General features: G+C 33.5%; 3 protein-coding genes across 5 annotated transcripts; all 3 read left to right on the top strand.

The window, feature by feature from the left end:
• Nucleotides 1–5,593: 5,593 nt before the first annotated feature.
• Nucleotides 5,594–7,586, top strand: LOC113689325 (xylulose 5-phosphate/phosphate translocator, chloroplastic-like). Of its 2 annotated transcripts, XM_072048637.1 has the most exons (2): nt 5,594–5,745; nt 6,080–7,586. In XM_072048637.1, the coding sequence occupies exons 1-2, from the start codon at nt 5,696–5,698 to the stop codon at nt 7,167–7,169; spliced, it is 1,140 nt and encodes a 379-aa protein (XP_071904738.1). In that variant the 5' UTR covers nt 5,594–5,695; the 3' UTR covers nt 7,170–7,586. The 2 variants fall into 2 exon arrangements, with proteins under 2 accessions (XP_071904738.1, XP_071904737.1); XM_072048636.1 differs by lacking the exon at nt 5,594–5,745 and having other exon boundaries at nt 5,752–7,586.
• A 5,942-nt stretch (nt 7,587–13,528) lies between these two features.
• On the top strand, nt 13,529–37,476 carry LOC113690367 (endoglucanase 11). Of its 2 annotated transcripts, XM_027208224.2 has the most exons (8): nt 13,529–14,007; nt 14,125–14,337; nt 14,438–14,638; nt 14,803–15,057; nt 32,859–32,979; nt 33,170–33,387; nt 35,545–36,086; nt 36,404–37,476. In XM_027208224.2, exons 1-8 carry the CDS (start codon nt 13,567–13,569, stop codon nt 37,293–37,295), a joined length of 2,883 nt encoding a protein of 960 aa, XP_027064025.1. In that variant the 5' UTR covers nt 13,529–13,566; the 3' UTR covers nt 37,296–37,476. The 2 variants fall into 2 exon arrangements, with proteins under 2 accessions (XP_027064025.1, XP_027064026.1); XM_027208225.2 differs by lacking the exons at nt 32,859–32,979; nt 33,170–33,387; nt 35,545–36,086; nt 36,404–37,476 and adding an exon at nt 22,268–23,064.
• Nucleotides 37,477–41,559: 4,083 nt separating this feature from the next.
• On the top strand, nt 41,560–50,995 carry LOC113689330 (pyrophosphate--fructose 6-phosphate 1-phosphotransferase subunit beta). Its single transcript, XM_027207119.2, has 16 exons — nt 41,560–41,837; nt 42,577–42,741; nt 42,883–43,004; nt 43,330–43,383; nt 43,486–43,592; nt 43,674–43,779; nt 44,062–44,125; nt 47,040–47,128; nt 48,527–48,658; nt 48,879–49,049; nt 49,137–49,252; nt 49,399–49,510; nt 49,683–49,767; nt 50,152–50,196; nt 50,323–50,391; nt 50,661–50,995. The coding sequence occupies exons 1-16, from the start codon at nt 41,696–41,698 to the stop codon at nt 50,735–50,737; spliced, it is 1,656 nt and encodes a 551-aa protein (XP_027062920.2). The 5' UTR covers nt 41,560–41,695; the 3' UTR covers nt 50,738–50,995.
• Nucleotides 50,996–57,671: the final 6,676 nt, after the last annotated feature.

Genomic DNA, 57,671 nt, shown 5'->3' on the forward strand with positions numbered 1-57,671 from the left:
CGTGACATCTTCTAAGAATCATTTTTGGACATGATTTGTACCAATTAAACTTTAAAGAGATATTTCGACCCTCTCGATATCCATTAGGTCTAGATTTGCATCCATGTAGAAACATCCAAATGTGATAAGTTTTTTAGGTTAGAATAAGAAAATTTTCAACTAAATATCGTAATTAACTTTGCTTAAGTTGAAAGAGTGCCTTGGGTTTGATTCTATCAAATCTTTGCCTTCCCTTTCTTCAACCATGACTCCCGAACTCTTTTCTCTTGTTTTTCAAAAGCTTGAAGTCTTCCAAAAAGGGTTTTATTCATTTTTTATTTAAAAAAAATATATTTTGGGTGATTTGATACACCTAAACTTGATACCAAGTGGTGACTCCTATTTTTTCTTAAAATTTATTTTTAAACTATTATTTTGGACCCAAATCGTCACACTTTTAAGTCCCATTTTAGTCCCTTTTTCCTGATTTATTTTTCTAAAAATCAAAAACTCATTTTTGTATTTCTAAAATCAATAAATACATTTTTTCTACTCTAAATTTTATTTTTCAAAAAATGGGGCACAACAATTTTCATAGTAGTAGTAGTAGTAGTGATTTTATTCAAGTCAAATATGACCATCTCAAAGCTCTTGTAATGTTTATTTATTTTATAGTTTAATAAACTAAAGGGTTGACATCCCTCCCCTATGAAAGGGTTTTGCCATTAAAACAATGTCCTTTTCTATTTAATTGTGGAAAAAAATGGATTTATGAAGACATGTATGAAAAGCAATAAATTTTTTAGTGATTGCCAATCATATTGTGTGCGATATTGAGGATGACACCTCATTCAAAGTTAAAAATATGATGTCCTTTTTAATGAAAATCCAAAATCAATGGATTATTTTTAGCAATCACTTAATATTCTACAAATTCATCCACCATAATTTTACAAAAAAAAAAATCCACACTTGAAAGAAAAAAACAGCATGCTTAGTTTGAAAAAAGAAAAGAAAAGAAATGCATGAGCTTGGATAAAAAAAAATAAAAGGTGATGGGCCTCGCATTTGACGAATGCAAGGTTTCCTTTTTTTGGATCAAAAATTTGGTGGGACATCGCATTCATCGAATGCAAATTTACTCATTTCACATATTACAAATGCAAAGACTCTTTGGCAGAATCCTACACTCAACACATCCTTTTTGTAGAAACTTTCTAAAATTCATCATCCACTTGAAAATTTCTCTTGCTTGATGACAGAGTAAAGGATGTTAGCATTGTAAGCTATCAAGTAATGTGGCCTAAATTTGAACAGTATGTGGCAAACTTGAAAGAAACACCTGTGCATGCATGTTATGGGAGATAAGTGGCCTACTATGCATTCATACAATAGCTACCATGATCACATGTAGAAGAGATCCTCTCACTAGTACAACTCCATGTTTTTCAAAGGAGATATTCATCAGAATTTATGACAATGTTCTTTAGCCAATCAGTAGCTGTATTGGAAATGGAACCTTCTATTCCATATACACATGCTGAAAGGCCTAGGAAAGCAAGAAGTAAGGACATTACAAAGGAAAAGAACAGTGCAAAAAAGTTGAGGAAAATGGTTGTTATGCATTGTAGAAAGTGTGGAAATGAAGGCCAAAATGCAGCAACTTGTAAACAAGACAATCAGTAGGGAGAGGCAACTAATACTTCTATCTAAAATGTTAGAAACAGGGAAAGGGTAATGTCTTGATGCTTAAATTTTTTTCCCTCACATTATTTAGCCAAGTTTTAGAATTGGTTGGTAACATCCACCAAGGTGTATGAAGAGATAGCAAGAGCAGCAACAGGTTACTCAACCACAATAAGAAGTTCAACAACAGGAAACACCTATAACTTTGGTAGATGAATAGATTATGTCTTAGCAGCAATAATAGGCACCTGGTGTTGAACAGCAGTAGCAACCACAGGAGCATGAGAATGAGCAAGTTGACTAGCAGCCAATACCTAGATCAGGTTCATCTCACCACTAATGTCCACCAACAAGGAAAAAGGGCCAAACTTACAAATTCTAATAGAGTTGGATTAACATGAATTACACTTATCTCGGCAAGCAACCACCATACACAATTAGAATGTGAAGAGGTAAATGGGCCGAGAATAAGTATCTCTAGAAGAGGCACTATTGGTTTAAGTGCAACTGTAAATTCTTGTGAAGAGGCTGATCAAGCTGCAAGTGGTAAAGCTTTCTCAAATGAAACTAGGCGTGGCAGTGTCTTTCGAAATTGTGCTGGAGTACCAAAGGGAAGAGGACAGCCAGCAAGCAAGAAATAATATAGCCTAACCAATGATATGAGTTAGGACTTTTAGTCTTTTGTTATTGGTATTCACTAATGATGTGGTAGTCAGGTGTGATTTTTGTTATGACTATATGTCTTTTGTTATTGGGACCACTGTAATTTGTTTTGTCAAATTGTTCTATTCTAAATACAATGTTTTGTCTATCTAGTTTACAACACTTGTTTGACCATTTACTCACTTTTTTGTCAATAACACCCATCAACATAAACCTCTAGCCCTAATAAAAGCAACAAATACAAACTTGCTTTCTTAAAACACGTAAGGTGACATCACATTGCATTAGAAAACATTTTTTTCTACCTTTACAATGGCTAAATCAAATAATTCTCATACAAAAAAGTGTTACACATCAAAGCACTGTTCGAGCTCCTAAACTATTCAACTAGCCATATATTGGCCTATAAACTAATTTTCCATGCATTATTATGGCCCTTAAACTAATTTTTCCTGCACTAATGATGGCCCTAAACTAATTTTCCTTGCACTATTATGGCCCCTCAATTTCATCGCCCTATTCATATCTCAGTCTTTTAGTCACAGCAATTCGATTTCATTATCAGTCCTAAAGCCCCATAATGCAATTGCAAGTGCAATTACCCTGTATGCCACTACAAGTGCCACACGAAGTTGTTTCTTTTTGTTGCATATCTTTGAATATTATCTTCCAAACCCCAAATTTTGGCCTCCATTCTTTGCACTTTGCACTCCAATTTAGTTGATTTATCTTTAGCCTTTTCTAGCTCTTTTTCTATTCGGCTAATTCGTCTAATCAATTTAGGTATGATTTGAAAGGAGCACGCACATGGTCATCCGCCCATGCTTAATACTTGTAGCCCTCACCCTAAATCATAGTAAGTATTTAGTGCATTATTCCTCCCCATTATATTTACCTTTGAAAGTGCACATTTAGCATATCTTCGACCCAAATTGCAATTGGTCCATGATGATTTTACCACGCATTGCACCCCACATGCGCAGGTAGGAGGCTCGAGATCTCTTCGAAACATGTTAGGCCTCTTCTCTTCCTCTTTTCTTCCCCTTTTGTTTCATCATCTGCTTCTCTGGCCCTAATTTCATCAAATGACCATACAACGAAGCCTTTGGGGGTATTATATTGGGAGTTTTTGTCTATTCAATCGTTTTGTTACCTCATGATTCCATCGCCTCTAATGGTGTAATCTAACAAAAGTTTTTAAATTCAGCATTTTATTATTTGGGGGCTTATTTGTGACAATTTATAGTTGAGGGGGCAAAATCGAGCAAAATTAATAGTTTAGGAGCCTGTCGGAAAGTTTCCTTGTTAAAAATTAAGGCAAGAACAGTGTCTACACTTAAAGAAGTTCCTAATAAGTAGAAATTAACTAACATGATAACCTATCACAAAGAAGACAATAGTAGTATATCCCAATTGAAAATCATTTTTAGGGTTTTCGAAGATTAATCAAACAGCTGAATTTTGACAAATTTTGTGTATCCCAAGTAGAAGCTCATTTTCTTAACAATAATACAACAATATGAGCGATTAAGATTTATACATTAATTACACAAATGGTCTTAAATTCGCATACAATAGTTCGAAGGTAGCTGCTCTTTCATTTCTTTACACTTATTAACATTTTTTTTCTCAATGGATCCACCAATGAGTCAAATCATGAAATTCTTCAAGATTTTTACTAGTGAATTGGACTTATATCTATAGTACGGGGTGTTAATGCTTCTCGTTTTCGGTAGAGAGAGAAAGTGAGATGAAATGATTTTTTCGTATTAGTTCCACCTCTTTAGATTGTTTTGATAAATCTTCATTATCCATAATTAAGTATTGGATAAAACACATGAACCCCATTGTGGTATTGTCGAAACTACAAAATCCCACTATTCTTTAAAAGCCTCCACATAACATCCTTATAATTTTACCTAAAGTGAAATTTGGCGTTAACAAATTTTGTAAACTATAAGTAGCATAAAATTTTACAAGATTAAAAAAAAAAGTCAATTGTGTGATCAATGTAAGGTCAAACTCCTTTTATTATTGGTGCCCAAATTCCTTTGACTAAACTATCATGGGTGCTTTTACAAATGTAAAATCTTTTGAAACACTTTTAAAAGTTTTAAAAATTATCCATGCACCCTCTTCTTCTTTCCTCCCCATCCTCCCTCCATCCCCATCACCCACTACCACTGCCCGCCACTTGCCACCACTCCTTCTCTTCTCTCCTTTCTCCTATTTCCCTTTTTCTCCTCTTCTTCCCTTTTTCCCTCCCTTTCCCTATCCCTTTTCTCGCCCCTTCCCCTCTCTCTTCCTCCTCTCTAGCAACCAGATCATTGCCATCATTCCTTTCTTCTCTCCTCCCTCCCCAATTTCCCTTCCCTCACCTTCTTCATCTTTCCTCTCTCCTTTTTAGGGAAAGAAGAGGAAGAGTAGAAGGGAGGAAGGAAGTGGGAGAAAGGGAGACAAGAGAACAAAGTGGTGGCGGGTGGTAGGGGACAAAGAAGGAAAAAGAGGGAGGCGGTAGTTGTTGTGGCAAAATGGTGGTTGTGTGATAGTGGAGAAAGAAGAAGAAAAGAAAAATGGAAAAGGAAAGGAAAAAGAAAAAAAAAAAGTGGGGTGGTATGTTGGGATGGAAGAGTAAGGAAAGAAAAAATAATTTTTCTTAATAAAAAAGAAAAAAGGAAAGAAAAACATAAAGTATAAAATAAATTGTAATCTTGTTAATAAAAAAGGATATAATCTGCTGTCAATGATATAACAAGTCAAAAATCACCTTTCCACTTTAGTTAAAAGAATAAAGTGGACTATGTGGGAGTTTATAAAGAATAGAGGAGTTTTGTATCTTTTAACGATATCACAAAGGCACCATGTATCTTACCCTTAAGTATTTTGTAGGAAAAAAATAAATACACCATAATGTGCAAGAGTTTTGACTTAATAAAAAAAAAAAAGAGAAAGCTCTCAAGTAGTGCAGTTGCACTTGAGCTATTTGTTATATAAAAATTGAAAGATTAATTATATATATATAGATAGTATATATATTATCACCGTTACATATTTGACAACTAATATGAAATTAAAATTAAAATTAAAATTTTATATTATTGTTAAGCATCCAACCATGATAATATATTCACTATCAGTATATATTAAATTAATTCAAAATTAAAATATGTTTTAAACAAGATTAGAGACTAATTACAGTAATAAATTGGAAACCAAAACTGCAATTTGCCCTATTCTATTTCATATCTTTCAGAATTCAGAATTGCTCTTTTTGTCCTTTTGTTATATAGGTTTCCTCTCGAGGCATGCGCTGAACTTTAAAAATCTTAAGAGACTCTGGATACTGTTACGCGAATCTCATGAAAAGATGACTAAAGTACAAAAATGCCAACACATGAATTATCAAACTTCAAAGAGGTTGGTGTACAATACGTAAAGTATTATAGGGAAACATAGTACCACTCTATTTGTCTTGCTAATAGGAAAAGGTTTGGAACTTTATTGATTTGGGGTTTCTAAAACTGCTGCATAAACAGCTCTTTTTGCTTTTACTGCCAAATTCGTTCAATCTTTATAGCAAAATGCTCAGCCTGAATCTTCTTCCATCCTCAAATGTCACTTTCTTGAAAGCCAGCAGTAGATTTCCCATTAATGATTCACTTTTGAATCAAAATCTGGTGAACAAAAGACGCCAAAGTCGTACTAATCTGTTGTGTCCTTCTCTTCTATTGAACAAAATCTCTGATTTCAGTCAAATCCATGGCAACCCATGTCGGATTCCCTGTTCAAGGTTTGATTTTTCCAAGTTATCCGGACACCCTTTTGGGATTTCTTCAAAGCCCACATCTCAGATTGTGAAATCGGCCTCTGGAATCCCGCAAGAAGAGAGCCCAGATGGGGAAATTGAAGTGGCTAAAGACAACAGCAAGAATTTGCAACTAGCCATCATCTTTGGTCTCTGGTATATTCAGAACATTGTGTTTAATATCTACAACAAAAAGGTGCTCAATGTTTTTTCATTTCCATGGCTTCTTGCCTCTTTTCAGCTCCTTTGTGGCTCTATTTGGATGTTGATTCTTTGGGCTATAAGGCCTAATACGTGCCCAAAAATATCAAAGTCTTTCATTGTTGCACTTCTTGGACCTGCACTGTTTCACACAATAGGTCACATTTCGGCATGTGTTTCATTCTCCAAGGTGGCTGTTTCATTCACACATGTTATCAAATCTGCTGAACCTGTCTTTTCCGTGGTGTTTTCATCGTTTCTTGGCGATACATATCCTCTTACAGTTTGGCTGTCGATACTGCCTATTGTTTTTGGTTGCTCTCTGGCTGCTATCACTGAAGTTTCCTTCAATTTTGGTGGCTTATGGGGTGCTATGATAAGCAATGTCGGGTTTGTTCTACGAAACATTTACTCAAAGAGGAGTTTACAGAATTTTAAGGAAGTGAATGGGTTGAATTTATACGGTTGGATTAGTATAATATCGTTTTTTTATCTATTCCCTGTTGCCTGTTTTGTTGAAGGTTCTCAGTGGGTGGCAGGGTATCATAAAGCCCTTGAAGCGGTTGGAAATTCATCAAAGTTCTACCTATGGGTTATCTTGTCTGGAGTGTTTTACCATCTTTATAATCAATCATCTTACCAAGCACTTGATGATATTAGTCCACTTACATTCTCAGTGGGGAATACAATGAAGAGAGTGGTGGTGATTATTGCTACAGTCTTGGTTTTCAGAAATCCAGTCAGGCCTCTGAATGCGCTGGGCTCTGCTATTGCAATATTTGGGACTTTCTTGTACTCTCAAGCAACTGCTAAGAAGCCTAAGAAAGAAGCATAATGAGAAGGGAGAAAAAAGGAGAACTACTCAAAGATGGTGTTTTTAAAAGTTTTTTTTTTCATTTCTGAATTGTTTAATTAGAACATTTTAGCTTCTGGTTTTCTTAGTTTAAAGCAAAATTTTGTTAGTGTTAGAAGCCGTTGGATAATTATTTCTATCCATTGGGGGATGGGGACTTGGGCGAGGAGGTGACCGTTGTTGTGATCATGATGCATCCCTAGGTGTTGGTATGTTGTGTGTTTTCTAGGAACATCTCAGCAGGTAACTTCTACCGACAGTGGAAACTGTCTGTTATCATTGCTCTTTGGATTCCTCTCTTCCTTGTTGAATTAGTTTTGCCTTTGGGTTTATGCTATCTGGGGTAAATTTTTTATGACAAGCAAGGGAAGACTTTATATCTCTAGCTGTTTGCTATCATTTTGCTGTCCCCGGTTCATCTTTCAGTGCTTTTACTGCTGAGCTTAAGAAACACATTAGTAATACGTGAATGCTAATTGTTTCTTGTACTTGAACGGTCGGAAAGGATATCCTATATTTGTCATTGATGATGCATTATAGCTTCAATTTCCTCTCCTTAGAGAAAAGGATTTCTGTGGCAACAATTCTTTCATGGATTAGGTATTAAATCAGACGATTCCCGCATTCCGAAGTCTTAATCATCTGATACTTGGCCTTTTCAAATGCTGATATTACAAGTTCTGCTAAGCAGTTTGCTGAACGGAGCATTTGTCCATCATCCCTTGCAGCAAAAGAACAGTAATGTTACTTGATAATCACCTTAGTTTCTTTTTGTCTGTCAATAGTATCCAGATTGCCTGCAATGTGTTAATTTAATATTTTTGTTTAAATTGGAGCTACAATGTTTGCGAGGCTGCAGAAATATGCACTTGCCTTAGGTGGTTATGAGCTTGCATACTGTTTCTTGATCTATCATCTCCTATGTTTTCTCTATATAGGCCCTTTTGTGGATGAAAGTATTTCAGGACTGAATTCCTTTTGTTTGGCCTTGCCCCCTTTGTCATCTCTGTTTTCTTCTTTTTTAACAGTTGTAAATGGGAGTAAGTGACTGGATTTTTGGGACATGATTGACTGTGTATAACATACATAAGAATTTAAACCATTTAGCTTTTTTTCTTTTTTTTTTTTGGGTCAATGTTGTTTAAGTAATAAGGATCGTAATGTTCTCCATTTGATAACTGAAGCTCTTTGACTGAACTTCTAGAGATATGCATTGGCACTTGATTGATTGATCAGGTCAGAAACTTGGGATTAGCTATTGACAACAGAGATATATGGCTATTGAAGTCAGGATTCAGGATATACACCTAATGGTTTGTTTAATTGTGAGCAATCAAAATACTGAGGCATTACCCCGTGAAAAATTGGTAGACTATAGTCAACTTCAATACTTTTCACTTTCTGTTTGGGGTTCCTCAGATTAATTAGATATTGCGAGAGCTAGTACCCCTTCTGTTTGATTATCTATCACCAATTAGTTAGACATTGAGAAGTACTAAATAAAAGGACACATGATAAAAGGACCAAAAATAGAATGGTTCTCCTTTGCATCAACTAACAGGTATAGCTTCAGAATCTAGTTATCACTCTTATTATTCTTGCCTTCAGCAGCATCCTATTTGTTAAATTTCATGGTGAATGTATAGCATAATTCAGCCTTCAAGCTTTTGGTTTGCTGCTAAGAACAGCTTTGTTTTGTTGCACATTAGTTTTGTAGTAATGTTAACATGCCACATTCTGTTAAGTTCACGTTGGTATTTGTGTTGCTTAATTGCTTCATCTGGGGTAGAATATAATGAAGCAAATCTTGACTTGATCAGTCTTGATTGGAAACATTGTTTAAAATCAGCTGGATTTTGGTTTCAGCTCAAGTTGTTAGCTTAAGTTTCATGAATCCTATGTTTGCTAAGCTAGAGCTTGATAGGCAAGGTCTTTACTGCAGTTGTGTGTTAAAATTCCACGCAAGCCCCTAACTCTAGTTCATTGAGTTATGATTCAAATATCCCTATACGCATGATGTAACTTTCTAGACAAGAAGAATTGGGTATACAAAATAATTTTTACTTGAATTGATCTTGGAATTCTAGAATTCTAGTTATGGTTTAAATTCCTGAAGATCTGTTAAATGATTGCTCTTAGATAATACATCAGTGACAGCTTAGAAGACCAAAACTGTAACTGATTGATATTGCCTAAAAAATGGGGTGTCTTTGGGTTTCGATATTTGTGGGTTTTGGTAATTACCAAGCCAGATGTTTTTTTCTTCTACCTAGTGCGGTTTTCTCTCTGGTTTGTCATCTCTACAAAAGCAGGGAGAGACAAGAGAAGGTGCACATATATATTGGCTTAAGCTTGAATACTACTGTTTGGTGTTGTTGCATGCATCCTAGGCAGTGATTGATTTTCGTCTGTAATTGCCGTTTATACCAGGTCTTAACCTGAAAGAATTCTGTCTTGGATAAATGATATGTGTGGTTTCATCTGCCTCTGGAGAAAGCTGGAATGTCAAACACATATTGTTATTCTTAAGGGTTTCTTTGTAAATGATTGTTGTCCACATAAGGGATTCTGCATTTGTCTATACCTGCTAGTCTTGTTGGCAATATTTTCCATCGTTAAAACTTCAGTACAGCTTGATTTCTGGTTGTGGTTGTAGAAAAACATATTCTGTTAGGTTTTTCCCTTCTGATGGGATACTTGAAGCTACTTGTTAAGGTTTTCATGCAAGTTTATGACAAGGCAGATGAGTTCATGTTGGAGCTCTGTTTTAGGCCCTCCGTCATGCTAAAATACCAACATGATGGTATAGCCAACTCCTTTCACCATTTCTTTTTCCCTTTTCATAAACTCTGATTATTGTTTACTTCCAAAAAAATGTAGTTGTTACTGCCCCCTTTACAAGAGGCAAACAAGAGCTAAAGAGTCGAATTAGGTCTTCGAGGCAATTTGCCTTTTGTCAGTTAAAAGTATCAAACTGCAAATACTGGATACCTGCTTGAACTAGTTATGGGAGAGAGCTCATTCTTGTTCCTTGAGATTCATCAGTCCACTCGATTGATTACCCAACTGTGTATCTAAAACTGAAACTCTTTATTGTAATTTCGAGTAAAATGCAATTTTGGTACCTAAATTTTGATCGTTGAGCGATTGTGGTTTTCAAATTTTAGACGAAAACAAATTTGGTGCCTAATGTTACAATATTTAAACATATGTGGTATATTTGACGGATTTTTTTATATCACACTGGAAAATGTCACATGCTGTCAAGTGCCCCGTAACAAAATTGTAAAAAAAAAAAAAAAAAAAATTCATGTTTATACCTAAATGAAGAATCTTCAAACTCTTCATATGAATCTAAATTTCACAAATTTTTTCTTACAATTTCACGGTTGAATTCATGAAGGCTCAACTGAAATAAGGGTTTTAAAGTTTTTTTTTTTCTTTCTAAAATCGAAAGGTATGGAGAAGAGAAGGGAAGAGTAGAGATGTGAGGTAAGGGGAGTTTTGAGGAAAAATGATTAGTCAGATATGGTATTTTCTTAGGTTAATTTATTTTCTTTTTAAATGAGTAATACACATTCTGTTAATCCATCAACACATGACTTCTTCTAATAGAAATTTGAAAAAATTCATCAAATGTATTATATGTATACATCAAATGTATTACACATTCATAGGTTGGCAAATTATTTTTGATTTTTTTGAAATTTTTTATAATTTCGTTGCCAGGCACATAACAACACATGACTTCTTCTAGTAGAAATTTGAAAAAAATCCATCAAACGTATTAAATGTGCTTATATAATGTTGAGTACCAGATTTGTTTTCGTCCAAAGTTCATGTACTAGAATTGGTTAAGAGTCAAAGTTTAGGCACCATAATTGCATTTTACTGTAATTTCATGTGTGTACTGATTTCTAATGCTTCAACTTGGCATCCCTTGGGAGGGATCGGTTGGGTGGGGTTGGGTAGGGTACGGGGGCAGGATTGTAAGTGGAGCTCCTGCACTAAATCCTTTCAAGGCTAGAATTTTGGAAGCTGCTTCCTGCAGTTTTCAGGGAGAAAACCTGCAACGTGATGGCTCAGAACACTGGAGATAAAACCTTTATGATCATACTGGTCAACTCATTTTCTCTACTAGAAACTAAAATTAAACAGGTTTTACACTAAATTTGATTTCATTATAACTGAAATTCTAGTCAAGTGGGATTTTGCCTGTTTGTGCATAACCAGCAGCACTAATTTAGTTTGCCAATCAGTAGATGTTTTGAGCAATGTGACAAGAGAACTCGAAGCCAAAAGATTCTTTGTTGTAACTTTACGTGTTACACTAGCTATCTGATTGACACGTCCCATATAATAATGGACAAAATTCCAAATTTTAAAATATTTCGCTTGATACGACACTTGTCATTTTAAGAAACTATATAACATAATGTAACATAGAAATGTATAACAGTAAACGTGAGGGTCGAACTAGAATTAAAAATCTCAACCTAACTTAATAGTTTTAAATTTTTACCAACTGAGCTAGTTGCGTTATAGGAACTTTCAAAAAAAAAAAAAAAAAAAAAAGGGTATACAATCAAATACTCTTCTCAAATTCGACTGTTTTAGTTTATAAGTTGCAACTTTTTTTCTTTGTTTTTTTTCGACAATCGATAATAGTCTACTCTACACTTACTCCTACTCTAATCTATTCTAGAAGGGATTCAACTGGGCCTATGGAGAAGTCGACCGGGACAGAATTACCATCGGACCAGACGGATGCACTATACACACGTCTGGATTTGTGGAGAGCCACATATTGTGGCCTTGCTTCCTATCCCACCAAGCCTTAATGATTTGATGGTGGTCACCAACCCAAAGGCTGGTGGCCCAAAGGCTGGTGTTTTGTTTATAAGTTGTAACAACTTCCAAAATTTTGGGCTTAGTTGTTACTTGTTAGTTTAACTGTTTCCCTGATATACTTATGCAATGGAATTTAAGAACATTGACGACAAATATTTAGAAGCCAGCAGAATCATTTATTGAAGTTGTCTCCCCTTCCATCAAGACCTAATGAAAAGGAAAAAAGAAAAACGGAAATAGCAAATGAAAAGGAAATAGAAAATGCTTGTGTCGGCAACCTTGTAGTTGTCTTTTCTTTTTCCCTTTTAAGATAAATTTGTGCTAATGCTATTGATTTACACTTTCTCCTTAAAATTCATTGTTGGTTTTTGTTGGTAAAACTCCTAAATATTATTTAATTTATTTACTATGACAAGTTTAGATGACATTCCATGTTCATAGAAAATTTACTTGTTCTTTTTTTATTAGAAAACTATTTACTACTCCCCCCATCTACTTTGCTGGACTTGTTTTCCCTTTTCATCTATTCTAAATTATCTAGTTCACTTTCTAATTAAAAAGTATAGTTAACTTTTAATTTCTTTAAAATATCCTTATTTAATGTACTTTGTTATCAATTAATATAACAATCTAATTTAATTGTGGTAAGTATGATACTTAATTTAGTCAAATGTACTAGCACATCCAAAATCACATCATGGTACCATTCTAAGCCTATTCATCAAATATTATTGTATTCATGGTCTTGATTTTTGTGATAATTAATTAGTCATATAATATTGATGTAAAGGTAATTCAAGAAAAAGAGAGACTAAATTTACTCTTCCAAAAATATTAATTAATTTTTTTAAACTGCATGAGAGAAAAAATCAAGACTACTAATAAAGTGGGATAGAGGAAGTACTTATAAACGTCAACAAATGAAAGAATTTAGTCTAAGAACTTTAATTCTTAAACAGGTTATTGTATAGGTCTATCAAATGTAAGCCATTTGTCATAAACTAGTAATAGTCATAAATGTTGTAGATAAAATTGCTTGATAATTTAGGGGAAACAGCTGAATTAACACTTGGAACTAGAATGGTAGCTATTCATAGTTCTTGGAAAGCAACATGTGACACTGTATGCACAGGGCAGATATTCTGGACAGTTACATATAATTATGGAAAACAATTAGCGGTCCAAATTGAATTGCGACTGATGTGATGCAGATTTTGGCTACTAACTGTCTTTTTTTTTTTTTTTGAAAGTAAATCTTATGCAGCTTAATCTTGATTTAAGAGGCCTTAAATCTGTTTGCATAACGGTTATGAGGTTTATTTGGTTTGAAATCGGAAATTGAAGTCCAAAGATCAAGCAATTATATTAAACATTTCAAAATCTTAGGGGCAAGGAGATCACAAAAGAGAAGGTAACTATGAAAAGGCAATCCCAAGGCACATCCCTGAATCTAGGCCTGAAATTATTCTACAGAGAAGAGTGAAAAAAAGTAAGAGGGAATTTTCCACAACACCTTTTCCATTTCAAAATGGCAGCAATCCCTTGTGTTGTGGACCATGGCATGGACACCAAAATACATGCGTATGGGTATGACCAGTGCGTGACTGTGTGTGTTTGTAAAGAGCCCTTTAAAAAGCCTTCTCTACCATTGCTACTGCTGCTGCTGTTTAAAATATATTCTTCATCACCTCCTGAAAATCCCTTTTGGAGAAGAAGGGTAAAGGAGATGAAGATGAACAAGAGCTATCAACATTGCAGAATGCTAAAACTACCAAGATTCCCCCTGCATTGCTCTGTTTTGCTCATGCTTTTTACCATTTTTAGCACCCCATCTCAAGCATTTGATTATGCAGATGCACTTTCAAAATCCCTTCTGTACTTTGAAGCACAGAGGTCCGGTCGCTTACCATACAACCAAAGAGTCTCTTGGCGTCACCATTCTGGCCTGACAGATGGATTAGAACAAGGGGTATTACTCACAATGTTCAGTTTCAGTTGTATTTTTCTTCAAGAATTTGAATTTTGGTTCATCATTTATGTTGTTTGAATACAGATTTTTAGTATGTTTTTACATGTGTGTTTGTAGGTGGACTTAGTTGGAGGCTACTATGATGCAGGTGACCATGTCAAGTTTGGATTGCCAATGGCATTCACAGTTACAATGTTGTCATGGGGTGTTATTGAATTTGGGCAACAAATTGAATTGGCTGGAGAAATGGAGCATGCTCTTGAGGCAATCAAATGGGGTGCTGATTATTTCAGCAAGGCACACACTAGACCTAATGTACTATGGGCTGAGGTACTTAAATTTTTATTTTTTAAAATGTGGTTGTACCAAAATTTATGTATGATCATGCAAATGCAGAATGAGTAACAGTTTTAAGTATTTAAATTTTCAGGTTGGAGATGGAGATACTGATCATTACTGCTGGCAACGGCCGGAAGACATGACGACGTCCCGACGAGGGTACAAGATCGACGAGAAAAATCCCGGGTCGGATCTCGCCGGAGAGACGGCAGCTGCAATGGCTGCAGCATCAATTGTGTTTAGGAAAATCAACTCGCATTATTCTCACCTACTATTGCAGCATGCTCAAGAGGTAACAATTTTGAGTTTTTCGTTAAATCGAGATAATTTTTGGAAAAAGTACTAGATAATTTAGTTAATATGCTCTTAATTTAGATAGTTTTTGGAAGTAATTTTGATTGATTTTTTTTTTTTTTTTTTTTACTTTTTTGGTTGAAATGGATGCTGTTTTTGCAGTTGTTTGAATTTGGTGACAAGTACAGGGGAAAATACGATACAAGTGTGGGGGTGGTGAAGAACTATTATGAATCAGTGAGTGGGTTCATGGATGAGTTGTTGTGGGCAGCCTTGTGGCTATACAAAGCCACCGACAATGAAGATTATTTGAAGTATGTTATTGACAAGGCTCATTGTTTTGGTGGCATTGGCTGGGCTATTACCGAATTCAGTTGGGATGTTAAGTATGCTGGTCTTCAAATTATTGCCTCAAAGGTAAAATCCCTTCTACTCCTATAGCTTATACATTCAGTAAATCTTATATATATATTGATAGTTTATGCATTATCACCATTGAATTTATGACATATACTCCCTCGTCCCATTAAAAGTATTTTACTTTCCATTTTGGGATGTCTCAAAACAATTGTCACCGTTGAGTCAAAGCACTTTTTAGTCTCTCTTTTTAATATAACTTTTTTTTCTAATCATATGCACGTTACCATTCAAATTTAAAATTTGAATTTGTGAGGATAAATTAGAAAGAAATACACAAACATCACAATCAAACCACTATTGTTAAAAAGTTGGATTCCCCAAACATGATTAAATAAATGGAACGGAGAGAGTATGTAAAAGTTAAATTTCAAATTCAAATTTTACATGGTTGTTATTTATGTAATACTATATAACTGTAGGAAAATTTAATTCTTATACATTTGCTATGATATTTTACACGTTTTAAAACTGTAATTGTATTGCACCCCTATACTATTATTGCTTTGTAATTTACACTACAAACTATCAATTGTAGTATTTAACTACATTATACTATCAGCATATAGCATTAGATTGCTCAAATTGGTCGCATTTTCGTATAGATTTTAACTAAAAGACATAAATACCCCTGAATGAGCATAATTACTTTAGATGAACATAAATACCCCGTAATTACTATAGTCTTTTTCATTAAAAAGTGAAAAAAAAAGCTTATTGAATTTTAATTTATTTCAAGAGTGTTAGATATATTGATAGTATAAGATACTAATACGCTAAAATCGATAGCCTAATTGGCCAAGTGCAGATCGGTGATGTTTCAAAGGTACATATTTTAGGCATTCTAAAACACGTTAACGACAAAATTTACATTATTTGGTGACTCAGAATAAATTGTTATATTTGAAATTTAAATTGACTTATAGTTGATATTCAAACAAAAAGTAAACTTTAACCCCTTAAGAAATTGTAGAATTCATATTTTTAACTACAGGATATCATTGATGGATTACAATGTTGCGCATTTCATGAACGAACCACCAAAATATCCAATAAAGTCTTAACCAACTACTTTTAGAGTAGTTGGCCATTACGTGTCTTGTGGGGTGGGAAGTCAAAGGTTTAAATTTTATCTCCTCTCAAAGTTGTCACTTAATATGATTTCTCTTAGATTCATATGAGTGCTTAGTGCACCTGTATGGTCCTATAACGGTTCAGTTTCCGTCAGTTTTGGTAATTCTGTTGGATTACTCCTCTAGTATAGGTTAGAATAGAAGTAGAAGTAAGTGTGGACGGTGACAATAGATAAAAAAAACATATATCCAATGATGTCTTTTTCAATAACTTCAATGTGACTTGTTCTCCTTCACAAATTCTCGTACCCTCTTATTGTCCACAACATGTCATTTTCAAACTTCAAATACTCTGCGGTGATCTAGCTTGCTCCCTCCTACATGTCAATTACTTTTTAGATTTACACCGTAAAGACCTTCAATCTTGTGTCAAATATCATATAGAGTTTTGGATTTCACTTTATTTCTGTTTGATTTCTTTTGCTTTTTCCATTGATTCAACTATGAGAAACCATATGTTCACTTTTACATGGCACTTTCACTTTTTCCATAAAGTTTTTTTTCCATAAAGTTGATGGAGCTATGTCTCATTAGGTAAGCGTTAATTAAGGCATCTAGTTAGTGACTACTGGTGAAAGACAGGGCTGTATATCCTTGGAGAACAAAGCCACGTGCTGCTGATGTCTTTGCATGGCAGCACTTTTAAGAGGTGCCAAGTGTCCTAGTAATTGTGATGGTATAGAATATCAATTGGAGGACAAAAATTCAATGACACGGAAACAGCTAAAGTAGGTGATCCTGGACAACCAAGCATTGCCCAGTTTATAAAACACTTCAGTCACGAGTTTGACTCGTTAAAAGGGTAAGTGGAGAATCACATTGGTAACCAACGGTCTATTGAATTGTTGGTCATCACAAAGGCATTTAAGTTCTTCGTGCGATAGAAAATTGGTTTGTTAACATTGTTTAGATACTCCACTTACCAACGGTCTAAACAAACCTGTTAACATTGTTTAGATACTTATTATTTTAAATAATACTTCGCTTACATCATAAACACATTTCTCAACTCATCTTTTTATATTTTCAATCAATTTTTTATTTCACATACATCAAATCATAAAAAGTGTTACAGTAATTATTCCAAATAACACTCTATCTAAATTGCTATTCTACATGGCTTCTCCAAATTGAGCGGGTGCTAAAGGGCACCTATCTCGTTCGAAGATGATTTAGTCTCTTTCGATTTTCAATAATTCAGTTGGAGCTATCTCTTTAGCCGTGGTGTAGGATTAGGAGTAGGAGTAGGAGTAGGAGTAGGAGTAGGTATAAGTGTAAATTGTTAATATTTGATAAAAATAAAAAGAAGAGAAAATCACTGTTGATCCTCTTTTTCTTTTTATTTACTAAAGTTGGTGATCCACTTTAGTAGATAAAATTTTGGGGAGAACTAGAAGTGCAAATCCTATCAATATTTGGGAGAATAGTTAAACAAGTCTCAAAATTTTTGGCGAAAAAAATTAGGTCAATTTGGCCACCAATGACAATTGATGAAGATGTTTTAATGGTCGAAACTAGTTTAACAACGGTTAAAAGTTTTGACTTTACATTTTTGTTTTGGTTACTAATGCTTGAAGGTAAGATCAATTTTACCCCTCAAGTTTTTAAATAGTGATATGTAGGATTTTACAATGAATTAAAACGAGATTACATCAAGTCCATGTTAAATTTGTCATCTAGGCCCATAATCAAACTATTGGGCCAATGAAAAATTGATCGATAAAGAAAATATGGCAACTAGGACTTCTTACTTCATATCATTTTACCTCTTTTTTTTTTTTTATCATTTTATCATTCAATAGCCAATGTAAAAAATGATATAAACTCATTTATAACCTTAAACAATCTTTTTTGTTACTTATATGTATTTGGATAGAAGATTATTTGGAATAATTTTTTTAAAATGAAAACACTATAACAGTTGTTTAATGTGATATATATGAGATAAAAAGACAATAAAAAATGTTTATAATGCAAACAAGTAAAATTTTCTGTAAATAATGTAATATCCAAACACACTCTACCTGTTAAGTACTCTCTCAGTCCCAATATTAGAGTCAATTTTTGGGAATTTAACTTTTTATGAAAACATAATAATCATTATGTTTAGATGAGATGACATTGATGAATTTACATATGTATCTTTTGGAATCAAAATATTTTTTTTATTAAATATGCATTGGAATTTTATAAAGTTACTTATTTAAATGATAAGATTAAAAAGTATGTATTAAATTTGAAATGATAGTTCTTATTTTAAAAAATCAATAAAGTAAAAGCATAACATTAATAATTTGACGGAGGAGTAAGCGTTTTAGGTTGAAATTCAACTAAAAACTGACTCCACACATGCCATGCCATTGGGTATTAGTGACACGACTTAACAGATGGGGACAGAGTACGTTTGTTAGCACGTTCAAGGATCCAAATTTGGATTCTTGATTCCAAACATGTAGCAGGGTGGCCACAATGGGCTCATTTGAACCTTCTTTTAGTATAGGGATAATTTCAGAAACCTCCCTTGAGGTTTCTGACACTTTCACTGGCATCCCCTGAGGTTCTCAAAATTTCACTGACCTCCCTTACTTTTGAGTTTTTGGTAACAATGCAGTTCAAATCTGATTATAATATTATTTTCATGTGTGAGAAGGTATTTTTATTCCATGGATGCCCCTTTGGTCCTTGTATTAGTAGAAGATTGAAAGAAGAATAAATTATTAGAATGATTACTAAAGTTGAGGGGTTATAAGTACAATACAAAAAATTGTAAGCACCAGATGTGTCAGGAAAAATGCCGATTTTCATAAATTTTAAGTCAACTAGTAGGTTATCTATTTAACATAAAATAAGTAACTAATTAAACTAATTAAATGGAAGAAACTCGTAATAGAGGAAACCTATACAAAACGGATATATTATGGGCAATTACCTTTTTTTTTTTACTTTCACGTATTTAATTTATGTTAAATACAAAACCTATTAGTTTTCCTTTCGTCAAAATATTAGTATATCACCTTTTAAATTTTACTTACGTTAACTAATTGACAAATGTATCTGCTGGTTGGTAATTACATTTAACTAGAATAACAGAAATTTAATATCTAATGAAGGTGATTAAAAATTTATTACTCCTAGGCGGCAATAGAAGAAGTAATTTGGCGCCAATTTCTGAAAGTTAAATCTATGTATTTAACATAAATTAAATATGTGAAAGTTAAAAAAGAAAAAGAAATAGCGGATAACATACCAGCTCTTAATGGGAAATTGACAGGTTTTGTAGTATGTATTGTACCGGCTTTTTATGGGAAACATACCAGCTCTTTATAGGAACAATTGGTTAAATAGTGGCTAAAGGAAAACCAGTATGTTTTGTATTTAACATAAATTAAATATGTGAAAGTTAAAAAAAAAAAGAAATAGCGCATAACATACTAGCTATTTATGGGAAACTGACAGGTTTTGTAGTATGTTTTGTATCAGCTCTTTATGGGAAACATACCAGCTCTTTATAGGAAAAAATAGTTAAATAGCGGCCAAAGGAAAGCTAGTATGTTTTGTATTTAACATAAATTAAATATGTCAATTTAATTTATAAAAAAAAAAAGAAATTGCCCATAACATACCAGTTCTTTATGAGAAACTAACAGGTTTTGTATTTAATGTGCTATTTAACCAATTTTTCACACTTAAACAAATTTACGAAAATTAAAATAACGTATTTGAAAATTGCGTTTTTATGTGGAAGTAAAATACTCATAAATAGCTAGTACTTTATTCATATAATGGAAGAAACTTGTAAAGAACTAGTATATTATGGACAATTTTTTTTATTTTCAAATATTTCATTTATATTAAATACAAAACATGCTAGTTTCCTTTCGTAAAAATATTTGTGTAACGGCTATTGAATTTTATTTGCAAATATTTATGTATTTAACATAAATTAAATAATTTAGAATAAAATATTCATAAAAACCTGGTACTTGATTCATGTAATAGAGAAAAGTCATAAAGAATTAGTACTTTATGGAATATTTCTTTTTTAAAAAATATTTAATTTATGTTAAATAGATAACCTACTAGTTTTTTTCGTAAGAAATTACTGTAACACTTTTTGAATATTACTTAAACACATTTATATATTCACAACAGGCACAAGAATGGCACAAAAATGGTGCCTTACTCCCTAATCTAGCTTTAATTCATGTATTAGCCATCAAGTTTGTGTTATTGTTGTTAAGCTTAATTAATCACTTTAGATGCCTTTTTCTTCAACTAAAGGGTAGTAATAAACCCCAACTTCATAGGATATATTTGTAATTTTGGCCTTCATGATGTCAGCAAAGGGGTCCAATTTAAAAGCAAGGGAGGTCAGTGTAATTTTAAAAACCTCAGGGGGTGCCAATGAAAGTGTCAGAAACCTCAGGGGAGGTTTCTGAAATTATCCCTATAGTATATCCAAGCACAGCACTAGCAACAGCTGCTACGGTACTCAATAGTCGACATTGAAAAAAGGGTTATCTAGCCACCTCTACACCCCTTGTTCACAAACCTCCAACTCTTGGGCTGGTGGCCACCACCTAACCCCTAAGGTTTTGGTGGGGAGGCAAGGTTTCAAACTTTGTCTTTCACCAAAATGTCACTTGGTTCTGTTTCAAATCCAGACGGGTGCGTAGTGCACTCGTCTGATCCGGTGGTGATTCTATCCTCATCGGTCCTTCTCGTAGTTAGAGTAGGAGTAGGAGTAGGGATGACGATTGACAAAAAAAAAAAAAAAAAATACACCCCTTGTTCACATTTAGGCACATTGGTTGCTAGGTTAGGTATATGTCTACAATTCAATTGAGGTTATAAAATATTAAATTGAGAATTGAATTGTCTCCAATCTGTTTCCTATTGCATAACATATTTCTGTAATATTGAGTTTATTTGTTTCACATATATTAACTTTGATGAGTTGTTAAAGTGTATTTATATACAATATGGGAAATATATGTAACATTCACATGTATGCAATAGTTCATTAGTGTATCCATGTTAGTGTAGCATTAATTAGATTGGAAGAGCAAATGTGGAATGGAATTATATTAAATTTGATAATACTCCAAGTTATGAAAAGTCCAAGTGCAAGGGCCTTGAAGGACTAAATCCTCTAATTTGCCAATTGAGTATATATACAAGTAGAATTTAGGGACAGCCAAAAATTCTTGATTAATCTTTTCATTTTAAAACCTGATGTAATCCATGGTTAAGATTACTTTTCTCTTCTAAGATTATTTTCTCATGACTATTATTCTTCCTTCCACCTCTCCTGTACAATTTCCAAAAAAAAAAAAAAATTTTAAAAAAAGATTACTTTTTACTTTTTTGTTACCTTTCTAATATTTATTTCTTTGGTTTGAACTAGGGCTGCAAACGAGCCGAGCCGAGTCGAGCTTTGAGCTAATCGAGCCCGAGCCTCGACTAAATTTTACCAAGCTCGAGCTCGAGCTCGAGCTCGACGAGCTGGCAAATTTCGAGCTCGAGCTCGACTCGAATCAAGTCGAGCCGAGCTCGAGCTCGAGCTCGAAAAAAAATAAAAAATAATTATTTTATTTTTAAAAAAATAAATAAAATAATATTTTTTTCTTAATAAATTATAAAATATTAAGGATATATACGTAATTTTACTATGAAAATAAAAAAATAAAAAAATATATATATAATATACGTAATTTTATTATTAAATAAAAATAAAAATAAAAAATATATATATATACCCAAGCTCGCGAGTCGGCTCGCGAGCTAACGAGCTTAATATTCTGAGCTCGAGCTCGAGCTCGAGTTTGACTCGAGCCGGCTCGAGCTCGACTCGAGCTCGATTAATAGCGAGCTCGACTCGAGCTTGACTCGAGCGGCTCGCGAGCGGCTCGATTCGTTTGCAGCCCTAGTTTGAACACTCTTATGCATGAATTGAGGGGGGGGGGAGTAGCTAAAATGTTGCTGTAAAGTTGTAAATATTCCTCAAAAAGACATGTTTCTAGCTATAAAAGCAGCATGTGTCAGAAGTCAAGTGATCCAAGACTCTTTATCTGCAGTTACTCCATGAAGAAAAGCACAGGCCACAGTACACTCACATTCTTGAGCAATATAGATCAAAAGCTGAGTACTACATCTGCTCATGTCTAGGCAAGAACAATGGCAGCAAAAACAATATTGACAGAACTCCAGCAGGGCTCTTATACATCAGGCAATGGAACAACATGCAATATGTTTCATCAGCAGCATTTCTACTAACAATCTACTCAGATTTTCTCCAAAAATCCCATCAAAAAGTTAAGTGTCATGAAGGACTAGTAGGGCATCAAGAACTTAGGAACCTTGCCAAATCCCAAGTGGACTACATTTTGGGGTCCAATCCACAAAACATGAGCTATCTTGTGGGCTATGGCCTTAGGTTTCCAACTAGGGTGCACCATAGAGGGGCCTCAATTGTGTCTTATAAAGAGAATAAAGGGTTTATTGGGTGCACCCAAGGGTATGATAACTGGTATAGCAATCCTAAACCAAATCCCAATGTCATAGTTGGGGCATTAGTTGGAGGTCCTGATTGCCAAGACAATTTTAGTGATGAGAGGGGAAATTATATGCAGACAGAGGCTTGTACATATAATACAGCACCATTGGTTGGAGTTTTTGCTAGGTTGAATGAGCTACAAGTTCCTTTAAGAGCTTCATACTAGAGAAACAAATAGTTGAAGGCATTAAACATCTCGTAATTAACTATATATGCTTTGTGGCTTGCAAGATTTAGGTCCCTTACAATTGAGCCTTGTTGTATATCTCTTCAACTGTCCATCTTAATGGAAATTATTTACTTACATTAGAAGTGTTATTACTTAGTTTTTTTTACTAATTATATTTTTAGATTACACATAATTTGTGCTTCAGTTGTAAATTGTAATGCTGTTAAGCACTTGTTGATAAAATACATTTCATAAAATCATAGACTGCAAATTTTAGGACTACAAGCAATTACAGCATTTTCATTTTCTTTTTTGGCTTTTGTGGCAGGGAAAAATATTGATCAATAGTAGGGAGTTCATCAAAATTCTCCAATGAATGTAGTAAATTATGAATGCAATATTTAATTTTTCCCCAACTTCCAATTTGATAACCAAATTTTCATTTTCCCTTTCAATGACAATATCTTTTCTAAATAAGGAGAAGCATTTACCAAAGAAATCTTAGTTGAAAAGCAATTTTAGATTTTAGATTTTCTATAAACTAGGATTGCCCAAAACAAAGTTATAAGTATTTAGCTTATTAGATTAGCAGCAGCTTGTGAACAAGCATATACCCAGTAAGGTAATGTATCTTTGAGACAGCGCCAAGGGAATCAAATAAAATTGCACATGCCTTGGCATTTCATGCTAAGTCTAGCAGTTCGATTGAATTTCTTTAGAACTCACCACCTACTTATGTCAAGCAAATAGTGCTTTACGATTTTCAACAAGTTTTCTCAATAAAAAAAAAAACCCAATACGGTAGTGTCACGAGAATAGAGAACTTTTTAAATCTTGGGTACTCGCATCAAAACCCAAACAAGTTTTGGCTGGTGAGATTATTCAAAATTGTTGCAATCTCATAGTATTACGCATAGTTGAAATTCAAAATTGTTACAAAATTTAATGCTTTTTAACCTCAATTGAAAGTATACGTAAAACCTAACCATGCAACCATTCATAATTTACTTGACAAATAAGCTAATTATAAAATTAATTAAGCTAGCTTTATTGGTTTACCATCTGTAGAAAATTGAAGTGCTTGCCAATACTTTAGATCTTAAGTAGCTCAAACCAAAAATTGATGTAAGTAAACCTTCTTAACATGAAAATTAAACTAATTTTAAATCTTAAGTTGTGGCACGATAGTCAAAATGGAAGAACTGAATTTTTTTTTTTTTTAGTTTAAGTAAAAAAATTTCAAATATTCTTTAGATCCCACATTCTAAACGCAAGCAAATATCATTAGTTTAAAAAGATTATTAAATATGGGTTTAATAAGTAAAATTCTCGGGGAATACATTTTTCTATTTATATAAGAGAGCCGTACCGAAAATTGTTTTGCCTCTCTTGCTCAGTCATTCTGAGACCAAAATAGGATTCGGCTGTTCGGTTATTCCAAAGATCATTTTTAAAATTTGCAAAGCTTTTTGGTTTGGACCACTTAATTCTTCAGGAGTTGATAAGTTTTTGAGCAGTTTTGACTTGATTGCTTTTATGTTTTTGACAGCACGATTCGGACTAGTTATGTCATGTCATGGTCTACTTTCAAGTGCGTCAAAATCATTTTGCTTTTCAGCTGGTAATTTTTAAACATAAGGCCAAACAATTGAACAAGGTGATGAAAGTAATGAAAAGATAGGGGAGGATAAGTTTTATCTTAAAAAATATTGAGATACCTTTTGAATCCACCCTATCTGTTTTCTTATCCTATTCGATATTTAAATTTAACGGGTTCAAATCTTAATATATTCAAACATGTTTGATAATGAAAAAATATAACATCTTAATTAATTAATTGACTCTGAATTGTCTAGACAAAACTTATTTCAAAAAAAAGTGATAAGTTATTCACTTATCACTTAATACAAAATATGTTCGAACATTAAGATTTCAATATTTAAAAATTTAGTACTTTAACAAATTCAGATTTTAAATTCAAATTTTAGATTTCAATTATATCAAATGCACCCTAAGGAGGATTAAATGGTTAGAAAATTTTCTTTCCATATATGTAGACTTTTATTATCTTTTTTCCTTACAATAAGTTTGAATGGGAATGCTTTGTATGAAAAAAAGGGAAATTCCCCAATATGGTCCCTGAACTTTTATGTTAAAATCAATTTTGCCTTTTATAGTTTTTTTGTAATCAATTGAGTTTTAGTGTAAAACCTTAGGGACTAAATTGACGAATTTTCAAAAAAAAAAAAAAGGACAAAATATGAGTGCTCTTTGTTGTTTGGGTGTTTGGGGGGAGCTTTAAGCTAATGGAGTGGGAAGATTGAAACCTAATGATTAAATTCTGACTCCCAAATATCGACCAAATGACTTGCAAGTTAGCTAGATCAATTTTTTCTTTTTTTTTTTTTTGGACGGCAAACAAGATCCACGCATTTCCAGATGACAGCAAATTAGCACCTCTAACATAGATAGTGACACTTACGTTATCATCATTGAATAGTGGGAAGTTCATCAAAATTCTCCAATGACTGAAGTAAATTAATAACGCAATATTTAATTTTTTCCCCCAACTTCCAATTTGGTAAAGGAATTTTCGTTTTACCTTTCAAGGACAATTTCTTTTCTAGATAAGGATAAGCATTTACCATAGAAATATTAGTCGAAAGAAACTGTTCATTTTAGATTCACTATGAACTAGGAGTGCCCAAAACAAAGTTACATGTCTCTAGCTTAGACCGGGCAGCGACTCATGAACAAACATATCCCATTAAGGTGGAGGCATGAGAATAGGGAAATTCTTTGAAGTGTTGGTAATTCACAATAGACCTAAACAAGATTTTGGGGTGTGATTAATCAAAATTGTTACAATCTCATACAACTTTAATTAAACTTGCCTCTTCTCAAAGTCCTTTCAGAAGGGAACTTTCTAAGAATAAAGACAACAGGCATCATTTTAACTTTCTTTGTTTTAGTGTTCACCAAGAATACAAAGGAAAGATGCTTAACACCTATTAGTGGATCGAGTGACACCCTTAATGAATATTTATTTTAAGTGGGGCAAACTTTATTCCTATCTAAATGGATAAACTCCACTTTACACTCCCAAACTTATACCACTTATTTACTTTACACGGTAAAGTTTAATTTTAGGCACTTTACACCGTAAACTTTCAATTTTGAATACTTTACGTCGTAAACTCTTAAGTTTATCACATTTAAATCCAATTAATGACACCATTAGCAAAATAACCACATGGAAGATCCTATAAACTATTGATAATTTCCTAAAAGTGGTCAAAAGGAGTCAAGGTATCGCAGTTAGAACAAAATAATATATTTTCATTGATTTACACTATCTTTTATCTCATTAATTTTGCTAATAATATTAGTGATTGAGACCATTAAAATCAATGATAATTTGTTAAAAAGGGTCAAAAGGAGCCAAGCAATTGCAATTAGAATAAGATGACACATTTGTCATTATTTTGCATGTCTTTTTTATCTCATTAATTTTACTAACATTGTCATTGATTGGACTTGAATGGGATAAATTTGAGAGTTTAGAATGTAAAATGTCCAAATTTGAGAGTTTAAAGTGTAAAGTATCTAAAATTGAAATTTAGAGTAGAAAGTCAGAAAGTGATATAAGTTCGGGGTGTAAAGTGGAATTAGTCCTATCTAAATTTAAGACTATGAAATAAAATTCTCTTCCATTTTTTGTGGGGATAAAAGTTTTCTGTTACGGAGGGTATTTTTAAAATTAAAAATTTTGAATTAGTTTTTAAAATTCTCTTGCATTATAATGTATTACTAGATAATTTATTAACTCAAAACTCATGAATAATTTAAACACTAAGACATGTCTCTTAAAAAAATTACAATTCTTCAAATTTTTGAAGAGTGATAGTTCCACAGATATCTTCAATTTAATGTAGAAGCAACACATTAGTGCTTAGCCAGAATTTTACAGTACATGAAACAAAAGGAAATTATTCATTCTCATTAGGAAGCAGACTGAGAGCAACCGACCAAAAAGAAGGAGAGGAAACAAAAAGTACTGCCATTACAGCTAGAACTTTTCAGCTCTGAAAACGAAAGGAAGCTATCGAATTCAATTTGGAACTAGACCAAGAGACAGCCAAACCCAAAAAACAAAGATTCGACTAAATTAAGAATGACCCAAAAACTTCCCTACTGCTCATCTTCTTTGACTTCTCTCTACTATTCCTTTTCTCTAAATCCCTTTCTCTTAGGGAGGGAGACCACCATGGTCTCCTTCCCATAGGTTTCGTTTTTATTATTTTTCTAATAAAATTTTTCCTAAATTTTCTTAGTGGGAGATATCTGTTTCTCTTAGGGTTCCTAGTGAGAATTTTTGTTCTCTTAGGAGTTCCTAGTGAGATTTTTTGTTATTTTTCCTTATTTTGTTGTTTAAATTTGAATTTACTTCAGATTTGGTTGTCAGATTTGAATTTATTTTAGATTTGGGTCTATGTCGGTCGATCTTATCATCTTTATTAGATCTTACAACTGTTGATTAACAGATCCGACGACTGCAATATACACAGAGTGGGCTATAACGATTTATTCTATGAGAAAATAATTTTAAAATTGATGGTACTTTTTAGATATGTTCTTAATTTCTTAGATCTACAATTTTAATGCTTGTTTTATCTGCCATTAGGACAATGATGTATATCAATCGTGTTGGACGATTTCCAACAATCCATTAATGAAATATATTTTGTTATATAAAAAAAAATGATCCCGTATGCCTTTCAACTTGCAAGAAGCCATGCAATTATCCAGCTAATCACCGTTCATAATAACTTGACAAGTAAGCTAATAATGAAATTGATTAACCTCGTTTTATTAGTCTACTATGATACGGAACAAGAATTTTGTCTTGATCAGTAGAAGACTGAGGCTTGTACATATAATACAGTACCATTGGTTGGAGCTTTTGCTTGGTTGAATGAGCTACAAGTTCCTTTAAGAGCTTGATACTAGAGAAACAAATAGTAGAAGATATTAAACATCTCATAATTAACTATATATGCTTTGTGGCTTGCAAGATTTAGGTCCTTACAATTGAGCCTTATTATATATCTCTTCAACTCTCCATCTTAATGGAAATTATTTACTTACATTAGAAGCGTTATTGTTTCGCTCTTTTTACCTTTTATTTAATTACACATCATACTTTATATGAAACATTTCTTTTTTTATTTTTTTAGTGTAAATGAGAGAATTCGAATCCGGAACCTCTGATTTACATTCCTTTCCTCGAAACCACAGAACCCATCCCTCCCTCCGAAAAGTTTATCACTTTATTATTTAAAAATATGTATAAATAAATAAATAAATATATATATATATATATTTAGTGCAAGTGACAAGGTTCAAACTCAAAACTTCTCACTTACACTTACTCCATTGAACCACCTAACCCATTCCCCAATAACTCATGTAATTTCTTAGAGGTAAGGTTCATGCCCCCTCCTTGTAGTCTCTCTTATTTCATTAATAAAATTTGGGTTGAAATCCCTTCCCCTTATACGGAGTTTGCCATTTAAAAAAAAAAAAAATCACTCATCATACTTTGTGCTCCAGTTATAATGCTGTTATGCACTTCTTTGATAAAATAATAGAGCAACTATGGGCAACAAGCAATTATGGCATTTAGAGGTTGTTTTTTGGCTTTTGTAGTACAGAAAAATACTGAATAATAGGAAGTTCATCAAAATTTTCTAATTAACGAAGTCAATTATTAATGCAATATTTAATTTTTTTCCCCAACTTCCAAGTTGATAATGGAATTTTCGTTTTCGCTTTTAAGGACAATTTCTTTTCTAAATAAGGAGAAGCATTTATCATACAAATATTAGTTGAAAAGCAATTATTGGTTTTAGCCTAGACTAGCAGCCACTTGTGAACAAACATATACCCCTTTAGGTAGAGTAGTGAGAATAGAGAACTTCCTTTTGAAGTGTCGATTAGTCGCATTAAGACCCAAACAAGATTTGGCCAGTAAGATTATTCAAAATTGTTACAATCTCATAGTATTACGCATAATTGTAATTCAAAATTGTTACAAAATTTAATACTTTGTAACGTCAATTGGAAGTATACGTAAGCCTAACCGAGCAACCATTCATAAATATGCTAATTATAAAATTAATTAAGCTAGTTTTATTAGTTTACGATCTGTAGAAAATTGAAGTGCCAATACTTTAGATCCCAGTTAAATTAATATATATATATATATATATATATTCTTACCATGAAAATTAAACCAAATTTAAATCTCAAGTTGTGGCGCGATAGACGAAATGAAAGAACTGAAGTTAATTAAATTTCAAAGCTGTGTAGTGATAGATAAACTAACTGAAGTTAATTAAATTTCAAAGCTGTGTAGTGATAGATAAACTTTTTTTTCTTTGAAACAACTGGAAATATTCTTTAGATTCCACAATTCTGAGACCAAAACAAGATTTGGCTGTTAGTTTATTCAAAACCTTGACAATTCCTTTAGTCCTTGAGAATCTAAAGATCATTTCTAACATTCACATTGCAATGCTTTTAAGTTTGGACCACTTAATTCTTTTGAAGTTGATAAGTTTTTGAACAATTTTGACTTTATTCCTTTTATGTTTTTGACAGCGTGGTTCGGACTAGTTATGTTATCGCGTGGTCTATTTTCACATGCACAAAATCACTTTCCTTTTCAGTTGGTAATTATTATTGAGTATAAGGCCAAACAACTGAACAAGGTGAGGAAAGTAATGAAAAGAAAAGGGGAGTTTATGTTTTATTATCTTTTGTTCCTACCCAATTCAACATTTAAATTTAATGATTTCACACTTTAATATGTTCAGGCATATTTCATATTTCATAATTCAACATTTAAATATAGAACATCTTAATTAATTTAGTGTCTTTAAATTGTCTAGGCAAAACTGACTTTAAAAAATAAATAATAAATTTTCCACTTATCACTTAATGTAAATATGTTCAATTGTTAAGATTTTAATACTTAATAATTTAGTAACTTAACAAATTCAGACTTTAAATTTCAGATTTCATCTTTATCAAACGCACCTTAAGTTTGGATGAAATGTTTTCTACAGGAGAGAGAGAGAGAGTAATTTGTTTTACTAATCTTGTTTGGTTATTCGCACAAAAAAAAGAGGAAGGATTAAATTGGTTAAAAGTTCTTCTTTTCAAATATGTAGACTTTTGTTATCTTTTTTCCGTTGCACTAAGTTTGAATGGGTATGCTCTGTATTAAAAAGGAAAAAAGACAAAATATGAATTTGTTCTTTGGCGTTTGGGTCTCTGGGGGAGCTTTAAGCTAAAGGAGTGGAAAGGTTCAAACCTAATTACCAAATTCTGACTCCCAAATGTAGGCCAAAGGACTTGCAAGCTAGCTAGATCAACTTTTTCTTTATTTTTTTACGGCAGATTACAGATCTCTAAGCATTTTCAGATGACAGCAAATTAGCATTTCTAACATAGATAGCGACACTTACGTTATTATCATTGGTTTTTGCTTTGTTTTTGTTTTTTGTTGGGGAGGTCTCCACTTGCGTTTGCTCTTTTAATTTTGTTTTTCGAGGAGTTTTAAGAAAAGGAATGGGAGGGTTAAAAAATAAAAAGAAAATTTGGTTCTATTTGTTTAGCCAAAAAAAAAAAAAAAGAAAATTCTTCTCTCCATTTGTGAAGGTTTCTATTATCTTTTCCCCTTAAGTTGAGTTTGAGTGGAATGTTTTGTGTATATATCAAAAAGAAGAAGAAGAAGAGAAAATATAAACTGTTCTTTTTTGTTTGGGAAAATTTTAAGGTAAAGTAGCGGAAGTTTGGATGCACCAAGAAAATTAGTTTCTGAAGGCCGCTCAACGTTTTTCAAGTAGTCAAACTGAACCCACCAAATTACAAAACCTGATGATCAATTCTGATTCCCAAATGTATACCAGAGCACTTGAAAGTTAGCAAGATCAAAATTTTTCATTACTTTTTGACTGCAGACACATCCATGCATTTTTAGATGCCAGCAAGTCAGCAATTAGAGGTTGTAGAATTAGATGTCCCGGGTTCAATTCTGTTCATTTCCTCTGATTTTTTAAGTCCCACCTCTCTCTTGTCGGACACAATTTTTTTTTTTTTTTTTAAAAAAACCATCAACTCTACCTAACATAGATAAGGACACTTGCGTTATTATCATCCTTTTTGCTTTTGAGAGGCGTCTTCTAGTTTCTCACGTATATACACCAAAGACCAAGGTGCGGTTGAGAAATGTCACGAATGCAGTCGGCATTTTCATTGGTTTTTCCTTTGGACACCTCAAATTGATTCACACCATGGAACTAAAACAGATAATCAACAAAAATACAGCACATATTTGACAAATGAATACCATATAACATAAATGGTAGATAAACTGAATCTAGAAGAAACAAATAAGCAAATTCTGTCCCATTACCTTTCTTGAAAAGATAACAAAAGCCCCGTTTGGCAAGTGAGTTTTTTGGGTATTTGTCTAAAACTTTACTGTAACTTACTTTAGAAATTCTAGAAAAATTTTTTGAAATGTGTAAATTTTTGGATATTTTGAAGTGCATAGTTTAAAAATTTTGAGAAATTTTTTGAGATTACTATAATAAAGTTGTTAAAAAACTTATAGTAGACAAACTTCTGCTTTTGCCAAACAAGGCCAAAGTTCCATGCATCAGCACATTCTTGAGTTTTGTGGTGGCGGGCTCGGATTAGGGATGGGGATAATGGAGTTGCTGTAGATGTTAATAGGGTATTTTGAGCATGCCATTTGGAAAGTTAATGTTGCAAAATGTTTGGTATACAGGTCCCTCTTACACTCTTTCCAAATAGAAAACAAAGATTCTTTAAGGATTATTGTTCTTGTGTTGACAATGTAGAAAATTATTATATAAGCCGATTTAGATTAATTATAGATGCATAGAAAAGGATCTTTGAAATGTGAATATAGATTTTATGTCATGAATCTCAACTCATTTGCTTAAAATCTCCATTTCATTGTCACCGAAGGAAGCACTGGTACAGCACCCTTTTTCTTTGGGGTTTTTTTGTAAGGGAGAATTATGCATATCTTGATTAGAATCCTACCAAAAGGCTTTTTTGATCTTGTGGAACCATGAAGACATGCCCCTGCAAGGATTGTCCTTAAAAGCACTCCCAACTATTGGGACAAATTAATTTGCCCTCTCAAAAATTCCCAAGGAATTACAGAAGCAATTGTATGACGCATTGGATGACTTCGTAATAATTCGATATGGATTTGGAGCCTTACAAGTTTTAGTTCAAACGGATTGTATAAATTTAACAACATCAGGTGTAAATTTGTATAATTTCAGTGTAATTGTAATATTTCATACAAGTATAAATTACAAGCTCAAATTTTACACCAAACTTGTGCTAATTTACGCCAGATGGTATAAGAACTACATAATTATTTTGAATTAGATAACAAGACTTTCATATTAAAGACTCTTCCTCATTATACAACTAACAAAACTTTCAATTCTGATGATTAATCGGTTAAAACTTTTTTATGCTCACAATGTAATTTTTTTAAAAATTTTTTACTTATCATTTCTAGATACATGCATCATGTGTAAGTGTAAAAAAAAAAGAAAAAGAAAAGTAAGGATTGACTACACTGTTAACTTACTTATATTTGATTATTGGGGCTAACACTTTATGTGTGGTACATCTCAAGTATAATCCACCATGTAAAATAGGATTCACTTTGGACCCTTATAATTTAGGCACATTCTCATTTTAGTCCTTAAATTTTATTTTTGGATACTTACCCCTAACGTATGAAATTCTATGTTAACTACACCATTAGCCATCCCTTTGCTTAATTATGTTCACTACTTACTTTTCTCTTAACTGTATTGAACAGGTTCTAATTGATAGCAATGCTGATAAAGATGCTGCAAATAATGGAGAAGTAGTTGATTTTCGAGGAAATCCAGTTGATAAAACAAGAACTGGTGGATGGTTTGCTGCAGGACGCATTTTAGGTGCTTAATTATTTTAATTTCGTATTAGTTATCATCTTTTTTCTTTTTTTTTTTTGCAATAAACACATTTATTCCATCATATTTTAAGTCCATTATCAAGTCGTTTTATTTGTTTCAATTTTTCATGGTGGAAGTTTAGTCTTTCGCAGAATATAGAGAGTCATTTTAACATGAACACACTTTGGTACAGGGAGCGAGCTATCTGAAAGGATTGTTGTGATGGGAATTTCCGTGAACTTGGTGACATATTTGGTTGGAGATTTGCATCTTTCATCTTCAAAATCTGCAAATTGTGTCAGCAACTTTATGGGCTCTCTCAATCTTCTTGGCCTTCTTGGCGGGTTCTTGGCAGATGCTAAACTTGGCCGCTACTTGACGGTAGCTATATCTGCTTCTATTTGTGCCTTGGTGAGCCTTTGTTTTGATGATAATGAACTTTTTTCTTTTTGTTTTTTTCTGTCGAGTCAGAGCGACAAAGAGGCTACATCTAAAAGAATCGTGACAGCAAGGCACTCGATCCCTTCCAAATAATGAACTTAAGGGCCACATTTTTTGCAGCTTGACATTATTTAGTATGCCAAAGCGAATTCTCAAGAATTAGAAACAAAAAAAAAAGAAGAGTAGAAAGGTATATTTAAAACAATTTTAGTAAAAAAGTAGTATATATCGACACGACGACGTAATATGTAAAATTAAACTATTTGAGTGTCATTATTAGATCTTGAATTGTTTACATTTGATTTTGACTTTTAAATTTAGATTCGTCTTTAGCTAAAAGCTGTCTAGTACCTGATTTTAAACCTTTTTTTACTTAAAATTTTTGCATTAAGTACTTAGCAATCTTTTTCAAGAATCACTTATTTATTTGTTGGTTTGCTACCTCACAAATTGAATAAATATTTACAATATTTCGCTGCAAGAGAAGGGGGGATGGACAAACTCACTTATGGCGTCAGGTTCCCTTGTATAAAACAAGCATCGCTTTGTTTGGATTCCCTGTTTTTGGAGTGTGTTTCAAAAATTAGTTTTTTAAATACAATAAAAAATTTTAAAAAGTACTCTAAAAGTATATCAAAAACAAGTATCGCTTTGTTTGGAGTGTTCTTCAGGGTTCATTTGGTTTGGTGCAGAAAACTATCTGAGCATTTTCTTCGAAATTTTTACTCTAAAAAGTATATCCTATTATAAAGAATATTCCCCCTTTTTTATTTCTCTATCTTGAAAAACCTTGTTAAGTATGAAGGCTTATGTGATTTCACTGGCTAGTCAAAAGCATATCCTCACAATAATTACAAACTATTGGAATCTTTCGATTTGCAAAATTCTGATATCAAAATAATTGTTTAAAATTAACCAGACAATTTATAGTAATGATTTTTGCGTCCTGGTTTTATGACACCATAGAAGATTTAAAATAATTATTGAGCATCCACAAAGTGGCTTTTTCCATAACAGAACTTGATATTGTATTCAACAAAAGAGAATCAACTCACCTGATTTGCCAAAAAGAACAAAAAAAAAAAATGATGTATTATGTATAAGCTACATAACCCTAAACACCCCCCATATTTAACTGCAAAATAAAACACACTAATTTTTGAGATTTTTCTTCTTGGTAGAATTGATTCTTACAAAAATTATAGTCAAAATTATTTCTTAGTAAGACAGGGATTAGGGTAAGACTTATAAAGACGTGTGATTTGGGGGATAGCATTATAAATTATACAGAATTTTAGAGGGAGCTAAGTCTAAGTTCAGAAAGGGTACAGTTGAAATCATAAATACTTTGAAGGAACATAAAACAAATTTCAAGTTCTCCAGGGCCTATAGCACTTGCATCACTGCCGGTGGTCCACTTCAGACCAATCACACAAAATCTTATACTACCATTCTCAATCAATCTTTAATCTGTTCATTCTGAATCAGGGATACATGTATAATCTCATTTTGATCTTATGAACTTTGGTATTAAATTATGGAAACAACCATAGAGTTCACAGAAGCACGAAATTTTTGGTTGATTGTTGCAAGAAACTATGACTGAACTATTGCAATATCATAAAATGGTTAGGTGATGTTATACTCAGATCTATTTTCATGGATAACCAAAAATCAAAATATTTTTATTATACTTTTTGGCCATAATTGATATGAAAACTTTTATCACTAGCTAGCTGAAAGAATCAAAATTCATTGAATAGTTCTTGTGTAGGGAAGAGTGGCCAGGACATTTTTGGCAGGGTCTAACAGCAATTTTTCATGTTAAAGTCACATGTTTTTGTTTATATGCAATGCTTGTCTTCTTGGTACATGCATTGCACAAATTTGTACTATATTTGCGAAATAGTTGTTCTGACAATCGTTTTAACCCTAATTCTCCAATGAAGCATTGCTCAATTTACACCGCAAATCTTAGAGCTAAGTTAATATTAGAACCATAATTCATAGATTACAGGCAAGGCAATAACTTTTTGTATTCTTCTTGGTTTTGCTGGCAAGAAATAAATTAATTTCATGATTATTACAAATGCATCAAATTGTTGAGAAATCAAATCTTTCATACAGGGAGTGACATTTTTGACACTGACCACATCACTCCATAGCATGAGACCCCCACCCTGCAGTGACCCCAGAAAACAGCAATGTATAGAGGCAAGCAGTGGGCAACTAGCAATGCTTTACATATCTCTCTATACTATAGCACTGGGTGGTGGAGGAATCAAATCAAATGTTTCAGGTTTTGGGTCTGATCAGTTTGATAATTCAGATCCAAAAGAGGAGAAGGCCATGGTCTACTTCTTCAACAGATTCTACTTCTGTATTAGCATGGGATCATTGTTCGCTGTAACAGTTCTGGTTTACATCCAAGATAATGTAGGCAGAGGATGGGGATATGGTATATCAGCTGGTACAATGATCATTGCACTCACAGTTTTGCTCTCTGGTACACCATTGTATCGGTACAAGAAGCCGCAGGGAAGTCCATTGACTATTGTATATAGGGTGATTTTCTTGGCCTTGAAAAAGAGGAGCCTCCCTCTTCCTTCTAAACCAAACATGTTGAATGGATTTTACAATTCAAAAGTTCCACATACAGAAAAGTTCAGGTAAATCATACATCTATTTGTGAATTGTAATTACCAATTCTTTGTTAGTATAGACTTCAATCTGCACATATTGCTTACTCTAGTGAAGAGTCGCAAGGCTGACAACTTGAGTATTGAACCCTAGTGCATTTCCACAATTGATGAGATCCATTCTGCCTTGGGAATATTGATAACTCTGTAATGATTAACAAGATAGGGAAGTTTACGCGTAAAGCTCAAATAAATCGATAGTGTTAACAAGACAGCATTCAATTGTATTGAAATATCAACTGCTGCAGTAAAACAGATTCTAACAATTTTCTGTTTCTATCAAGCAGGTGGGTTGAGAAGGCTGCAATTCTTGATGACTTTGCAATTGCCAATGACAACCAGAATAACCCTTGGATAGTTTCAACAGTGTCTGAGGTTGAAGAAGTGAAAATGGTACTAAAGCTCATCCCTATTTGGTGTACGTGTATACTTTTCTGGACAGTGTACTCTCAGATGAATACTTTTAGCGTTGAGCAAGGTACCTTTATGAACCGAAAAATTGGTACCTTTGAAGTGCCTTCAGGATCCATGCCTTTCTTTCTCTTCAGCAGCATTCTTCTATTTACTTCCCTAAATGAGAGGGTCTTCGTTCCCCTAGCGAGAAAAATCACTGGCCAAACTCAAGGAATCGCAAGCCTTCAGCGCGTTGGAGCTGGACTCATATTCTCAGTTGTTGGCATGGTAGTTTCAGGAATCGTAGAAAAGCAACGAAGGGAAAGTTTCGTTGTACACAACAAGATAATCAGTGCATTCTGGCTTGTCCCTCAGTTTTTCCTTGTTGGTGCTGGAGAAGCTTTTGCCTATGTAGGTCAGCTTGAGTTCTTCATCAGGGAGGCACCAGAAAGGATGAAATCCATGAGCACAGGTCTATTTCTTGCCACCCTTTCAATGGGCTACTTTGTTAGCAGCTTGCTTGTGTCCATAGTAAACACGGTAAATGGAAGTTGGCTTAGGAGCAACCTCAACAGAGCTAAGTTGGAGAACTTCTACTGGATGCTAGCAGTGATGGGGATGATAAATTTCCTAGTTTTCCTTATTGTTGCCAGGAGACACCAATACAAGATTCAACACTATAATAGTTCTAATGGACAACTGGTGGAGCTACCATGTTGGAAGGATGATAAATTGGACTTGAAGGAGATCAAATTTGATATAGAAGCTAAGGAGGTAGCGGGATAGTCCTGCAGTCCTGAAGAAGTTGTTCAGTATTCTTTCTAGCGCCAAAAGCCTTAGCAGATTATTCTTTTTGTCCCAGTAAAAGATTAAGATTTGGAAGCCTTCAAGTCTGGATTAGTGCAGTGAGGATTGCAAAATGCACTTTCATCAAAGAAAATATGATTTTAGCTTGCTTGTGTTATAATTATCATTTTTATTCAAAGCTTTCTACCTGATCTTTTCTTGGGATTTGCATTCCAGGCAGTGTCACTAGCCAACATCATGTATAAGAATGCAATCTAATGACTAAATGCATGTGATGTCCAGGCACAGGTAAAAATTTGCAGAAGTGAGATACAGAGTAAACCATAAGCATCTCCATATTTCATTTCTCATCACTGAAAACTCAGGTGTTCTTTTATGATAAAATATAATATTTCATTCCGTAAAATCTATACCAATAGCAGAAAATACATTAAACATATCACAAAAACAACTAATCTAAAAAATCACTAGATTTAACAGATCTAGAAAATAACGAAAGTTACAATGCGAAACTCCAACGGATCAGATAAATCGCGAACTTGTTTTGCTTTGGTTAAGACACTTTGATGTATCAGGCTGGGCTAGTTCAATAGGACCACCAGAAGTCCGTGATCAAGAAACTACAAGAGGACTTTTGTATCTAGAGAAAAGTTAATTGCATCAATTGCGTGATGATCAAATTTATTTGTAACTCAACTGATGAACAGAGTTCAAGGAAAGCAGATGAATCATCCATAATCACCTAAGTAAACATCTCAATGAATAGTTCTTTCAAGAGTGTTATATTCTTGGCTCACTGGAAGAAGTGAATTTACTAAAACTGCATCATATAATCATCTTTACGGGAAATATGCGACTCACATTTTGCAGTTCAAACTTTTGCGTCACTTTGAAATGATGCATTTGCGTTCTCACATAAATAAAACACACTAATATGGTCCCCAAACTGTAATTCCGATCAACTTTTCCAGTTCCTTTTTTTTTTCCTTGAAAACCAGCAGAGAAACCTACACGTGATAAATTTTAAAGGGACTTAATGGTAAATTCACTAATTTTTATTTAATTAGTCTAGATGATAAAGTTAATTTTCATGATTATTTAATTTGAACTCGATTCAATAAAAGTTTGTTTATACTAGGTTTAAGAAGTAAAAAATTCAAGTTCGAATGAAATTTCAAACTCGTCAAAATAATCAAATAAGTTTGAACACAAGAATGTTTGACTTGTTTAGCACCATTTATACCCCTAGATATTGCTATGTGACTTCTTTTTTCTTTTTTCTTTTTCTGGAAATGAAATTTTGCTTATTTGCTTTTTTGTTCCTGTTTTAATTAGACACGTCAACGGGTAAAATGTGAGTTGGATTCCTTAGATATAAACCCAAATCCACTAAGTTTATTTATACCCAAACTCAAACCTAGAGTGTTATGGGTTTAAAACTAAACACTCGGATCCAAGCCCTTATGGGTTAGGTTCCAAGTGGATACTTGTAGGCATTTTATAATGTGCAATTATAAACTAAAATTTTAAAAATAATATTAAAATGAATTTTAAAAATAATATATGTATAATCCAATTATCAGTTTCAAGTAGTAAAATTAACATTCAACAATGTTTCTTGCAAGAAATATGTGAACTAAAAATATGAAAATATTATTAACTTACTATATTTTCTTGAAATATCAGCAACTACTTATGATTCAAAGCTAAGTTCGGGTTTGAATTTGGTCCTGAATTATATGAATCCAGATCCTATTCGGACTCATGATTCTTTAACAAGGAAGATAGGATCTGAATTTAAATTTCTAAATCTAGATTTATAAAAAAAAATGATGGGTCTCGGTTGAGTCTGAGTAAGACTCGACCATTAACATCCCTAGTTTCAATTCTTATGTTTTTGAAATTCATGGGTATTACAACTTCCAATTCTTATGTTAATTTTCATGGTCAATTAGTTTGATTTTATGTTTTGGTTCCCAATAAATATAGGAAAATGTTATTTACACTCCCTTTTTTTATTATTTGCATTCCCACTATCATTTTTATTATATAGTTTTCATTTATTAGATTATATGATATAACGAATAGTGGGAGTGCAAATAACATTTCCCTAAATATATTTGATCTTTTATTTGAAGCCCATCTTGTGCAGCTTTCTCAGCAGGAGTATTCTGCAAAACAAGTTGAAACGTCCTTCGTTGGTTGTTAGGCTGAGAATCTGATGATTAAGGTAAGCAATGTTTTGTCGCGGATGGTTTTTAGAAAGGGTAAATTATTCATTACCCCCTTGTGATTTTATATAATGCCAGATGACCCCCAAAAATTTTAAAATAGCCACATAACCCTCCTATAGTTTTTATATAAAATGACAAATAGACGGAATGTACAATTAGTTATGGTGTTTATACCAAACGCACTTTAAAAGCTCATGTGATAAAATTTTAACATTCATGTAATCCTCTTATGATTTGTATAAATACCTACTTTATCCCCTGTGATTTTTAGATTTATTCACGTAATCTCTCGATACTTTTATATAAGATGGTTAAATCGTCAATTAATTTAGTATTTAAGTAAGGGCATTATTGGTATTTCAACTAACAACGTTACATAAACTATTTTCCATCATGTTTCCACTTTACATAAAATCATAGGGGGTGAAGTGGATATTTTAAAACATTAAAGGGTCATGTAGTAATAGATGAAATCATAGGGGGGTTGTGTGTAATTTACCCTTTTCGAAATCCTGTAGCTTAAATTTACTTGAATATATTTTCCGAACTGAAGCTTGAACTTTGTATTCTTTTAATGGATTTTTGTCCTTGTATAAGTAATCTTTGGTAGTTTCTTGATGATTCTCTATTCAAATTGACAGATTCGCTTTGAATATGCTAATTTTGAATTGAGTAAATTCTGAACATTTTTAGAATATTTTGAGAAGGATTTGAAACTTTTAGCCAGAAGAATTCCTAATTTTGAATATCTGTGTTTTGCACCTACATGCCAAACATAAGCATGTAAAAAAAGGCAGTAGGGTTTCTTTGATATTAATGTGTATTCATAATGCTTTCTCAAAATAGAATGTGGATTTTTAATGTTCTTCTTGTTTTGTAAAAATTTCATTTAACAAGCTATATTTTCTATTATAATTAAAAAAGGGTTAATAATACTTTGTCCCGAAAATGTATAAGGGAGTCATAGTTTGCCATCCTCAATTTCAAAGATATACATTTCCCTTTCTTCTCCCATGCACCCATACGGCCATACCAGACTTATGTCGCCATTGCTCTTTTAGTTTTCTAGCACAATGAATCTTCTATCCCAAATTGTGTTCCACTATCTATCTCGCTTTTTATTATATTGTCATTTCCCCTTCATAAACATCATATTTTAAGTTTTATTTGCTTCCTTAAGTTCAAATAACTATTAACATAGTAAAAAAATAAAATATAATAGTCTAAAACAAACAATAGTAAAAAATAAAATATAACAGTCTGAAACAAACAATATATAATAGAAAAATAAAAATTACAGTAGAAAATACATAAATATATCATTTTTCTATGTATTTTTACTTTTAAGTCTATTGATTTTTTTGTATTACCACATTAATAGTTATTGGAACATAAGAAAACAAAAAAAAATTAAAATATGGTATTATTAAAGCAGAAATGACAATATAATAAAAGGTGAGACAAAGAATGTAACAAGAAGTGGGACACAAGATCCGTTTCATCTTTTTGGATTGAATTATCAATTTTATGAAACTAGGATAGGTTTTATAAAAATTAAAGTAACCCACTATGAATTTTAGGAACCAAATAAAGAATTTGGATATAGTTAAAGAGTACAAATGTAATTAATCCTACCAAGAAAAATAACACTATCTTGTAGGTTCAATCCTACCAAGAAAAATAGCACTATCTTGTAGGTTCCTTTATCTCTAATACTAAACATCAGTCTAAATCTTCTATTTTATCACCATTGAAATACTTGTTGGAAATTAAATTAAAGAAGAAATATCTTTTACCCACAAGATGTGAATTTTTTCTTATAAAGTTTGCTAAAATGGAAAATCTAGAATTTGACTAAAGGACCTATTCATAAACAATAGAAAGCTATATAGCAAAGAAGTGAAGACTTCATAAAATATAGGACCAAACCTCAATTTAACCCCACATTCAACCAACTCTCAAACTTCCAAGCCTTCTCTGCTAAAAAAACTCACAATTCTTCACACAACCCTCCCCAGTCTTCAACTTCAACCTCTCTCTCTCTCTCTCTTCCAGGATCCCACCACCAAGAACACACACAAAAAGCACACACAAAGTACATTCAAAAAGAGATATATAGATTACTTATCAATAACAATCAGCAAAATGTCGAATCCAGGACGTTTAGCTTCGTTTTACAGCGAGCTACAAGCCAGCCGTCTTGATGTAGGCCTTCCCTTGCCTTCAGTTCTCAAGAATTCTTTCAATGTCGTTGATGGACCCCCGAGTTCTGCCGCCGGAAATCCAGGTGGGTTTTTGTTATTTTCGTTGATCTTGACGTTAATTGCAAAACCCATGTCGATAATATATTCTGATTTATTAGTTTCATGCATGAAAATAGAAGAAAGAAAGATTTGTACGTAAAAATCGTGTAGAAAAATGCTTAGTCTGAAATTTCTAGTATCTTGGTTGATTGTGGATTGAGGTTTTCATGTAGATGAGATTTCATAGTGAAAATTTAAGGAAAATGAATTATTATGGCAAGAAATAGGCGTTGGAGACTCGAATTTTCATGACTTCTTGATTAGTGAGCATTGGTTTTTGTGTTTTTAGGTTGGTGGAAATATGTGAAAGTTTCTTTTCAGTCACAAATTTCATTGTTCAAATGGGAACCTGGCATCTAGAGTGGCTTTACTCTCTTGGGATCATGATGATTTATATGTATATATGTGTGGAAGATAATAATAACAACACGAGTGTCAATTGACAAATATGAGTCTTGATTTGTTGTTTATTTTACATGGTATTCAGGATACTAATAAATATGGTGAGTTGGGGAATCAGAAGAAGATGATTGACAAAAAAGAAGGATTCCTTAACCATAGAGTTTTTAATAGGGAAGTAAATAATCGGACATAGACTATTGATTAACTTAATTTACATGTAACAAGTGTTTCCCATGGCTTTCATGAATGTTGGGCTTATATTGAGAAAATAAAATGCTACGAGGACAACGAAAGAATTATATTATCTTGTTTATGCTGCAGATGAAATTGCAAAACTCTTTCCAAACTTGTTTGGACAGCCATCAGCCATGCTTGTCCCTGGTGATTCATCTGGGGCTCTTTCATCGAACCAGAGCTTGAAGATTGGTGTAGTGCTGTCTGGAGGACAGGCTCCTGGGGGACATAATGTTATTTGTGGAATTTTTGGTAATACTTTTATCTTCTAATTGATGTTACAGCTATTAATTGTTGCTAGTGTAATATTATTATCATCATCGATCAGCTAAAGGTTAGATACTACGTATTGAGGATGTCAGCTCAGAGTCATTTTTCATGATATGATTGCAGACTATTTGCAGGAAAGAACAAAAGGTAGCACACTTTATGGTTTCAGGGGTGGTCCAGCAGGGATTATGAACTGCAAATACGTGGAGTTGACAACAGACTTCATTTATCCTTACAGAAATCAAGTAAGATGTTTTATCATGATGTACTGCTTCTTGAAGAGAGGGGTGTCATTAGGCTAATATTCATGTCTCCTTATGAGACTGACATCACTCTTGAAACAACTAACACTTTTATGCTACAAAAATCGCATCGCGGACATCTATTTGGAAATCACACACTGTACTCCAAGACTAATTGGTGCAGATGCCACATACTGAAGTTCTTTTTGTGTTCATAAAAGTTTTTTCCTTATTTTAATGGATTTTAATGGACATGTTTCTAAGCAAGAGAATTGGAGTTTGGCTATTCTTCTGGATTTTGAGTTCTCTGTCTAATGTTTTTGGCCAGGGTGGATTTGATATGATCTGCAGCGGGAGAGACAAGATTGAAACCCCTGAACAGGTTAATTTTCTTGTTTATGGAAATATCGATTCACATATATAGTGGTTCACCATCTTGGCAAGTTGTAGGTTTATAGTAACTCAGATTATGTGTAACTTTCAGTTCAAGCAAGCTGAAGAAACAGCACAGAAGCTTAATTTGGACGGTCTTGTAGTTATTGGAGGAGATGACTCTAACACAAATGCTTGTCTGCTTGCTGAAAACTTCAGGTTTGTAATTTTGTTGTTTGATGAGTTTTGCAGCTCCACTTATTCTTTATAGCTTTTTTTAAATTCATTTGTCTTCTGAAGGGCCAAAAATTTGAAAACTCGGGTAATTGGATGCCCAAAGACCATTGATGGTGACTTGAAATGCAAAGAAGTTCCAACAAGTTTTGGATTTGACACTGCTTGCAAGGTTATCCCTTTTCTATTAGTTCAATCAAATTATATAATGTAGCTTGATTTCCTGCAGCATAAATTTGTCATAGAAGCATGTATCATCTAGTTGACAGGGAATTTTTTATTTCTGCAAAAAGAAGTAACATTGTCATGCAAAGCAGCTACTGTAAAACTTGATCATTTTATAATGCTGATACAAGTATCATTGTCTGCTCTCTGACACCAATTTGATTTTTGCTCAATTGAGCTTGACAACTAAATTCTAGTATTTAGCAGTTTCTTTTTCTTTTGTACACAGGTATATGCAGAAATGATTGGAAATGTTATGATAGATGCACGCTCAACAGGGAAATACTATCATTGTGAGTATATTAATTGTGGTTAGCTAAAACAATCCAAAAACTTGTGATCTGAAGCAGTTCAAAATACATTAATTAAATGTGACTCCTTTAAATAATGTACTGACAATCATGTGTTATTTTTGAAGAGTTTTAAAGTTGCATTAATACACGTTCAGGCACTTGTTGGGCATAATGAAAAATGTTGTGCTTTTCTCTAACTAGTGACAAGCAGGCCTGAGAACACTTCATTGGAGAAAATAAAAATTTATATCATAAGACATCTATTAGGAATGATAGCAAAGACAAAAAGATGTCATCATACCAATGGAATCATCAAAATTCAAGAGAGTGGAAGAAATTTAAAAAGAAATCTATTAAAGCCATCAAAGTCTAACTGTTATCTACAAAGTGAATACTGTTAACTTTTACGACAACTTTGGTTATCTCCAGATTAAAACTCCTAGGACTTTCTTGGAGTTATCTCCTTTTCTAATTTCAAAGGGTAAAAAAGTTTTAATAACATAAAATGTGCTGATCTTGTGATTTTACCTATTTTGCACCAGAGCTTTGAACATCCTTCACAGTTCAACTTTTTAATTTACAATTCTAAATTCTAAAGGAGAGTAATCCAGATACTTTGGTGATTGTTAGTATAAGCTACATATCTTATTGCTTCCAAACATGCACATACATGTCTTGCCATACCATGAAATTACATGTTTGAGTTCTCTGCACATTATGTTCATGTTGCTTGTCTGCATCTGTGCCCCTTGGATTTGGTCTCTCTTTTCTCTGAGCCTTTCTTTAATTTAGTAACAAATTTTTCCTTTCATAAAATATGCTTGAGTAAAAAATATTTACAACTGTAAAAGCAAAGAGAAGCACACCTCACTTGGGGAAAAATCCTACTGAGGATAAATGAGATTTACTGATAAAACAAGTACAATTTGGCTAAGAATGAATTTTTCTTCTTTTAAAACAAAAAATGGTTGAATTGTTAGACAATGGCACTCTATTGTATCCAATCTTGATGGTACTCTAGTTTATGTGCATGTGCTTCAGTGTATAGAGATCTTCTCGACAGCATGACCAGTTGATATTTCATAGAGCCAGAAATCTTGTATTTCTCAAATCAGATATCTTCAAACTGCTACCCTTGGACACCCATATTATCACCTTTAAAGATTCTGAGGTTCCACTAGCATGGAGAAAAGATAACACCTTCTACAGATGTTACACTACGCCAAGTGTATGATTGACAGAAAAATTGACATATCAAAATCCAGAAATCAGTCCAACAACATTATCCATAACGTTAGAAGGAATAAATTTCCACATAACAGTCTATGACTATCAAAGGCAGAAATTTTTCTTTGAAGCCATGGACAATGTATCAAAAAGCACCTGGTTTGAAACACCAACTTAAGAAAACCAAATCCATTAGAAAGATTTTCAGAACTCATATTTCATGTTGATGTTTGACTTCTACACTTCGATATCGTTTGAAAATTATTTGCTTCTAATTTTCTTAGAGTTTTTATGATGATTAGCACTTACTGTACTTTGATCCAGCAATGCTCTCTATCCAGCTGGTTACATCTTGTTGATTTGGCTGTCATACCTTAGTAGTTGACAGTTCGTTTACTTCATTTAAGGCTTTAATCCCTGTTAAATCCTACTGTGTTCTTTCGGCAATGCAATAGGACTTGCTTCATTGACTAACGATGAGTTAGCAATGCATCCAAAAGCTTCTGGTAGAATAACACTTTTCCAGAAGAATTTCTTGAAGATTAAAATGTCCAACCAACATCAAAAGAAACCAAGGTCAAATACAGGGTAAAATGCAGTAACTTTTAAAGAAAGCAAAGAAATGGTATTGCCTACCTACGAATCAGTTGAACAAACCTTTATGTTTTAACCTAAGGCTAGATTGCTAGGCTCAACCTTAAGAAAGCTTCTAATAGCTCTAGGATATCTTATTAACTGTATGTAAATTTTATAGACTTGTTCAGGCTTTCCTACTTTGACCAGGATTTATCTCTCTTATGGGAAAGATGAGATTACAATACTAATAGTAGTCCTAATTGTAAACAGATTTCTAATTTGACTATAAGACAGGACATGAAAATAATGTTGCTGCAAGAAATTCTAGGATACCAAAATTACCTAGTGACTACTACAAATGAACTGTCCTACCTCCTGCATGGTCTTCTTGTCCATGCTGTGCGTAACTGAAGCTTTTGGTAAATTCTGGATCCTTAGTTTCTTGAGCTCTTTATGATCAGCTGCTTTAGCTAGGAAACATGGACAATTGCAGATGACAAGCGACTGCTTGAACAGGCTTGTCCTTCTTTGGATATTTCGATATTTTGATCAAATTAAAACCGCTAAAATTCACATGTTAACCATGTTTTAACAACTTATTAGATTCTAAAGAAGAAAAAGTAAAGGATCGCGAGCAAAAACATGACACAGATATCTATCTACTTTACCATAAAGACAAAAGTAAATAGAGCTAGAGACAATGTACAGTTTAGATAATAATCCTATTGTCCGTGTGACAAAAGTGAATAAAGCTGAAGACAATGTAAGTTTAGATAATAATCCTATTGTCCCTGTAGAGTATCTTGATCATGCAAATGTCAACATTAGGGTAAATTGCACTTACAATTATTTTATGCTTGATTATTATATAGGATAGACAAAGGCACACTTATGCAGCTATTGATATGGATTTTTTTAAGTCACATGTAAGTAATGCTTTATTATGTGCATTTGGAAAACATTTATTAAACTATTCAGAAGATAGTGTGCCTGTGCTAATTTCATGTCGTTGTTTCTTACAGAAGATGGTTTAAGATTAATAGGTTCTGATGATGGTATTGTTGTGACCTCTCACTAATATTGCTTTTCCTCTTCTGACTGTATTGTCTAGTTGTGAGACTTATGGGTCGTGCTGCTTCACACATTGCTCTGGAATGCGCTTTGCAGACTCACCCAAATATTACTATTATTGGTGAAGAGGTAATTAAATACTTAGTCATCCAGATTTATCGTTTATATCTAGATCTAATGCTAGTACTACACTGTGTACAAGTTAAAAGGGGCAAATATAATGGATAGAGCCAGGAAACCCAACTATGCAACCCAAGGAAAAAACTGAAACCATGAAGCTCATTTGGATTATGACTTTCAGACCAAGAATGTTCAAAACTATGAATATCATGGTTTTAACTAGAACAAAAATTTCAATTGAACCAAGAAAGGTTCCACAAAAACCATCGTTCTTTGGCTGCTCATTCCTGGAAATTAACTTCAATGCTGTTAATTTACTGCAATGAACTTATGTGATCAATGGAAAGAAACTACAATTTTCACCCATGAAACAAGTTTCCAGTAAAAATTTAGTTATGTTCGCCCTGATTGAATAGATGTATGACAAAATATTAATGATACTGAAGATTTGATTGGTGATGTTTTATATCGATTTGGCCTTATTGTTACTTCCTAATCATTTTGGAGGACAGCAAATAGGCAGTGCGTATCACTTTCCTCTTTCCATATGGATAACCAAAGGGGAAGAAAAATAGGCCAGGAAGGGGCCATGGATCCACTAATATGAAAATCTCCATGAATTCTGAGTTGTATGGGGGAATGTATACATTAATTTCAGACTATGTGGTCAAGAAAATTTTTTGGCTCGGAAATAAGGTGCATGTAGAGTATGTCACTAACTTGACCATTTTAGTGCTATGGTTCTTACTCAAATGGCTCATATTACGAATTCATTTGGCCTAGAAATGCTTTGTTACACCTATGCATAGCAATCAATGTGAAATCATGTCAGTAAAACCTCTAGGATCGTTCTCAAGATGTGCTCTCTCTCTCTCTCTCTCTCTACACACACATAAGAAGTGATTTTAGTGCTCTGAGCTGTTTTCAATCAAGTACATTGGTGAACTTGCTGCAGGATGCAGCTTGGTCTCTTGCTTCGGCTCATTTCATCTGTACTAGTTGTTTAACAAATTCTCTTTGCTAATGAGTTTCTAACAAATTTTCACACTATGAAATGACTGGATATACAATCAGTTATAGACTCTTCATATATCTTTATTTGTTTACATTAAGCTATTAATTAGGTGGATTAGCATGTTTCTACTTCAACTGAAGCTACATGGTATGTATTAAATTTCGTGAGATATATTCCAAGAATATTTTATGGATATATTCTTTTTCTTTCAATTTCAAGTGGTCCATATTTTCTTTTTATGTCATTTGTTTAGAGAATTTAGCTGTAATATATTGCAACATTAGTGTAAGTGCATTTAATGACTGAAAATTTAGAACGTTATTGGATGTCAAGAATATTAAGTGTACTATAGCTGTCAACAATGTCACAAACAATGATCTGGAATGCTACAGGTTGCAGCCAAGAAATTAACACTGAAGAATGTCACAGATTACATAACAGATGTTATCTGCAAACGTGCAGAACTCGGCTTCAACTATGGAGTAATTCTTGTACCAGAAGGCCTTATTGATTTCATTCCAGAGGTTACAACTACATCACAGATGTCTCATGTCTTATTTTTTTCATTTCATTTCAATTGTTTCATTTACCTTTTTTCCTTTTCTGTTTATTTGTATTGGAATTTTCTCATATCTTTATAAAATGTTTAATATCCCTTTTTTCTTCTTTTAATTTACATTGTCTATCTTAGAAAGACTGGATATTGTGGTACCCTGCTACTGACTCAGGATTCTGCATTCTCAGGTGCAGCAGCTGATTGCAGAGCTTAATGAAATTCTAGCTCATGATGTTGTTGATGAAGAAGGAAACTGGAAAAAGAAACTCAGGAGCCAATCACACCAGCTATTTGAGTTTCTTCCACAAGCAATTCAAGAGCAACTTTTACTTGAAAGAGATCCTCATGGAAATGTGCAGGTACTCTTTATTCTACTCTTTTGCAGTTCTGGGTTTCTTTACTAGTCACTTTGCATTTATGATTTAAGAGTTTCCATTAATTTCTAGGTTGCCAAAATTGAAACTGAAAAGATGCTTATCCAAATGGTGGAAGCTGAATTGGAGAACAGGAGGAGTAAGGGGTTGTACAATAAAGAGTTCAAGGGGCAGCATCATTTTTTTGGGTAACATAGTATAGCTTGGGCTATTGTATTTCTTTTAAAACATTCATGGACAACAGACATGGAAATTTCTCATCTACTTCATCCTTTAATATTGCCTTAAACTCATGAATGTTACTGATTTGTCATTGACATGCCTTGATTTGCAGTTATGAGGGAAGATGTGGTTTACCTTCAAACTTTGACTCAAATTACTGCTATGCATTGGGTTACGCTGCCGGAGTGCTTCTTCATTCTGGAAAAACTGGCCTGATTTCCTCAGTTTGTGTTTGAATTGCCCCCTTTTTTTTGGTTTACAGTTTCATGAATACAAACTTTCTCGAATGTCCAAGTGTTACGCTTTGTTTATTTTGATGATTTCTTTTTGAAAATCAAAGATCACATAACAAATTTTTCTAAACAATTTGTCTAAACATTACTGTCAAATATGCAGGTGGGCAACTTAGGGGCTCCAGTTGAAAAATGGACTGTTGGTGGAACAGCACTAACTTCTCTTATGGATGTGGAAAGGAGACATGGTATACTCTTCCTTTATTTCTTTTTGCAATTTTGAATGCCACTTCTCATTAAGTAATGAGTTTCACAAAACTTTCCTGGAAGTTTAAACAAGTTTGTGTTATGTTCTCCAAAAATTGATAAGATTACATAATGATATGTACTCACACTCGCCCATGTCTCACAAAGATTTTTGTCTGAGACTGTAGTAGAATCTATAGCTTTCAGTTGGAATCTTTGACAGCATTGTTGATATCCTATGTAGATACATTTTCGGTCGGATGACATAACTAATGCCAAACTGACAAACTTTTTTGTTATGTCTTAACATCGAATACAAGTTTATGTATCACCTGGTAACTTTTCAACATAGATTTTCCTAAGATGTTATTGTGTTCCTTTTGCAGGGAAGTTCAAACCTGTCATTAAGAAGGCGATGGTGGAACTTCAAGGTATACTTCTAGTAATTGATCCATGTGCTTTTAATTGCATGACATTTGAAGACATCGGCACTGTTGGTTCAATTTTAAGTTGATCTCTGAAATGACCATATTAAATATAAAACTCCAAACCTGCAGGTGCTCCATTCAAGAAGTTTGAATCCTTGCGAGATGATTGGGCCCTGAAGAATCGATACTTCAGTCCAGGTATAGCATGTGTATGGCTCTTACAATCTTATGATACCTAAAACTTCTGTTAGCTACTTCATTACTTTTTCCCAGAAAACCCCTTCCAATGAATCACGTTAAAAAGTGGACAGGATTGGTAAAACAATCTTGCTGCTGAAATCTGACAGTAACTTAAAATAGGAGAATGCAACTGTCTGTACAAATGTTGCACGAAATCTGCATGAACATGCAAATACTATGTCCCGAAGTAATCTGAGGCTTTTCTTTCTGATTAAACATCTATACAGGTCCACTTCAGTTTACAGGAAAGACAGCAAACGAAACCAATTACACGCTTATGTTGGAGCTTGGGGCGCAGGCTTAGCCCTATTGGCTTGAGCTGGTTCTACTTGTGATGACACATTTCAACAGAACTGAACTCATTCTTCAAATATAGATTTTAAGTAGGACGAATATAGTCAGACATTATAGGATCTGTTATGATTCATGAAAAACAAGAATATCATGATAGCTTGTTAACTGCAACGCTGGGAGATTGTTTGCAGGTTTTTTTTCCCTTTCACAATTTTGACGGTCACTTATTCATTTATATCCAAAATCTTGGCATCAATTGTTTATGGTTCACGCATACTTTAATGTTTTTACTCTCCATATTGGTTTTCTAGCTTTTACACTGTCGTGGGTAGCGAAAGCGGCTGCACTGCCTGCTACTATTTTTCTAGACTGCTGATTACAAGCTTGGCTTCATACATTCGAATAAGTCAGTGTTCTCTGTTCTCTAAAAAAGTGATAAGATTACATAATGATATGTACTCTAATGTTTGGGTGTAAGACTTCACCCGATTGTATATTCACCAACTGCTAGTGCTTTATTCACCTACTCCATCCAGAAACTATACATCTCACTATGAATTTTGTCTGTTGCAATTTGCAACTGACCATGAATTTTGTGTATTGCAATTTGTAACTGGAGAGTTTCCATTTGCATATTACATGGTTGGGGAAAAAAAATTCAGACTAGGAAATTACTAGGCAAATCCAACAGACTAGGAAATTACTAGGCAAATCCAACTTCTTCTCTTTGTTCTTATAATCCATGTAATCTACTGGAAAGAAATCTACATCCATACCGACCATCTAGTGAGAAAAAGACGTTTTTTGCAGCTAAGAACAATAAAGATTTACAGGTGAGCAAATTGCACTCTCAAACTACAAAGTAGAAAATGTCGACTTGGTTGAAGGCTTAGCCATGTAAAAAACTAAAACGAAGAACAAGCAACCAAATATCACCAACAGGAAACAAGAACATTAGGAAAACCACCAACAGGAGGAAAACCATGTATATATACTATACAATAGACACGCGTTTAAAGATGGTTCACCTCCTCAGTTTAAAGAAATTCTACGTTTGTGTCTATCATATAAGCATGTTGTGTTTTTAAAGTCAACGATCCCATAATTGTGTCCATTGCATTGGTACATTGTATTTTCAAAATCAACTTTTTGTAGGTGAAATCAATACTTTGATACTATCATTTGGTGCCCATTTGGGGTTGTGGTGAAAAGTACTTCACCAATAGACTTTGATGAAAGTATTTATTAAGTATTTAAATACTTTTAAGTATTGGATACATAATTCAATAATTGTTTATTGTGTTGGATAATATGTAATTTAAAAATTTTTAATTATATTTATCTCTTTATTTAGTTCACAATATAGAATATAATTAAATTTAATATTTCATTTTTTTAACGACAAAAGCTATTCTGAAAAAACCAAATTTGAACTTAGTACTAAGAATACTTTTAACATCAAAATTTCAATACCTAATTTTATGAAATGACGTTTATTAAATGCTTCAAAAGTACTTTTAACACCCAAAAGTGTTTTTTTTTTTTTTTTTATCAAAGGTAACGCAACTTACATTTTGGGGATTGGGGAACACAAAGGGAAGAAATGAAGAGAAGATGTGCAACTTTTATCCATTAAAAAGGTTTTTCTTAAGACTCCAAACTTCTTATAAAGTTTTTTCCCCTTCTCTATGAGGAACTTTGATAAAAGAAGACAAATTTTCTTTTCTATTTCGTTTCTTGTAACTCAGCAGATCTGCAGCCCATACTAGTTAGTTTATTAATTTTAGTACATAGGATTATTATTAATATTATTTTTAGGTGCCTTATAGAAAAAACGCATTAACATTATGCCCTATACAGAAAATGCATTAACCTATCTCTTCCCTTCTTTTCACCGCCGTCTCTAATTCTCCTAGCCCAAACAGGAGATCTCAAACGGAAGACAATTGCTTGCATCCATGGCAACCGATGGCCACAAGGCCCACAATGACATTGTACATAACCATTTAAACTTTCTCTATCTCTCTCTCTTTTTTTTTTTTTGGGCCTTTGAAACGAGATATCATATCGTAATATCACAAATTATTAGTTCTCATGTTGGCAAAACTCTCATTTTCTTCCTACCTACCCCTTAGAATGCATATTTTGATGTTGTAAAGGCTTATATTTGAAGATCTAAATTGATGAATCCTTAATTTTGGCGAATGACAAGCCATAATGATGATTTGAACTAATATCTTCTCATAAGAAAATTACTAGGAGCAGATCCAAACTCAACAAAGAACGAAAGAAGGGAAAAGCTTGAATGCAACTTATGGCTTAGGATCGAATGCAGTTTCGAACACTGATTAGAAGGATCGGATGTCCAAAAAATGAAGAAAATCCCAACTCTGATGATCTGACGATAGGTCAGACACATAACATGCCTATCAGACATCTCACATGTTGGCAAAATTGTCCGCACTACATTAGCCATTACTTTTTGGACATCCGACAAATTGGCTAAATTCTATGTGAACTGTTTAGATATATCTCTTGGACAATATATCAACCATTATGTTTCAGCAAAGAGACTTCAAAGTAGAATCAGATAATGGTTCGGACATAGAGCTTTTGGATCAAACGTCTAACAACTCTAGCGGCTAGTAGTTTAATAGCTAAATTTTTTACTGTTGAAGAAACATTTAGGCAAAATTTTACTATTTATAAATACCTCAAAATCTGAATATCAGAGAGACTTTTGCCTACAAGATTACAATCTTTGCAATAGTGATTTTAAGGAAATACTTGCATGTGAGGGTGTTGAAAAGTGTAGTAGTTCTTAATTAGTTGGAGACATTCAATTATATATAACATAGTGACGGTTAACTTAGGTGAAGTTGTAAATCTCTTTGATTCAACTATAAAAAGGTGTTTAGGGTGAGTAAAAAGTGAGTCCTCTTAGGTGGTTTGCTACACATCAATTGAAGAATCTATTAGTGGAGGAATCAATTTCAAGTTTAGAAGAAACTTGGAAGTTTGTTGGTTTGCAATTCCCTCTGCTACTCTTATTGCTTTCTTTTTAATACTTATTTGTACAAATTAAAGTGCTTCATCTTTCCTATCTCCATTGTATGCTACTTGTCCAAATATGTGATCACTTAGGAAAGTTTGACCACTTTTAAATTGGTTTTGAAAATTTGTCGTACTTGATTTGGTTGTTCATCAACCTAATTCATCTTCTCTTAAGTTGCTTTGAACCTTACAATGAGTTGTTTGGATTGCTAAATTATTCCAAATAATATTTTGCTTGCATCATAAACATATTTCCCAATTCATCTTTTTATATTCCTAACTACTTTTTATTTCACATACATTACATCACAAAAAGTGTTATAGTAATTATTCCAAATAATATTTCAAATAATACTATATCGAAACAAACCCAATATTTGTAATAATTATGTTAGCCAGTGGCAACTAGGTTTGGTTGTTTATCAACCTAATTCACCCTCTTTTAGGTTGCTTTGGACCTTACAATATTTTTGATAATTATGTTAATCGGTGGCAACTATAGATTGATGAAATGGTGTTATTAGTATTATTTTTAGGTAAAATTAGTGAAGCCAAGACCTATATTAAGGAGGACAAATTTTTTGTCAGGATCTTGACTGTAAATTTGGGATTTTAAGGGAAAATTAGTTCGGATTGGGAGTTCAGAGTTGGCAGAGGAAGAAGAAAGAGAGGGAGAGAGAGAGAGAGAGAGAGAGCAGAAATGAAATGAATGGGATGAATTCTGTTATTCCTCAGCTACCTTTCTCACCAATCATTTCTATACAAATATGATGAATAACTGACTCTAACTAAGCTCAACTACTTATGTTATCTGTGTTAAAACGACATCACCCTACTTATATCCAATACAATGATTTATTGAGTAATTTGTTCTAAACGACATCGTTGCATATTTCATTTCTACATCTTGACATTGCCTTTCCCATTTAAGAGTCTTGTCCTCAAGACTGAAATTGAGGAAACTGAGCTTGTATGAAATCTCTATCCTCCCACGATGATTCTTCCTCATCCAGCTGACTCCACTTGATCAATTATTGAATTACTGGTTGTCCATTTCGCATAAGTACCTGCCTTTTAATATGGATTCTGGTTGTAAAGTGCACTGGTCCCCATTATCAAACTCAGGTAAGGAAGCTGAAATTGGTTGTAATGGTCGAATCTTCTTTTTGAGCAACGACACATGAAAAACCGAATGAATCTTGGTGCCTGCTGGTAATTTTAAACGATAGCCTACTGGTCCGATCTTCACTTCTATCTTAAAAGGACCATAGAACCTTGCAGAGAGTTTGAGACATTTCCTGATAGCAACTGTTTGCTATTTGTAGGGTTGTAGTTTTAGGAACATCCAGTCGCCCACTTCGAATGTTCTCTTTGTGCGTCGTTGATCAGCAAAAAATTTTATTCGATTTTGTGCTTTTGTCAAATGGTCTCTGATGCTATTGGAGATCCTTAGCCTCTCCTGAAGTAATTGAGCTACTGCTAGGATGATAGTGTCAAAATGAGGGCCAAGGGGTAAGGGAGTAGTTTTAAAACCATATACGGCCTCAAAAGGCGTCAATTGTAAGCTAGACTGATAAGAGGAGTTATACCACCACTCTACTAATGCTAACCATTTGCTCCAGTGATGTGGAAATTCCCCAGTCATGCATCTTAAGTGTGACTCAACACATTGATTAAGCCATTCACTCTGCCCATCTGATTGAGGGTGGTAGGCAAAGCTATAACTCAACTCAGTTCCTGCCAACTTGAATAGCTCCTACCAAAAGGTGCTGGTGAAGATTCTATCTTTATCAATTACTATGGACTTAGTAAACCCATGTAGTCTAAAGATATGATCCAGAAAGAGTTGAGCCACCTGTTTGGCAGTGAAAGGATGAGCTAGGGCCAGGAAATGACCAACCTTAGTTAATCTATCAATCACCACCATTATGGTGTCATGGCTTTGTGAGTTTGGCAGAGCTTCTATGAAGTCCATAGTTAAATGAGTCCATGCCAAATGAGGTACAGGCAATGGTTGTAACAAACCAAGATATTGGACATGTTTAGCTTTAAACCTTTGGCAAATATCACAGGCTTGAACAAATTGTATGACATCCTGTTTCATAGTAGGCCAATAAAATAGAGTTTTTAGCCTTTGCCAACATCCTCTCTATCCTGAGTGTCCTCCAATAGCAGATGAGTGGAGTGCTTAAATTAGTTTTGCTCTTAAGCCATTGGTTGAACCCATATAGAGTTTACCTTTGTACTTAAGCAATCCATTATTCCATTCATATTGTGGTTGTGATGCAGGATCCAACACCAATTGAGAGATAATGTCTTGGCATTGAGTGTCTGAGTCGTAGCTGTCCTGCAGTTCCTGCATCCACAATGGTTTACTAGTGGAGAGAGCCAAACATGCTCCTTGCTATGTTGTCTGATCTTGATTATTCCCATGTAGTCTGGACAGTGCATCTTCTACTTTGTTTTCCACTCCTTTTTTATACTGGATCTCATAGTCAAGTCCTAACAATTTAGTCAACCATTTATGTTGCAATGCAGTGGTGAGCTTCTGGCCCAACAGATACTTCAAGGACTGATGATCAGTTTTTATAATAAAGAGATATCCTATCAAATAATGTTCCCACTTGGTCACTACCATTACTAATGCTAGTAATTCCTTTTCGTAGGCTGACAACTCCAAATTTTTAGGTGATAGGGCCTTACTTAGGAAAGTTATGGGATGCCCATCTTGCATAAATACTGCTCCAATTCCCCCTCCACTGGCATCCATCTCAATGGTGAAAGGTTTTTGGAAATCTAGTAACCTTAAGACATGAGCAGTACACATGATATTTTTCAATGAAGTAAAAGCTGCTTGTGCTTCTGTGTTCTAGGAGAAATTATCCTTCTTGAGTAGTTTAGTAAGTGGCTTACAAACAATCCCATAATGTTTGATAAACCTTCAATAATAACCTGTCAATCCCAAAAAACATCTCAACTCCTTTATTGTCCTGGGAATTGGCCAATTCCTGATACTTTCAACCTTTGATTGATCCATAGATACCCCATTTTCAGTTATGGTGTGACCAAAGATAATCTATAGTCTGCTGGGCAAAAAAACATTTTGACCTCTTTGCAAATAGTTTGTGTTCCCTTAGCACAGATAACACTGTCTTCAGATGTTGTAAATGTAACTCCAGTGTGGGGCTGCGGCTGTAAATCAATATGTCATAAAAAAAAAATCAATACGAATTTCCTTAAGTATGGTTGAAATACCTGGTTCATAAGAGACTGAAATGTTGCTGGTACATTTATCAGTCCAAAAGGCATTACTAAGAATTCGTAGTGACCACAATGAGTCTGAAAAGCAGTTTTATAAGTATCATTGGGCTTGACTCTAATCTGATGGTAGCCAGAAGTGAGATCCAATTTCGTTTTATACTTTGACCCTGCCAGCTCATCAATCAATTCATGTACATTTGGAATAGGATATCTATCCTTAATAGTTAGCTCATTTAATCATCTGTAGTCTACATAGAAATGCCATGTTCCTTCTTTCTTCTTCTCTAACAATACTGGTGATGCAAATAGACTGTTGCTATGAATGATTATCCTATGCTGCAACATGTCTTTCACTTGCTTTTCAATTTCTCCTTTCTGGGAGTGAGAGTATCGATATGGTTTCATTTTAAAAGGCTAAGACTCAGGTTTCAATGGAATTTCATGGTCTATCTCCCTGGTTGGAGGTAATCTAGTAGGGTTTTCAAAGACATCTACAAACTCGTTAATGATTTCCTGCACTCCTGCAGGCACAACATGCTCTCTTGATGGACTATTCTGCCCCATTCTCATAGCTAAACATAATTGTTTCTGGTATTCAATAAAATCTCTCAAATCCCTGCCTCTAATGA

This window comes from Coffea arabica, chromosome 5e (genome assembly GCF_036785885.1).
Source record: "Coffea arabica cultivar ET-39 chromosome 5e, Coffea Arabica ET-39 HiFi, whole genome shotgun sequence".
In the NCBI taxonomy this organism is placed as follows: Eukaryota; Viridiplantae; Streptophyta; class Magnoliopsida; order Gentianales; family Rubiaceae; genus Coffea; species Coffea arabica.

Coding starts and splice junctions, on each gene's coding strand:
- LOC113689325 (XM_072048636.1), top strand. CDS start 5,910: ATGCTCAGCCTGAATCTTCTTCCATCCTCAAATGTCACTTTCTTGAAA.
- LOC113689330 (XM_027207119.2), top strand. CDS start 41,696: ATGTCGAATCCAGGACGTTTAGCTTCGTTTTACAGCGAGCTACAAGCC. Junction 41,838..42,576: donor TTCTGCCGCCGGAAATCCAG/GTGGGTTTTTGT, acceptor TTTATGCTGCAG/ATGAAATTGCAAAACTCTTT. Junction 42,742..42,882: donor TGTTATTTGTGGAATTTTTG/GTAATACTTTTA, acceptor ATATGATTGCAG/ACTATTTGCAGGAAAGAACA.
- LOC113690367 (XM_027208224.2), top strand. CDS start 13,567: ATGGCAGCAATCCCTTGTGTTGTGGACCATGGCATGGACACCAAAATA. Junction 32,980..33,169: donor TGCTGCAGGACGCATTTTAG/GTGCTTAATTAT, acceptor ACTTTGGTACAG/GGAGCGAGCTATCTGAAAGG. Junction 36,087..36,403: donor CCACATACAGAAAAGTTCAG/GTAAATCATACA, acceptor TCTATCAAGCAG/GTGGGTTGAGAAGGCTGCAA.